The sequence below is a fragment of the Bubalus bubalis genome, chromosome 15 (genome assembly GCF_019923935.1).
Source record: "Bubalus bubalis isolate 160015118507 breed Murrah chromosome 15, NDDB_SH_1, whole genome shotgun sequence".
NCBI lineage: Eukaryota > Metazoa > Chordata > Mammalia > Artiodactyla > Bovidae > Bubalus > Bubalus bubalis.
In genome coordinates, this window is record NC_059171.1 from 8,324,440 (window position 1) to 8,396,528 (window position 72,089).

At 39.6% G+C, this 72,089-nt stretch overlaps 1 protein-coding gene across 2 annotated transcripts; it reads left to right on the plus strand.

Annotated features, from left to right (window-relative positions):
* Positions 1 to 4,508: 4,508 nt before the first annotated feature.
* RIPK2 (receptor interacting serine/threonine kinase 2) lies at positions 4,509 to 44,353 on the plus strand. Of its 2 annotated transcripts, XM_006056582.4 has the most exons (11): positions 4,511 to 4,945; positions 16,926 to 17,079; positions 21,082 to 21,237; positions 26,734 to 26,891; positions 28,202 to 28,251; positions 29,074 to 29,235; positions 34,803 to 34,888; positions 38,485 to 38,574; positions 39,611 to 39,704; positions 41,883 to 42,038; positions 42,594 to 44,353. In XM_006056582.4, exons 1-11 carry the CDS (start codon positions 4,773 to 4,775, stop codon positions 42,935 to 42,937), a joined length of 1,623 nt encoding a protein of 540 aa, XP_006056644.3. In that variant the 5' UTR covers positions 4,511 to 4,772; the 3' UTR covers positions 42,938 to 44,353. The 2 variants fall into 2 exon arrangements, with proteins under 2 accessions (XP_025120788.3, XP_006056644.3); XM_025265003.3 differs by lacking the exon at positions 38,485 to 38,574 and having other exon boundaries at positions 4,509 to 4,945.
* Positions 44,354 to 72,089: the final 27,736 nt, after the last annotated feature.

Sequence of the window (72,089 nt, forward strand, 5' to 3'; positions counted from 1 at the left end):
TATAAGCTGTGATTAATCACTCAAACGTGTCTGACTCTTTGCGACCCCATGAACTATAGCTTGGCAGGCTCCTATGTCCTTGTGGGTTTTCCAAGCAAGAGTACTGAAGTGGATTGCCATGCCCTCCTCCAGGAGATCTACCCAACCCAGGGATCAAACGCAAGTCTCCTGCATTACAGGCGCACAGATTCTTTACTGTCTGAGCCACCAGGGAATATCAGTATACCTAGACAATAGAATGGGAAAGAGTAGAGATCTCAAGAAAATTAGAGATAACAAGGGAACATTTCGTGCAAAGATGGGCTCAAAAAAGGACAGAAGTGGTGTGGAATGAACAGAGCAGAATATATTAAGAAGAGGTGGCAAGAATACATAGAAGAACTATACAAAAAAGATTTTAGTGATCTGGATAACTATGATGTTGTGATCACTCACCTGGAGAAGACATCCTGGAGTGAGAAGTCAAGTGGGCCTTAGGAAGCATCATTATGAACAAAGCTAGCGCAGGTGATAGAATTCCAACTGAGCTATTTCAAATCCTGAAAAATGATGTTGTTAAAGTGCTGCACTCAATATGTTAGCAAATATGGAAAACTCAGCAGTGGCCACAGGCCTGGTAAAGATCAGTTTTCATCGAATGCCAAAGAAGGGCAATGCCAAAGAATTTTAAACTACTGCACGTGCACGCGTGCCAAGTCATTTCGGTTGTGTCCGACTCTTTGCCACCCCGTGAACTGTAGCCCACCAGGCTCCTCTGTCCATGGGATTCTCCTGGCAAGGGTTGCCATTTCCTTCTCAAGCTACTGCACAATTGCAGTCATTTTACATGCTAGTAATCAAAATTCTTCAAACTAGGCTTCAACAGTATGCAAACCAAGAACTTCCAAAGTTCCAAGAACTTCCAAGCTGGATTTAGAAAAGGCAGAAAAACTGAGTCAAATTGCCAATATCTGTTGGATCATAGAAAAATCTAGAGAATTCCAGAAAGACATCTATTTCTGCTTCATTGACTGCACTAAAGCTTTTGACCGAGCAGACCAAAGCAAACTGCGGAAAATTCTTAAAGAAGTGGGAATACCAGATGACCAGACCTGCCTCCTGAGAAACTTGTATTCAGGTCAAGAAGAAATAGAACCAGACATGGAACAAAAGACTAGTTCAAAATTGGGAAAGGAGTACATCAAGGTTGTATATTGTCACCATGCTTATTTAACTTACATGGAGAGTACATCATGCGAAATGCAAGGCTGGATGAAGCACAAGCTGGAATCAAGATTGCAGAGAGAAATATCAATAACCTCAGATATGCAGACAACACCACCCTTATGGCAGAAAGCAAAGAAGAATTAAAGAGACTCTTGATGAGATAAAAGAGGAGAGTGAAAAAGTTGGCTCAAAACTCAACATTCAAAAAACGAAGATCATGGCATCCAGTCCCATCACTTCATAGCAAATAGACGGGGGAAAAGTGGAAACAGTGACAGACTATTTTCTTAGGCTCCAAAATCACTACAGATGGTAATTGCAGCCATAAAATTAAAAGACACTTGTTCCTTGGAAGCAAAGCGATGACAAACCTAGACAGCATATTAAAAAACAGACATTACTTTGCCAACAAAGGTCCATATAGTCTATGGTCAAAGCTATGGTTTTTCTAGTAGTCACATATGGCTGTAAGAGTTGGACAATAACAAAGACAGAGAGTCGAAGAATTGATGCCTTCAAACATGGTGCTAGAGAAGACTCTTGAGAATCCCTTGGACAGCAAGGAGATCAAACAAGTCAATCCTAAAGGAAATCAACCCTGAATATTCAATAGAAGCACTGATGCTGAAGCTGAAACTCCAATACTTTGGCCACCTGATGCGAAGAGCCGACTCATTGGAAAAGTCCCTGATGCTGGGAAAGATTGAAGGCAGGGAAAGAAGGGGATGACAGAGGAAGAGATGGTTGGATGGCATCACTGACTCAACGGACATGAGTTTGAGCAAACTCCAAGGAGATGGTGAAGGACAGGAAGCCTGGCTTGTGGCAGTCCATGGGGTTGCAAAGAGTCGGACACAACTGAGTGACTGAACAACATACCTAGACAAGGAATTACTGAGGATGTGCATATCTGTAATTTTAATAGATTCTGCCACAGGGTTTGAATAGTTGATTATACCAAATGGCACTCCTATCAGCAATGTACAAGAGTTCCAATTGCTACAGAACCTCATCCACACTTGGTATATTCTGTCTTTTTAATTTCAGTTATTCTTGTATTTGTGTAGTGTTATTTCATTGTGGTTTTAACTTGTAGTTCTCTAATAACTAATGATATAGAATACCTTTTCACATTTATTTGCTATTTACTGTTTAGATATCTCCTTTTGTGAAGTATCTATGTCTACTCCTTAATTTCCTATTGGATTATTGGACCTTTTAAATTTTAAAATTTTTGAACCATATGACTATAATACTATTTTTTAAAAGAAATGCAATTAAAATATAAATTTTATAGACTTCTATGCTGCATGTTCTCTCCTTCTTAGAGATTTATAATATACTAGTATTTCAGAAGCTCTAAAAAGTCTTAAACTTTTAAACCACAGAACAGTTTGGAGAAATGCTGCTTCCATTCTTATATAATCTTTAGTTTCATGGAATTAATAATTTCTTTTTTTCACTTGCCTATAGTTTTAAATCTCCCGCTCAAATTTTATCACATATTTTTTAGATCTATCAAACATCTAGCAATATAACTACACACAAATATTCAAAATTAATCATCTAAATAAATAATTTTTATCAGTCTTTCTTCTTGGAATCTGCCATCTTCTTGCTCCAGTGAAAGCAATTGCTCTCTGATCCTGCCACACATCTTTCACCTGGCATTTCCCTTCACATCCTTCTGGTCCTGTTTTCTGGGCCCCATGTCTTTCTTGTTTTGCTGTCATGTTCTATTGCAGTACATCCTCTAGTACTTTTCTTTTTTAAAAAAGTAGATAGATGGAAAATAAATGTTTTTGCATCCTTATATATGTGAAATGTTTTTATTCTGCTCTTATACTTTATGAATAGTTTGACTACAGAATTCTAGATTGGAAGCTATTGTAATACAAAATTTGAAATTTCAATGCAGTGTTTTAGCATAAAAGCATTATCACTGAGAAATCAGATGCCATTCTAATACCCACCCGTTTGTTCTTGTTTCTTCCCTCTGAATTCTTAGAATCTTCCATTTGCTCTTAGGGTCTTGATCTTTTTAATGATGTACTTTAATATAGGTCTTTTCTTATTCACTGTGGGTGCTGTGTATGTGTATGTGCGTGCGCACGCGCTCAGCTGTGTTGGACTCTTTGTGACCCCATGGACTGTAGCCTGCCAGGCTCCTCAGTCCATGGGGTTTCCCAGGCAAGAATACTCCAGTGGGCTGCCATTTCCTCCTCCTCGTCCCACCCCAGGCATCAAACCGGCATCTCTCGAGTCTCCTGCATTGGCAGGTGGATTCCTTACCACTGCGGCCACCTTAGCTGGTAGACCCTCTCAATATGAAGACCTTTGACCTTTGATCCTGGCAAAAATTCTTGAATTATTATTTAGATAATTTCCTCCCTACTTTTTGTTCTCTTTCTCTAGAGCTCTTAGTTTGTAAACTGAATGAATGAATACGAAAAGTTTTCTAAGCACTTTTTGTAGCAAAAAGCTTATTTAGAAATAAACCACAGATTATCAGACCATAGCTTTAAAGCTAAGCAATTTAAGTTACCAGATTTCAAAACAATCTTTATTACAGCTTCCATTAATTGAAAAACGTAGCATTGCTACTCACGTTTCCGGCAATAAAGAAAGAAAGGAAGCGTTGAATTTCCCTAGGCAGAAATCCCTGATTCAACTCAAGCATTTCCTATTAATTACGTTTTAGAACTCATTAAATGCCCAGCACGAACTTGCTATTGTGTACAATATCTGCACCACACGTTGCGAAACAGCCATTTCAGGTGTAGACAGGTGTTTAAGGTAAAAAAAAAAGACGAAAAGATGCTTCCATCGTTTTTCAGTTGGCATTAAATACTGCGTTCTTCCCAGATCTATGAGAAAGAAATGTTTGCAGTCTTATCTGAAATCAGAGAGAAGGAATCTCTCAAGGTTATTTTTCAATCTCTGGCTGTAATTATGGGCGTCAGGAGAAAACATGGGTGAGGGGAAGAAAACTACGTTGCTAGTAGACGGGACCAGAGGAGAGTCTTCCAGGCGGGAGGGCCTGAGGACCAAGTGTGAGGCGGCTGAGGGGAAATTTCCTCACAGGAAACCCTTCCAAACCCTGGCTGGTAGAGGCCGCGGTGAGAAGACGCACTGAGAGCCCTGGGCTCCTTTCCCACTCTCAGGCCGTCGCCCGCGCCGCGCCAGCCCGGGACACGCGATCGGAGCTCTCGGCGGCGGCGGCCTCGGGCGGACGCGCGGGAAAGCCCCTGGCTCGGCGTCCGCCCGCTGACGTCGCTGGAGCGTCTGAGGAGGCGGAGCTCCGAGCGGCGGGTTGCCGCGACTGCCACGCCCTGGAGGGCCGGGTCGGTGAGAGGAAGCCCGTCTCCGGAGCGCCTCGTCGCCTTGGCGTTAACCTGTCTCCAGAGAGAGTTCGCCCGGGCCCTGGATAAGGAGCGTGGCGCGGGCCGCCTGGGGGATGAACGGCCTCGCGACCTAGTGTGCGGCCCCGCGCCGGGCGGAGCTGCGGCCGCGGCGGGCACTTCCGGGAGCGGCCGGCGGCCGGAGGGCCGGCGCGGCCCGCCGCCATGAGCGCGGAGCCCGTCTGCAGCGCCTTGCCCGCCATCCCGTACCACAAGCTCGCCGACCTGCGATACCTGAGCCGCGGAGCTTCCGGCACCGTGTCGTCCGCCCGCCACGCCGACTGGCGCGTTCAGGTGGCCGTGAAGCACCTGCACATCCACAGCCCGCTGCTCGACAGGTAGGGCCGCGGTCCTGCCCCTCTCACTGGCTCTCACCCCGGGCACCTGGGCTCCGGAGCCCCGACGACGGTGACCGCTTCCCCTCGAAGCGGTCCTTCAAGGCTTAGGCTCACCTGGGGGAAAGGCCGGCTTCTCTGGAGATGCCACAATCTCGCTTCTTGTCACTGTTTTGTTATTTTTTTTCGTAGGCTTCCTTTCTCCAGACACCGGAGCCAGCAATCACAGCCCAGCTCTAAACGTCCTCTCTACTGAAATTCAGTTGTGTTGGCTTCGTTTTTTTCTTTTGAAGTCGAACTCTAGGGTCGCATCGCCCAATGGGTAGCGTTTAGCCACACATAGCTGTTGAGCGCTGAAAAGATGGCTGGCTGAACTGAAATGTGTTCTTAGTGGGAAATACACGTTAGATTTCTAGCATCTACTATCAAAACGTAATATCTCATGTATAATTTGATATGATATGCTTAGATGGTATCTTTTGATATGTTGTGATAAATATATTGGTAAAGTTCACTTTGCATATGTCTACCTTTTTTTTTTAAGTGGCTACATGAAAATTTCAAATTGTATGTGTGGGTCACGGCTTTTATTGACCAGCACTGCTGTAGAATCTGGGACGCTTTGCTTTGGGCTTTTTGTTGTGGTTTTTGGTTTACTACATGTAGTCAGAGAAGTTAAGACATCAAACTCAACTCAATTTAGTTTCTCCTCACTCTCACAGGAAAGGAAGTCTGTCTCTGGAGGAAACTTGTGTAATTTTTACTAACAATAAACTGGAATCAGAAGACTGTTAAATGACGAAACTTTTGAATGCCTCTCCCACTGAACAATTTTAGTGCACTATCCAGATTTCATGGGAGGGCTAGCATTAGTTTCTGTTTCCAGAAAAACCTTTCAACTATATGTATTGGTCAATGTGTTTAGTCAGTATGTTTTCCTTCCGGTAGAAATCTAACTAGGCCCTGCATTCAATTCTTAGCAAGTTAACACTCATGATTGCAAACATTCTCCTCTCCCCGCTCCCCCCATGGAAGTGAAAGTTGCTCAGTCCTGTCTGACTCTTTTCGATCCCCATGGGCAGTCCATGGGATTCTCCAGGTTAGAATACTGGAGAGGGTAGCCGTTCCTTTCTCCAGGGGATCTTCCCAACCCAGGAATCGAACTCAGGTCTTCCCCCTATATCATATAAGTGAAAATACATCATGCTGGATGCCTGATTTATGGCAGAAAGTGAAGAGGAACTAAAAAGCCTCTTGATGAAAGTGAAAGTGGAGAGTGAAAAAGTTGGTTTAAAGCTCAACATTCAGAAAACAAAGATCATGGCATCTGGTCCCATCACTTCATGGGAAATAGATGGGGAAACAATGGAAACAGTGTCAGACTTTCTTTTTTTGGGCTCCAAAATCACTGCAGATGGTGACTGCAGCCATGAAATTAAAAGATGCTTACTCCTTGGAAGAAAAGTTATGACCAACCTAGATAGCATATTGAAAAGCAGAGACATTACTTTGCCAACAAAGGTCTGTCTAGTCAAGGCTATAGTTTTTCCTGTGGTCATGTACGGATGTGAGAGTTGGACTGTGAAGAAGGCTGAGTGCCAAAGAATTGATGCTTTTGAACTGTGGTGTTGGAGAAGACTCTTGAGAGACCCTTGGACTGCAAGGAGATCCAACCAGTCCATTGTGAAGGAGATCAGCCCTGGGATTTCTTTGGAAGGAATGATACCAAAGCTGAAACTCCAGTCCTTTGGTTACCTCATGTGAAGAGTTGACTCATTGGAAAAGACTCTGATGCTGGGAGGGATTGGGGGCAGGAGGAGAAGGGGACGACAGAGGATGAGATGGCTGGATGGCATCACTGACTCAATGGACGTGAGTCTGGGTGAACTCTGGGAGTTGGCGATGGACAGGGAGGCCTGGGGTGCTGCGATTCACAGGGTCGCAAAGAGTTGGACACGACTGAGCGACTGAACTGAGATGCCTGATTAGTTGTCAGTATCCAACAGCAGTAAAATTCCTCAGTTTCAGCCCTGCTAATGCTACTGACTTTCATCTGCCTGTGGTTTCTTTCCGTTCTCTTGCTATCAGGCTTGGATGGGCAAGGTCCCACAGTAAGTTTGAGATACCTCTAGGGATTGCTTCCATTTTTTGTGTACCATAATTCAGATTTAGTGATATACAGGGTATGTTTACCCTAGGTTTTGAATTCTGTGTAGCAAGTATGGGGCAATTACATGTATGTGTATGTATATGTAGTCAACCTTGACGGGTGGTAATTGACTAGAGAGGGTGGATGTATTTTAGAATCAACTTAAAATATATGGAAATCGAGCAGTTATGGACTCATTAGGTATTTTAAAGCAGATTGATCCTCCCATTTTGGATGCTGCTTCTCAAGATTTTAATTTATCTAAGTTTTGTGCCATTTGGAGCCAAGAAATGAAGTGGGAGTTCACTTTCCATGTTCATTAACAATTTTCATAATCCAAAATTCCTACCAAATTGGGTAGGAAATGAATTCTGCCTTCAAAGAAGCCTTAAAGACCAACGCAACACTCTGGCATTACTGCATCATGTATTTCCTCCTACTTGTTACCTAGAATGTTAACGTTATCTATGTTTATGACATCTCAGCGTAGGACTGGATATGCAGTTGACTCAAAGGATGTCTGTGTCCTCACTTATGAAGTAGGAATAACAAATACATGTACTTCTTGGGCTCTCGTGTGGATAATGTTTGCATTGTTCTTTGAGAGGAAAGAAAAATAAGTTTATGTGCTATTACATTTTCTTATTTTAGTGATTGATGAGTCATTCTCTATAACCTGACTTCTGCCCAATGAATGGACCTTCCCCAGCAATCTCCCAGCTCCTATGAGTACATGAGTTTGACTGGTTGTTCAAACACCTTGTGTAAACAGTTTAACTGTTTTGTGATTGAAAATTTCTTTTTTGCCAATATGTCTACAGAAGCTGTGTTTTACGTTTCTGGTTTTTGTTTTTTTTTTAATATATTGGGTTGGCCAACAAGTTCATTCATATTTTCTGCAAGATGGCATGGAAAAACCCAAATGAACTTTTTGGCCAACTCAATAAAAACCTATTTTTAAACTGTTGTAGCTTATTCTGTTTTCCCACTCTCTCATTCTTTTCAAAATATAACTTCAGGAATTTTCCTTTTCAGATTAAGCAGTGATAGGAAAAAACAAAGGTGTTAGAACCCACAATTGCAATTCAAATCTGACTCCAAACCTGCCACTCATTATTAACATGACCATTAGAAAATTATTCATTTATCTAAGCCCAGTGTGGCAACCCACTCCAGTACTCTTGTCTGGAGAATCCTAGGGACGGGGGAGCCTGGTGGGGTCGCACAGAGCCGGACACGACTGAAGCGACTTAGCAGCAGCAGCAGTGCTCTCATAGGGATAATAAAACCAACTTTGGTAAAGTGACTGATACATAATAGGATCGCAAGAGAAGGAAGAATGCCTCATACTCCTAATGGGAGGAGGAATTAGTATGTTAAGTATCACCAAGATTTCCCCTAGCATGCCCTCTCTATAATTCTCAGGGTATCTAGGAACCTTCAGGTCAATCCTGTGTTTTCCCTGCAAAGGTGCTACTCTGTAACTGTCTTGTTGATCTACCTTTCTTAAGGCAAATACACACCTGTTTCAATTTAGGGAACAAATTTAATTAAAGCTGGTCTCACATAATTGGTTGCCTCACAGTTGGGGTACTAAGTGTCTGAAGAACAGGAAGGATAGAGGCTCTTGATGTATTTTTGTAGCTCTTGAATTTAGAAACATGTAAATATATTACCTATTCAAAACATGGATGGCTAAGATATTTTTTCTTTATTTTGTTTATTGTTTGTTTTTAAAAGGAAGCCTCATAGTCTGGTCTGGAATGTGTTTTTCAGCAGCCATTCGTCAAGATCTTGGGTGGTTTAAACAAAAGCATCCAGAAAAATTTTACATTATATGCAAGATGACAGTTATATGAATTTCTTTTAAATAAGCTTTTTAATGGAAGCATAACATGTGTATCAGTTCAGTTCAGTCGCTCAGTCGTGTCCGACTCTTTGCATGTGTATAGAAAAACACAAATAAAATTGTTCAGCATGACATCACAAAGTAAAGATAACTACAGTCACCACCCACATAAATAACTATATCACTTCTTAGTCATTACTTGTCATCCTTCCCAAGGGTGAATACCATCCTGAATTCTAAAACCAAAGATTAGGCTTGATAGTGGTTAACCTTTACATAAATTGAATACATAATGTATCTTTACTTTCTGGCTTCTCTTATCTAACATTGTAAGATTTATCCATGTTCTTACCTGGAGCAGGTAACCTTCATTTTCATTGCTATAAAGTATTCAGTATTCTACTTTATAACACATTTATTTATCCATTCTGTTGTTGATAGAGATGTTTCCATTCTTTGGCTATTAGGATGAGAGCTTCTATGAACATTGTTGTGTATGTCTTTTGGTGTACACACGTATGCTTTTGCATTGTATTCTCTTATTATGCCTAGTAAACCACTTGAGGAATTTTTTGGTCCCTGAAGCCTCAGTCTTAGTGGTTTTGGAGGTTTTAGTACTTAAGGGAGGGATGTTTCCTAGGAAACATGGTTTCAGTGAATTAGAAGAGGACATGGCTTGCTAGCAAGATTTTTTCCTGTCATTAACCAATGCGGGCGGGGGGAACATTATTGACAGAGGAGAAAGATTCCTTTTAAGAGGGGGAACTTGGATTGCTGTTGCACAGTGGAGTGAGTCCCTGGAGAAGGAAATGGCAACCCTCTCCAGTATTCTTGCCAAGAAAATCCCATGGATAGAGGAACTGGTTGGATGAGCCACAGTCCATGGGGTCACAAAAGAGTCGGACACAACTGAGTGACTAAATGACAGTCATCAGTTCAGTTCAGTTCAGTCGCTCAGTCGTGTCCGACTCTTTGCGATCCCATGAATCGCAGCACCCCAGGCCTCCCTGCCCATCACCAACTCCCGGAGTTCACTCAGACTCACGTCCATCGAGTCAGTGATGCCATCCAGCCATCTCATCCTCTGTCATCCCCTTCTCCTCCTGCCCCCAATCCCTCCCAGCATCAGCATCTTTTCCAATGAGTCAACTCTTCGCATGAGGTGGCCAAAGTACTAGAGTTTCAGCTTTGGCATCATTCCTTCCAAAGAAATCCCAGGGCTGATCTCCTTCAGAATGGACTGGTTGGATCTCCTTGCAGTCCAAGGGACTCTCAAGAGTCTTCTCCAACACCACAGTTCAAAAGCATCAATTCTTTGGCGCTCAGCTTTCTTCACAGTCCAACTATCACATCCATACATGACCACTGGAAAAAACCATAGCCTTGACTAGACAGACCTTTGTTTGCAAAGTAATGTCTCTGCTTTTCAATATGCTATCTAGGTTGGTCATAACTTTCCTTTCAAGGAGTAAGCGTCTTTAAATTTCATGGCTGCAGTCACCATCTGCAGTGATTTTGGAGCCCCAAAAAAAGAAAGTCTGACACTGTTTCCACTGTTTGCCCATCTATTTCCCATGAAATGATGGGACCAGATGCCTTGATCTTTGTTTGCTGAATGTTGAGTTTTAAGCCAACTTTTTCACTCTCCTCTTTCACCTTCATCAAGAAGCTTTTTAGTTCCTCACTTTCTGCCATAAGGGTGGTGTCATCTGCATATCTGCGGTGATTGATATTTCTCCCGGCAATCTTGATTCCAGCTTGTGCTTCTTCCAGCCCAGTGTTTCTCATGATGTACTCTGCATAGAAGTTAAATAAGCAGGGTGACAATATACAGCCTTGACGTACTCCTTTTCCTATTTGGAACCAGTCTGTTGTTCCATGTCCAGTTCTAACTGTTGCTTCCTGACCTGCATACTAATTTCTCAAGAGGCAGGTCAGGTGGTCTGGTATTCCCATCTCTCTCAAACTTTTCCACAGTTGATTGTGATCCACACAGTCAAAGGCTTTGGCATAGTCAATAAAGCAGAAATAGATGTTGTTCTGGAACTCTCTTGCTTTTTCCATGATCCAGCACATGTTGGCAATTTGATCTGGTTCCTCTGCCTTTTCTAAAACCAGCTTGAACAACTGGAAGTTCACGGTTCACATATTGCTGAAGCCTGGCTTGGAGAATTTTGAGCATTACTTTACTAGCGTGTGAGATGAGTGCAATTGTGTGGTAGTTTGAGCATTCTTTGGTATTGCCTTTCTTTGGGATTAGAATAAAAACTGATCTTTTCCAGTCCTGTGGCCACTGCTGAGTTTTCCAAATTTGCTGGCATATTGAGTGCAGCACTTTCACAGCATCATCTTTCAGGATTTGAAGTAGCTCAACTGGAATTCCATCACCTCCACCAGCCAAATAGCTTCTACTTGAGAGTGAAAGTGAAAGTCGCTCAGTCGTGTCCGATTCTTTGCAACCCCATGGTCTCTACAGTCCATGGAATTCTCCAGGCCAGAATACTAGAGTGGGTAGCCTTTAGTGCAGTATGTTATACTTCCTTAATAAGGTATATTATACTCCCTTAATCAATAAAGTCAGTCAGCCATCACAGCCTGGGCATTCTATTGAGCTAATGTTTTTCTTCCCATTTCCACTGCAACCTTTATAGCTTCAGACCCTCATTGCTTCACATTTTTTGTTGTTTTGCCTTTTTTTTTTTTTTAATTTTATTTTTAAACTTTACAATATTGTATTGATTTTGCCAAATATCGAAATGAATCCGCCACAGGTATACATGTGTTCCCCATCCTGAACCCTCCTCCCTCCCCATCCCATCCCTCTGGGTCGTCCCAGTGCACCAGCCCCAAGCATCCAGTATCGTGCATCGAACCTGGACTGGCGACTGATTTCATACATGATAGTATACATGTTTCAATGCCATTCTCCCAAATCTTCCCACCCTCTCCCTCTCCCACAGAGTCCATAAGACTGTTCTATACATCAGTGTCTCTTTTGCTGTCTCGTACACAGGGTTATTGTTACCATCTTTCTAAATTCCATATATATGCGTTAGTATACTGTATTGGTGTTTTTCTTTCTGGCTTACTTCACTCTGTATAATAGGCTCCAGTTTCATCCATCTCATTAGAACTGATTCAAATGAATTCTTTTCAATGGCTGAGTAATACTCCATTGTGTATATGTACCATAGCTTTCTTATCCATTCATCTGCTGATGGACATCTAGGTTGCTTCCATGTCCTGCCTATTATAAACAGTGCTGCGATGAACATTGGGGTACACGTGTCTCTTTCCCTTCTGGTTTCCTCAGTGTGTATGCCCAGCAGTGGGATTGCTGGATCATAAGGCAATTCTATTTCCAGTTTTTTAAGGAATCTCCACACTGTTCTCCATAGTGGCTGTACTAGTTTGCATTCCCACCAACAGTGTAAGAGGGTTCCCTTTTCTCCACACGCTCTCCAGCATTTATTACTTGTAGACTTTTGGATTGCAGCCATTCTGACTGGCGTGAAATGGTACCTCGTAGTGGTTTTGATTTGCATTTCTCTGATAATGAGTGATGTTGAGCATCTTTTCATGTGTTTGTTAGCCATCTGTATGTCTTCTTTGGAGAAATGTCTATTTAGTTCTTTGACCCATTTTTTGATTGGGTCGTTTATTTTTCTGGAATTGAGCTGTAGGAGTTGCTTGTATATTTTTGAGATTAGTTGTTTGTCAGTTGTTTCATTTGCTATTATTTTCTCCCATTCTGAAGACTGCCTTTTCACCTTGCTAATAGTTTCCTTTGTTGTGCAGAATCTTTTCAGTTTAATTAGGTCCCATTTGTTTATTTTTGCTTTTATTTCCAATATTCTGGGAGGTTTTATTGGAGTAATAGTTGCTTTACAATGTTGTATTTCTTCTGTACTACAGACTGAATCATCTATATATGTATATGTGTGTGTGTCTCTATATATATGTATGTCTCCCCTTTTTTTTGGATTTCCTTCCCATTTAGGTTACCACAGAACACTGAGTATAGTTCCCTAAAGTATACAGTAGGTTCTCGTTAGTTATCTACTTTACCCATAGTATCAATAGTGTATATATGTCAGTCCTTATCTTCCAGTTCATTCCACCACCCCCTTTCCCACCTTGGTGTCCAATGTTTGTTGTCTGTGTCTCAATTTCTGTTTTACAAATAAAATCATCTATACTATTATTCTAGAATCCACATATATGCGTTAAAATATGCTATTTGTTTTTTTCTTTCTGACTTAACTTCACTCTGTATGACAGTCTCTAGGTCCATCCACGTCTCTGCAAATGATCCAATTTAGTTCTTTTTTATGGCTGAGTAACAATGTTCCATTGTACGTATGTACCACATCCTCCTTATCCATTCATCTGTAGATGGATATCTGGGTTGCTTCCATGTTCTGGCTCTTGTAAATAGTGCTGCTATGAACATTGGGGTGCATTTATCTTTTGGAATTATAGCCTTTCTCTGGGTATATGCCCAGTAGTGGGATTCCTGGGTCATACAGTAGTTCTATTTTTAATTTTTGAAGGACTCGCCATACTGTTCTTCATAGGGCTTTATCAATTTACATTCCCATCAACAGTTCAAGAGAGTTCCCTTTCTCCACACCCTCTCCAGCATTTATTGTTCATAGATTTTTTTTTTTTAAATGATGGTCATTCTGATGGGTGTGAATGATATCTCATTATAGTTTTGATTTTCACATCTCTAATAATTAATGATGCTGAGCAGCTTTTCAGGTGTTTGTTGGCCCTATGTATGCCTTCTTTGGAGAAGTGTCTATTTAGGTCTTCCACCCATTTTTTGATTGGGTTGTTTGTGTTTTTTTTTTTTTTTTTTTTACTTGAACTGTTTGTATGTTTTGGAGGTTAATTCCTTAACAGTTACTTCATTTGCCAGTATTTTTTCCCATTCTGAGGGAGAAAATATTGGCAGATATTTCCTTGTTTGTCTTGTTTATGGTGTCCTTTGCTGTGCAAAATCTTTTAAGTTCAATTGTGGCTCAGCAGTAAAGAATTCACCTCCAATACAGGAGATGTGGGTTTGATCCCTGGGTTGAGAAGATCCCCTGGAGGAGAAAATGGCAACCCACTCCATTATTCTAGCCAGGAAAATCCCATGGACAGAGGAGCCTGGCGGGCTGCAGTCCATAGGGTGGCAAAGAAACAGACACGACTGAGCGAATGAGCTCATGTGCACATAATAAGCACAGATCCCATTTGTTAATTTTGGTTTTTATTGACATTACTCTAGGAGGTGGGTCAGCAAAGATCCTACTATGATTTATGTCAAAGAATGTTCTGCCTATATTTTCCTCCAAGAATTTTTCAGTGTCTGGCCTTCATTCAGGTCTTTAATTCATTTTGAGTTTATTTTTGTGTATGGCATTAGAGTTCTAATTTCATTCTTTCACAAGTAGCCGTCCAGTTTTCCCAGCACTACGTATTGAAGAGGATGTCTTCATTGTATATTCTTGCCTCTTTAGTCATAAATTAGTTGACTGTATATGCACTGATTTGTTTTGGGGCTTTCTATCCTATTCCATTGGTCTGTATTTCCATTTTTGTACCAGTACCATACTGTCTCGATGACAGTAGCTTTGTAGTATAATCTGAGGTCAGAGAGCCTGATTTCTCCAGCTCCCATTTTTCTTTCTCAAGGTTGTTTTGGGATATTTGGGATCTTTTGTATTTTCTACGAATTGTAAAATTTTCTGTTCTAGTTCAATGAAAAATGCCATTGATAATTTGATAAGGATTACATTGAATCTGTAGATTGCTCTGGGTAATATAGTCATTTTTACAATATTGATGCTTCCAATCTAAGAATCTCTCCATATGTTTGTATCTTTGATGTCTTTCCTGAATGTCGTTCAGTTTTCTGTGTACAGATCTTTTGCTTCCTTAGGTAGGTTTATACCTAGGTATTTTATACTTTGTGTTGCAATAGTAAATGAGATTGTTTCCTTAATTTCTTTTTCTGATCTTTCTTTGTTAGAGTATCAGAAAGCAAGAAATTTCTGTGTTTTAATTTTGTATCCTGCAACTTTAATAAATTCACTGATGAGCTCTAGTAGTTTTCTGGTGGCATCTTTAGGATTTTCTATGTAAAGTATCATTGTCATCTGCAAACAGTGACAGTTTTACATCTTCTTTTCCAATTTGGATTCCTTTTATTTCTTTTCCTTTTCTGATCACTGTGGCTAGGACTTCTGAAACTATGCTGAATAATAATGTTGAGAGTGGACACCCTTGTCTTGTTCCTGATCTGAGAGGCAATTCTTTCAGGTTTTTCACCGTTGAGAATATTTGCTGTAGGTTGTCATATATGGCCTTTATAATGTTGAGATAGGTTCCCTCTATGCTCACTTTCTGGAGAGTTTATATCGTAAATGGGTGTTGAATTTTGTCAAAAGTTTTTTCTGCATCTATTGAGATGATCATGTGATTTTTATTCAGTTTGTTAATATGGTTTGTCATATTCACTGATTTGCATATATTGAAGAATCCTCGCATCCCAGGGATAGATCCCACTTGATCATGGTGTATGAAGCTTTCAGTGTGTTGTTGTATTTGATTTGCTAATATTTGGTTGAGGATTTTTGCGTCTGTGTTCATCAGTAATATGGGCAAGAATACTGGAGTGTGTTGCCATTTCTTCCTCCAGGGGATCTTCCTGACCCAGGGTTTGAACTGAGTCTCTTATGTCTCCTGCATTGGCAGGCAGGTTGTTTACCACTAGCGCCACCTGGGAAGCCCACTAGTCATTGGAAATGTACAAGTCAAGATCACGATGAGTATGTATGTTTCTTAAAAAGGTTTCTGGACAGCTTGAGATCGCAGACTGTATTTTTTTAATCTAATTTTTTATTTACTTGACATGTACACACTGCTTGATTTATCTTTGGGTGGGCTAGGTCTTTGTTGCTGCACATCGACTTTCTCTATTTGCAGAGAGTGGGGGCTACTCTCGTTGTGGCACATGGGCTTCTCATTGTGGTGGCCTCTCGTGGAGCACAGGCTCTAGGTGCCCTGGCGTAAGAAGTTGTGGCCCAGGGGCTTGTTAGTTGTGTCTGCAGGGCCCTGGAGCATGCAGGCTTCAGTAGTTGGGGTGAGTGGACTCAGTCATTGTGGCCCATGGGCTTAGTTGCTCCATGGCATGTGAAATAGTCCCAGACCAGGGACTGAACGCATGTCCCTGGCCTTGGCAGGCAGATTCTTATCCACTGCACCACCAGGGAACTCACCAAACTATGTTTTGGGGGGTTTTTTTTAACTTAATTGTCTCCATAAGGCTGAGCACTGTGGTTTATTCATAATGAAAGTTCAACACTTATTTCTTTTATGAATGAATAAGGAAATAAATCTGGAATCCAGAGTTAGCCCAGGAATGTTATAAGCATTTATTTCTTCTCAGTGTTCTTTTCCTGAGTTCCAGCCTATAATTTCTGAGTATTATTGACCCTTATGCGACTATTATCATCTAGTCATTAAAACCTACAACATTTAAGTGTTTTAATATTCAGGATATTTAGAAAATTTTTACATGGTATGCAACCGTAAAATTTAATGTAACAGTCTAATAAAATTTTATCATTTTAATACAACAGAAACTTATGTAATTGGTTCAAGCACCTATCGTTTTAATACAAATAGACTTTATAAACAAACATTGTGTTCTTTGCCTTTCCTAGGAAAAGTACAGTTTTGATCTATGTGTAGCACTTCTTTCTGTCAGTGGTTTATCTATGTTATTTTGGTCTCTAAACAGACCTATGGAATATGTAAGGTAGAGATTATCCCTCCTTTAAATATGAAGAAACTAAGAAAAGTTGCCTAATTTACATGAGATCAAAAGCTAATGAATGAATGGAAAAATCCAGAATTAATTAATATTATGGGCATGATAATTGTTTATTTTTCATTATTTTGAAATAATTATGCTTTTTTTTTTTCTTTAGTGAAAGAAATGGTGTCTTAAGAGAAGCTGAAATTTTACACAAAGCTCGGTTTAGTTACATTCTTCCAATTTTGGGAATTTGCAATGAGCCTGAATTTTTAGGAATAGTTACTGAATACATGCCAAATGGATCATTAAATGAGCTCCTACATAGGGTAAGTACTATACATTTTCAGTGGCTAGAATTCTGTTAGTTAACATAGTATACAGTTAGTTAACATAGTGTAACAGTTAGTATACAGTGCTTTGGTTTTACATGTGAGCCAAAATAAGAATAATGACAAACAGTTGCAGTGGTAAAATTTCACCATTTCTGGCTTCTTTTGTGTTGTTAAAAATACTGTGCAGCCAGACCCTGCATTCTAGTCACCTCGATTATGCTGCTTAGGTTCCTGAGGCTTACACTGAATTCCAGTATCCACAGGTATATATGTGTGGGAGAGGAGCAGGAGAGAAAAAAAGACAGACTCTGTACACTGTACAGTTTATTGTTGGCTTAAGCCAGCTTTTATTTTATGTTAAAGACAATTTAGTATTCTAATTAAATGTTAGTAGTATCAGTTCACAAAGTTCTGAATTAACAGGCCAAATTATCTATCTCTGAGTATCAAATACCTGAGTTTTTCCAATAATAGGCAATGGCATGAGCCGTATTACCTTTTTCTCAAGGTACCAATTACTCTGTCTTTAACTATGAAAGCCATTAGTAAACAACTTTGAGGGGGCGAGGTCCTCATTCTCAAAATGTGTGTATTCATCTACTGTTGTTTGCTTGACCTTATTAAGATTATCTCTGGCCCACAGTTTCCCTCAAGAGATATTTTTAAATACCTGGGTCTGTTTTGTTCAGGTTGCTTTAGTTAAAACTGAGTAGTAACATAATCTGTAAAATCCAATCACTGAACACTCCTAAATTCTGGTGCATCACAGTGTTCTATAAGCAAATGAGGGAGCATGGGTGCCCCTATCACCACTCATGGAGTGACTTCCTCTTTATTTTAGGATGCAACACATTCTGTTTGTGACAGCACAATCGAAAACAAGGGCATAGTAAAGTGACTAGTGTCAGTAAGATTTGTGTAACCAACATAGCAATTAAGATACAAAACACAATTTCCTTTTTTTGAATGAATGTAAGCATAGATTCTAATGTTTTCCTCCCATACCCCAGCACCCCAGTAGATACTGTGGTACCCAAATTTGGAGCCCATTAGAAATTCTAGAGCCTCCTAAGGGGCATTGCTAATTTCTGGAAGGAATCATAAAATACAGGTTGAGCACGCATCTACCTTCTTCCCCAATGATTATCTACTTCTTCTGAGTATGTTCCTCTTCCTGGGAAGCTGTATTAATGTTTAAGTTAGGAACACATTTAAGAAAATTCAGATGACTATTACTTGTAAGTACCAGGAAATAAAGGCATTACATTTGTAATGTTTCTATATTATACATGGAATGCAAGAGTAGGAAGTCAAGAGATACCCAGAATAACAGGCAAGGTTGGACTTGGAATACAAAATGAAGCAAGGCAAAGGCTAAGAGAGTTTTGTCAAAAGAACATGCTGGTCATAGCAGACAGCCTTTTCCAACAACCCAAGAGACGACTCTATACATGGACATTACCAGATGGTCGATATCAAAAAAAGATTATGTTCTTTGCAGCCAACGATGGAGAAGCTCTATACAGTTAGCCAAACAAGACCTGGAACTGACTGTGGCACAGATCACAAGCTCCTTATTGCAAGATTCAGACTTAAATTGAAGCAAGTAGGGAAAACCACTAGGCTATTCAGATATAGCCTAAATCAAATCCCTTATGTTTATGCAGTGGAGGTGATGAACAGATTCAAGGGATTAGGTCTGGTAGACAGAGTGCCTAAAGAACTATAAATAGAGGTTCATTACGTTGTACAGGAGGCAATAACAAAACCATCTCAAAAAGGATGCAGGAAGGCAAAGTGGTTGTCCAAGGAGGCTTTACAAAAAGCTGAGCAAAGAAGAGAAATGAAAGGCAAGGAAGAAAGAGAAAGATACCCAACTGAATGTAGAGTTCCAGAGAATAGCAAGGAAAGATAAGAAGGCCTTCTTAAATGAACAATAGAATGGGAAAGACTAGAAATCTCTTCAAGAAAATTGGAAATGTCAAGGGAAACATTTCATGCAAGGATGGGCACAATAAAGGACAGAAATGGCAAGGAGCTAACAGAAGCAGAAGAGATTAAGAAGAGGTGGCCAGAGTATACAGAAGAACTACACAAAAAAGGTCTTAATGACCTGGATAACCATGGTCACTCACCTAGAGCCAGACATCTTGGAGTGTGAAGTCAAGTGGGCCTTAAGAAGCATTACTGTGAACAAACCTAGTGGAGGTGATGGAATACCAGCTGAGCTATTTAGAATCCTAAAAGATGATGCTGTTAAAGTGCTGCACTCAATATGTCAGCAAATTTGGAAAATGCATAGTGTCCACAAGACTGGAAAACATCAGTTTTCATTCCATTGTCAAAGACAGGCAATGCCAAAGAATGTTCAGACTACCATACAGTTGTGCTCATTTCACATGCTAGCAAGGATATGCTAAAAATCCTTCAAGCTAGGTTTTAGCAGTACATGAACCAAGAGCTTATAAATGCACAAGCTGTATTTAGTAAAGAAAGAAGAACCAGAGATCAAATTACCAACATTCATTGGATCATGCAGAAAGCAAGGGAATTCCAGAAAAACATCTTCTGTTTCATTGACTATGCTAAAGCCTTTCAGTGTGTGGATCACAACAAACTGGAAAATTCATAAAGAGATGGGAGTCATCAGACCACCTTACCTGTTTCCTGAGAAACCCGCATGTGGGTCAAGAGGCAACATTTGGAACCAATCATGGGATAACTTACTGGTTCCAAATTGGGAAAGGAGTACAACAAAGCTGTATATTGTCACCCTGCTTATTTAACTTCTATGCAAAGTACATCATGTGAAGTGCTAAGCTGGATAAATCACAAGCTGGAATCAAGATTGCTGGGAGAAAAATCAACAACTTCAGACGTGCAGATGATATCACCCTAATGGCAGAAAGTGAAGAGGAACTAAAGAGCCTCTTGGTGAGGGTTGAAAAGGTGAGTGAAAAAGCTGGCTTGGAACTCACTATTGTAAAAACTAAGATCATGACATCCAGTCCAATCACTTCATAGCAAATACAAGGGGAAAAAGTAGAAGCAGTGATGAATTTTATTTTCTTGGATTCCAAAACTCACTGTGGACTGTAACTGCAACCATGAAATTGAAAGACACTTACTCCTTGGAAGGAAGGCTATGACAAACTTAGCGTATTAAAAAGCAGAGACATCACTTTGCTACAAAGGTCCATGTAATCAAAGCTATAGTTTTTCCAGTAGTCACATAGGGATGTGAGAGTTGAACTATAAGAAGGGTGGGTGCCAAAGAATTGATGCTTTTGAACTGTGGTGCTGGAGAAGACTCTTGAGAGCCCCTTGGACAGCAAGAAGATCAATTCAGTAAATCCTAAAAAGAAATCAACCCTGAATACTCATTGCAAGAACCAATGCTGAAGCTGAAGCTCAAATACTTTGACCATCTTATGGGAAGAGCCGACTCATAGGCAAAGACCCTGATACCGGGAAAGATTGAAGGCAAAAAAAGGGGGTGGCAGAAAATGAGATGATTAGATAGTAGCAACAACTCAATGGCCATGAATTTGAGCACAAACTCCAGTAGACAGTAGAAAACAGAGGCACCTGGCATGCTGCAGTCCATGGGATCACAAGTAGTGGGACATGACTTAGCAACTGAACAACCTAGAATGAAAAGATATGTCAAGTACAAATGTATGTGTCTGGGTATTATACAGATAAAAATAAACTATCTCAACTGAAGAGAGACCCCATACCATGTAGTGCATTGCCAGTAAATACTAAAAGGAAATATTAGTACTGTAAAGTCATTATTTTCTCTATAAGGAAAATAAGATCCAAGGATGTTAAAGAATGTCAGATAGATACTATGTAATAAAATAAGTATATTTTGCCCTATACTTAGTTATACTAGATATTTAGTTTATACTATTCTCATGGAATATTTCATTTTCAAAGTGGAAATAAATTTGGCCACTAATTTTGGTTTTATTTATTTTCATATATATGAAGAAAATCGAATATCCTGATGTTCCTTGGCCATTGAGATTTCGTATTCTGCATGAAATTGCTCTAGGTGTAAATTACCTGCACAATATGAATCCTCCTCTACTTCATCATGACCTGAAGACTCAAAACATCTTATTGGATAATGAATTTCATGTTAAGGTAATTACTGTTTTTCAAAAAAGCTTATCTGCATCCTTGTGTTTAATAGTTTTAAAGACTTTTTAGTTAATTTTTCTACCTTGCCAATTTAATATCTCTGCCTTTTCCATGGCCCCTAATTCAGTGCCACTTCTTCCTGCTGCACTGGGTTAGTTATTCCTAGACTACAGATATTCATAAAAGTACGGTTCAGATACAAAGTCATTATATTCTTAATTTAAATTGTTAAGTATACCTTTATTTACTTTTTATTTTGAAATTATTAGAGATTCTTAGGTGGTTGCAGAGTAAAGAAGTCTCATGTACCCTTCACCCAGTTTCTACCAGTGGTTACATCACATATAATTATAGTACCATTTCAAGGCCAGGAATTTGACATTGGTACAGTACACATATGTAGTTTGTAGTTCTGTTTCACTTTATCTTGTGTAAATTTCTGTGGCTATTATAGCAGTCAAGATATAGCACTATTCTATCACAACAAAGATACCACTTATACTATCCCTTTATAGTCATGTTCACCTTCCTTCCATCGTCCCTAACCGCTGTCAACCAGTAATCTGTTTTTGTTTTCTATAATTTTGTTGTTTTGACAATGGAATCATACAATGTATGATATTTTGAGATTGGCTTTGTTCATTTAGCATAAGGCCTTTGAGATCCATTTGAGTCTTTGTTTGTGTCAAGAATTGTTTTTTTCGTTGGTGAATAATATTCCATGGTGTGGGTGTACTAGAGTTGTTTAACCATGGTTACTTTTAGCCTTTGGCAGTTAAAATAAAACTCCATTGAATAGTCCTGTACAACTTTTTGAACAAACGTAAGTTTTTATTCCTCTGAGATAAATGCCCAGGAGTTTAACTGTGTGGTCATATGGTAAAGTATGTTTAGGTCTTTAAGAAGCTGCCTGTTTTCTACAGTGGCTGCACCATCGTACATTTCACCAGCAGCGTATGAAAGACCCAGCTTTTCTGCACCTTCACCAGCATTTGGTTTTATCACCGTTTTTTATTCTGGTATTCTAATGGATGTATAGTGATATATACCATGATCTTAATTTTCACTTTCCAATGATGTTGAATAGTGTTATTTATTTATTTGCCATCTCTATATCCTTTTCAGTGATGTGTGTCTTCAGATCTTAAGACCATTTTCTACTTGGACTCTTTGCTTTTTTACTATTGAGTTTTAAAAGTTCTGTGTATTTTTAGATATAAGTCCTTCATCAGATACATACTGATAGTTGGGAGACCTTTTCTGCCAGTCCAAGGTTTTTCTTTTCATCCTTTTCAGCAAGGTCTTGCACAGAGCAAAAGTTTTAATTTTTTTCTTTTATGATCATGCTTTTACTGTCATGACCTTTTTCTTCTGTAGTCCAAGGATTTTTAACTTTGTCTTCTAGCTTTGTGTCATCCTTAAATTTAATTAGCTACTTTTTGTGTCTTCAAGTCATGATTACCTATTAACCATTACAGTGCTCAAATCAGAGCTACACAACATGGTGCTAAAAACCTCCCTTCAGGTCAAGTTCAGGCCTTTTATTAATTAGGACTTTTGGAGAATAAGCATTCATTTTGTTTGGCATACTCCTAAAAGAACTGTTAGCCCATTTTTCTCCGTTTTTTCATACAAGTGTTACAAAAGTCCTTCTTTGACTGCTTTCCCAAGTGTCCTTGTTACCATGTCCAACTTTATACTGCTTACCACGCAACAGAGCCAATAAATCAACAAATGAGGTGTTGGGGCAAGGAACAGCAACCTTATTTGGAAAGCCAGTAGACCAAGAAGATGGTGGATTAGTGTCCCAAAGAACCAGCACACCCAAGCTAGAATTCAGGCTTTTGCTTTTATACTAAAAGGCGAGAGGGTGTGGATGGTGGTGGCAAGTTTCTTGGACCTTTTGTGTTTGCAGCTCTCCTTATGGGTCAGGTCATGATGTTCGTACAGACCTTCAACAAAACAAATACTATTTATTCTCTGTTCTGCACTGTGGAGGTATTTGCTAGTATTCTAACTAAACCTGAAGTATATGTAAAATGAACTGAGACTTGTACTATATAAATTTTTCAACCTCCTTGGACCTTATTTCCTTCCTCTCAGTCCAGAAACCATTCTTGATAGAGAAGACCCAAGCAAAGTAATAGGTGATGACAATCCCTACTTTCTCTTTTTCATTGATGAGTAGGGTATTTATTTGACATGAATAGAATTTAAAATAGTTTGGCTTTGTGTTTTTTTTTTTAATTTTTGTTACTTTTAGAACATACAAAACTGTGACCTTTCTAATACACTTCTTATAAATTAGTGACACTCTTTTATATGTGTCCTGTGTGTCTCTACTTTTTATTTCGTAAATGTCCCTTAAAAATAAGAGTTTCAGTGACTCATAAATAATTAAGTTAACCTATCTACCTGTCTTCTTGAAAGGGCCATTTAAATGAAATACAAAAAAAAATCTCTTGAAGTACTTAATGAGATTAAATGGAACCTCACACCTTGTTAGTTTGTTTTTTTTTTAAGTAAATTTTCTCACTGTAATGTTAATCAGAAACATATTAATAGTATCTAAAATAAAAATCTTGACCACTAGTTAAGATCAGTCAACTCTTCTACTTTAAAAAGAATACGTCCAACTTGATGGTCTGCTGGTCAGCATCTATTAGTGCACCTTAAATACACACGAGCCCGTGACAGGCTTGTCTGAAGTAAACATTTATATGCACCGTGTCTGGTTTCTCTCCTGTTGTCAGTCCTGTGTGGAAACCAGAATGCTTGGAAGTTCTTCCTCATTGCTTCTTACTGATGATAACTTCATAGTTTTAGAGAGACAGACATTATTATGTAAATAAAAATAGCTATTCTGGTAGGGTGGTAGGATTAGGGATGATTTTTATGAGCAAAGTGTTTTAATCTCCTCTGATTTTAAAATTTTTCTTCATTGAAGTATAGTTGATTTACAGTATTATGTTAGTTTTAGTTATACAGCAAAGTGATTCAATTTTATGTTTTTCAGATTATTTTCCTTTATAGGTTATTATAAGATACTGAATATAGTTTTCTGTGCTATACAATAAATTCTTGGTGCGTTATCATCTGTTTTTAACTAAACAGATCCTTTACCTTTAAAATGTGTGTTAAGATCTTGCGTAGAAATAAAAAGTTCCTATTCTCTGTCTTCATTGTTGAATGACAAATATTTCCGGGTCCTCAAGAAACCATAGAACTTGCATCCCTCTCATATTCTTCACTTTTTTCTCTTCTCTGGAAGATCCAGATTTAATGAATCATGTCTTTTGTATATGGTGTTTGTGATAGAGAAGGGGAAGAAATGTAGTTCCATGTGAACACCAAACTAAACTGACTGATAAAGGGAATTCTAATTAATTTTTCTAGATAAGGTTTCAAAACACAAATGTGAAGTAAATGGAGCACATAAGCAAACTAAGAATACATTTTCTGCAGCACTGTACTCACACCAGTGCTTAGCCCAGTAGCTTGCAGTTTATGGTTTAGGTATAAGAACCTGTTGCTGTTCAGTCACTAAGTTGTGTTGGACTCTCTGCAACCCCATGGACTGCAGCACGCCAGGCCTCTCTGTCCTCCACTAACTGCCCGAGTTCGCTCAAATTCATGGCCATTGAGTAGGCCATGCTATCTGTTTCCTTCTCCTTTGGCCTTCAGTCTTTCCCAACATCAAAGTCTTTTCCAGTGAGTCAGCTCTTCGCATCTTCAGCTTCAGCATCAGTCCTTCCAGTGAATATTGAGGGTTGAGTTCTTTTAGGATTGATTGATTTGACTTCCTTGCATTCCAAGGGACTCTCAAGTGTCTTCTCCAGCACCACAATTCGAAAACATCAATTCTTTGGCACTCAGCCTTCTTTGCCTTCTCATAGTAATGCTTATTATCCTAGCCAATGTGTAACTGGAGCACTGTTTTTGCTTTTAGAGGATGAGTGAGAGGAATAAGAGTTTGTAGTGGCAAGTAAGAGTAACTGGGATACAGTTGCCCAGAGTCTTAATACCACCTAAAAGTTTAGACTAAAGACCCTCAAACTGCATTCTGTGTTGTTGGTATTGTATGAATAAGAGCAAGCTTTAGAGGTTTATTCTTGTGTAGAAAACATTAATAATACTAACACACATGGTTCACCCATTATGTGTCAAATACGGTTCTGAGTGGGGCTTCACTGGTGGCTCAGTGGTAAAGAATCTGCCTCTAACGCAGAAGACTTGGGTTTACTCCCTGGGTTGGGAAGATCCCCTAGAGAAGAAAATGGTAACCCACTCCAGTATTCTTGCTGGGAAGTCCCCTGGACAGAGGAGCCTGGCGGGCTGCAGTCCATGGGGTTGTAAAAGAGTTGGACGACTTAGTGACTAAATAACATCTTGCTTTGCCTTCAGAAATCAGTCCAGTTTAGCTCTTCATGTCGTGGTACCATTTTTTCTCCTGGTCTTTTCTAATTTTTTTTCTTAAGTTTACCCTTTCATTATGGTAATATATGAAAAATTTGTATAGTCTTCCGTCCCTTTTTGGAGTGGGGCTAAAATTTTTTAATCTCAAATTCATCTAAACACTAAAGAAATTATTTCTTCTGTTAAAGCTTATAAGTATTTTAAGAGTTAAACGATTGAAACACAAATGGTATGGTGGATGGAGCTCATTCCACTCTGTCAACTCCTAAATGGCACAGTGTAAGGTCTAAGTAATTTAAATTAAATGTCTTCAAAGCTTTCCTTATACTTTTTTGTTCATTAAATATTGTTTCTGTTCTTACATTTTTGTCTCCCTTTTTAAAAATATTACAACATTTTAGATAGTTACAAAATATTGTGTAGTATCTGCACAAAATTTTCAAGTGAAGGAAACTACAAAGGACATGTCAAAAGTACAGAATGTCTGTCACTGACAATTCTTTAGGTACCACTTGGCATGGACATAAATATGTTATATTGTTAACTACACTATTGTCAACAGATATTCTTTTAGTGGTAAGCAAAAATCATATAATAATGAGTTATACTTTAATGGAGTTTTACTTATTTCAAAATATAAAAGTACTATTTTAAGCACATATAAAGAAGAACATATACACAGTGACGGTCATATTAGATATGAGTAGTTTAGCAGTTTTGTGAGGTATAGGTAAATTTTGAAAGCATATGATATAAAGCTACTTGTCACAAAAAGTAAAGTGGATATACTCATTCTGTTCTTTTATTCTAAATGCAAAAAATACTCCTGTTTAACTTTTGAAATCTTAGTTTCTTTTAAAACTTGTGATATTATTCTGAACTCTCAGTCAGTTTGTGTTGCTTCTAAGGCTGTTGGGGGCGGTTCAGCACTATGGAATCCAATTTGTTAAGAGACTGGTGGAATATATAGAAATAAAATACTAATATATGTGTGTATATTCTGGTCTCATGTCTAAACACAGTAAATATAAAGAAAGGCAAACAATTCCTGGATTTAAATTAAATTACTCTTTTCCCTTCCAGATTGCAGATTTCGGTTTATCAAAATGGCGCATGATGTCCCTCTCACAATCACGAAGTAGTAAGTCTGCACCTGAAGGAGGGACAATTGTCTATATGCCACCTGAAAACTATGAACCCGGACAGAAAGCAAGGGCTTCTGTCAAGCATGATATATATAGGTACAGTATGTTACTTTTGCTCAGAGTTAACTTTGCCTAAAGTGAAGTGACTCTTGAGAGTCCCTTGGTTTGCAAGGAGATCCAACCAGTCCATTCTGAAGGAGATCAGCCCTGGGTGTTCTTTGGAAGGAATGATGCTAAAGCTGAAACTCCAGTACTTTGGCCACCTCATGCGAAGAGTTGACTCATTGGAAAAGACTCTGATGCTGGGAGGGATTGGGGACAGGAGGAGAAGGGGACGACAGAGGATGAGATGGCTGGATGGCATCACTGATTCAATGGACGTGAGTCTCAGTGAACTCGGGGAGTTGGTGATGAACAGGGAGGCCTGGCATGCTGCGATTCATGGGGTCGCAAAGAGTCGGACACAACTGAGCAACTGAACTGAACTGAAAGTGAAGTGAAGTCTCTCAGTCGTGTCCGACTCTTTGCAACCCTGTGGACCGTAGCCCACCAGGCTCCTCTGTCCTTGGGATTTTCCAGGCAAGAGTACTGGAGTGGGGTGCCATTTCCTTCTCCACAAGATTAATCAATCAGGGTTTTGAAGCTACAGTTTATTTATTTATATTTTTTGAAGCTACAGTTTAAAAGTATGATTCTTATGCTTCTCTCATAGGTGTAGTAAAAATAAATTAGAGACAGTGGTTAATATTTTTCAAATTAAAAATACCTTGCTTTAAGGAATTCCCTGGCACCTTAGTGATTAAGATTCCAGGCTTTCGCTGCCATGACCCAGGTTTAATCCCTGGTCGGGAAACGGATCTCACAAGTTGTGCAGAGCAGCCAAAAAAATAAAAATATAAACATATAAAAATAAAGGTGCCTCGCTTTAAGCTACTTTTACACTCTATTAATTTGTAATATTCAAGGGCCTTTATCATATGTGACCTTGAGAGAGGGAGGGAAAAGTGTGAATAACATTTAACTTTACCAAAAGAGACAGTACTCACACCAGAAAAAAGTCAGTAGAATAGGGCTACCTGAGACAGTCTTTTTTACTACTCTATTTTGTGTGAATGATAGAATCATGTAATTAAAGGACATGGTATTAATGAATCATCCATAAGTTATCCTTGCCTATTATTTTGTTTTTATTGTACTAATTTCCTAATTTTTCAAATTGAATTATTTTCCTTTCAAAGTAAAACTGTATACAAATATTCAGCATCTTGGTTCTATATAGCGATTCTTTAAGCAGCATTTCACTACATTATTATTTTCAAAAATGGTATCTCAACTGTCAGCCTTTTAAATCGGTACTATTTAGTTTATTATGCATAGTTACTATATGTATATTTTATCTTAAACAGCTATGCAATTATTATATGGGAAGTCTTATCCAGAAAACAGCCTTTTGAAGGTAAGTGTACTTTGACTTCCTTATTATGACATCATGTTGGTAAATCACACTCAGAACTATCTAAATAAAGATCACCTATTTTAAATCTGTCTACCATTCATTTTGTGGAAAGCACACTAGAAAAACATAACAGTTTATCAATGTGAATCCCATGTCTATTGGAAAATACTGAATTAAGGATCAGAAAAATACAGATTTGTTCTGATAATAATTAACTCCATTATTAAGCCACTGAATCTCTTAAGTCCTCATTTTTTTCATCTGCAAAATAAGAATTTTGAATTCTTATTTCTAAGGTTCATTCCAACTATAAAATTCTTTATATGAAAATTTAATTAGTGCTCCTTTAAAGACCAGGAGACATTGAAGAATAATTTTCACATTTTCTGATAACGTTGTCTATTTCTTTGAGGTTCATTTAGGTCAGTTTGCTGTGTAACAACCTCAAAATCTCAGTAGCTAACAAACTAAACACTTATTTCTTATTCACACTAGATGATTAGTTGCTGTGACTCTTCTCGGCTCTGCTAGTTCTACTCAGCTCTGCTGAGCTCTGCTTTGCTCTGCTGTCTTCATATTCCATTGGCCAAATCAAATCACGTGGCCAAGCCCAGAATTAAAGAGGTGAAGCTATAAACTCCTCCTGTAAGTCTGGGAATAGCTGGGATATAAATATTCCTTTGACAGAAAGGGAGGTAATGAATTATACCTAAGGTTTTTAAGATTCTCTGATTTTCATCTGGTTGAGTTTAGAATGTAATTAATATGTTAGATCATAATATATTTCTAATGAATGAAATATATTTTCATTTGTTTTGACAGACGTCACCAATCCTTTGCAGATTATGTATAGTGTGTCACAAGGACATCGACCTGACACTAATGAAGAAAGTTTGCCATTTGATATACCTCATCGAGCACTTATGATCTCTCTAATAGAAAGTGGGTGGGCGCAAAATCCAGATGAAAGACCATCTTTCTTAAGTAAGTGTACAGTTTTAATCTGGACCTCTTGAATTGCAAAAATAGCGAATATGCTGTAAATAAAGTATTCCTTGAACAGTCACACAAGTTAGATGATAAAGTCAAAAGCTCGTTATTTTTTTTTTTTTTTTGATTCAGTTGTTATATGAGATGATGAGATTGAAGTGGTAAGGAGAGACTGTTGGCTATCATAAAAAGATTAGAAGATTATTCCAAATACAAGTTTTCAGAGAAAGAACATGATAAATTAAGTTTAGGAGCTATTTGTTGCTGTGTAAAAAAATTGATTGGAGAAGGGCAAGAGTAGAATCTCTAGACCAATCCTGGAAATCAAAAAATCAAATAGAATTAAAATACATTTCAGAGGTAGAATGGATCATCACCTAAATGTAAACATAGAAGAAAATCTTCATGACCTCGGATTGAGCCAAGAGCTCTTATATACAACATCGAAAACAAGATCTATTAAAAAAATTTTGATAACTGATTTTCAAAAAAATTGAAAAATTTGCACTTCAAAAGATGCTACAGAAAATTAAAAGACAAGCTGTAGACTGGGAATCTTCTTTCCAGCTAGAAAAAAAAATGAAATATATTTTGCATTCAAAACATGTCTAGTGCTTATCTGCATTGTACTTAAAAAAAATCAAAATTTGCTGTAATAATGGATTAGCATTTTCTCTCGTATTTCCAAGCACTGTTTAATAGGAGATATATATATATCTCCTTTGTCCCCGGTGCCATTTTCAAACTGTAATTTCTTCTCCCTTCCCTAAAGATTCTAGCTCTTCTGAAAATCATGCCATTAGTCAAAACTTACTTTACTTCTCTCCAGCAAGAACACTGGAGTGGGTAACCATTCCCTTCTCCAGGGGATCTTCCCCACCCAGGGATCAAACCCTGGTCTCCTGCATTGCAGGATGATTCTTTGGGTCAGGAAGATCCCCTGGAGAAGGGAATGGCTACCCACTCCCGTATTCTGGCCTTCAGAATTCCATGGACACAGGAGCCTGGTGGGCTACATGGGGTGGAGTCCATGGGGTCGCAAAGAGTTGGACACAGTTGAGCAACTAATAGTTTTTTCTCTTCTCTAATACTAAGACTAAGACTAATACTCACTTAACTTCTCTACAAACTTCCTAGCTTTTCCCTATTGTTCATCGAAAACACTGGCTTTTGGCTTAGTGACTTCTACGTCCTGCATTAGTCAGTGCTGCTGAATATTTGAGAGGAATGTTCTGCAGATCTCTGGAGTTCTCTCTATGTGTTCTTCTCCTCTTTCCTACAGTGTCCCATAAACTCTGTCTGCCGTGGTCTACCCTAACTCTAAGCCCGGTGTCTTCAGCTTGAGGTTCCACCAGGCCTCACCTTTATTTGCCTATCCCTGTAGTATAGCTGGAAACTCTCAAGGCAGGATGCTTGGGCAGTCAGGCTGTGGTAGGGCTCACCTCAGTTATTTCTCGTCACTCAGAGATCACTGTCCCTTTTTGTTGCCTGATACCTAGTGTCTAAATAACCACTGTTTCATGCATTTTGTCTGACTTTTGGGTATTTAAGACAGGAGAATACATTGGTCGTTGTTGCTTCATCTTGTCCAGAAATGGAATTCATTGGTTTTTCTTTAATAGCTAGAACTGAACTCTAAACACTACTTAGCATTCTGTTATGTTTTCAAATACATTCTCATAGATCACCTATTCTTAAGTTGTGGTACAGAGACCCCTGAAGGTGGGTTGGTCCCTGAGACTTATAAAGGATTCACAAAATCAAAACTTTTTCAAACTAATAAATATTAAGGTATTATTTTCCCTTTTCACTCTCATCCTCTGGAAAAATAGTTTCCAGAGACTAAATGAGGTGTAATGATATCATTAGGATAATGTAATGTATTTTCATATACTCTGATGTTTTAAAATGTTCTCAGTTTTAATTTCTAATATAGTAAATGTCAATAGATAAGATCAACATACACAAAAGCTCTTTGGGATAATTTTGAAGTTCTGAGACCCAAAAGTTTGAACATTACTATCCTAGATGATCATCTTGAACTACTGCAGGAGATGCATAAGTCCCATACTTTATGTTCCCAAAGTGGAGATGAAATCCCATTTCAATCTCCAAGAAGAGAAGCATGGGAGGAACATTTCCAGCTTCTGTCTGCCCCTCAACACTCCTGCTCATCCGTTAATTTTGGAGAAAAACTAACCATACTTAGCTAATCCATTCTCAGTTTTCTCCTACTTTTGGAAGTAAGCTTGTCTAAAAGATGCATACATTTTTCTGCTTCCCAATATGGAAGCAGGTGAGGCCTGTAGCTGAGTGAGTAAAACTCAGTTGAAGGGGCAAAATATTGCTAGTAAGCCTATATGCTACACATCTGAAAAGGGACATAATTCCATTTAGTTTTATCTGTAATAAAGGTGATATTTTGATCAACATCTGTCATAATTTTGTAGCTTTTCTTAATAGATTCTGAACTCAGAGAAGACAGAGGTAATCCATATTGTACCTTATCTTCCCTTCTTAAGCTTCCTACACCCCATGTTCCATGTTTCTTTTGAGCACTGAGGAAATAGAAACCATGAGAGAGAACTCCCTCATAGTTCTACTACCAGATCCATCAACTTAGTTGTACTTGACCTGTCTTACTGCTTCTCTCTTTTACAGTGGAAAGAAAAGTGTTCTTATACAACTCTCAGCAGTGTTTCTTTGTCTCTGGATGCCATTCTCTTCCTCTCTGCAGCATTCTGTTCCTTAACATTCTCTCTCCGCTCTTGCATTGCCAGTCTCTACCTGTGTACCGGATCCTTCCTTTGTCATACAGATCTATTATACTATTAGATCCTATCTTTATATAGGACAAAAATTCTTGACCCCACATCATCCTTCAGATCAAATCAGTCGCTTAGTTGTGTCCAATTCTTTGTGACCCCATTAATCGCAGCACGCCAGGCTTCCCTGTCCATCACCATCTCCTGGAGTTCACTCAAACTCACATCCATTGAGTCAGTGATGCCATCCAGCCATCTCATCTGTCTTCTCCTTTTCCTCCTGCTCCCAATCTCTCCCAGCATCAGAGTCTTTTCCAGTGAGTCAACTCTTCGCATGAGGTGGCCAAAGTACTGGAGTTTCAGCTTTAACATCAATCCTTCCAAAGAACACCCAGGGCTGATCTCCTTTAGAATGGACTGGTTGGATCTCCTTGCAGTCCAAGGGACTCTCAAGAGTCTTCTCCAACACCACAGTTCAAAAGCATCAATTCTTTGGCGCTCAGCTTTCTTCACAGTCCAATTCTCACATCCATACATGACCACTGGAAAAACCATAACCTTGACTAGACAGAACTTTGTTGGCAAAGTAATGTCTCTGCTTTTCAATATGCTATCTAGGTTGGTCATAACTTTTCTTCCAAGGAGTAAGCGTCTTTTAAATGGCTGCAGTCACCATCTGCAGTGATTTTGGAGCCCCAAAAATAAAGTCTGATACTATTTCCCCATCTATTTCCCATGAAGTGATGGGACCAGATGCCATGAGCTTCGTTTTCTGAATGTTGAGCTTTAAGCCAACTTTTCCACTCTCCTCTTTCACTCTCATCAAGAGGCTTTTTAGTTCCTCTTCACCTTCTGCCGTAAGGGTGGTGTCATCTGCATATCTGAGGTTATTGATATTTCTCCTGGCAATCTTGATTCCAGCTGGGCTTCTTCCAGCCCAGCGTTTCTCATGATGTACTCTGCATAGAAGATAAATAAGCAGGGTGACAATATACAGCCTTGACGTACTCCTTTTTGGAACCAGTCTGTTGTTCCATGTCCAGTTCTAACTGTTGCTTCCTGACCTGCATATAGGTTTCTCAAGAGGCAGGTCAGGTGGTCTGGTATCATTTTTCCACTTGCATTTGGATCTAAACACTTGGTAAGAATTGCCCATACTTCTTGTCTCTACTTCTTCCCTTCTAATTTATTTATTAACAGATGTACAGCAGTCTTCTGTTTCATATTGCCACTAAAGCTGTGTTTGTTCAAGTTACCAAGGAAAGCAGTGTTGAAATACTGATTATCTCACTTAGCCTCTCAGTAGAAGAGTTTTGGCTGACTCTTTCCCTCCTTGAAACTTTCCCCCTGATAGCTTCCAAGGCACAAGAGACCATGCTTCCCTCCCTATTATCATCTCTTCCTCTCTTTTTTTCTTCCTCTGCTCAGTTTCTAACTGTTGAAAATGGCTTAGAGCTAAATATGGCTTCTTTACTGTTTTCCACCTGCACTTTCTCTCTAGACGATCCAGTCCAAACCATGGCTTTTATACCATCTCTACCTTCTTGATGCTCAGTTTTATTTCTGGAGCCCTGACCTCTCCCTTGAGCAGCTTGTCTATATATTACTGTAGTAATAGCAGAATTATGACTGTTTCTCCTTGTTGGCTATTATTAATCATACTTCTATGACTGTTCATATGCACGTGTGTATGTGAACATATGTTTTCATTTCTCTGACCTATGAGTGCAATTGCTTGGTTGTGTGGTAAATTTATCCTTCATTTTAAAGAAATTGCCAAGCTGTTTTCCAAAGCGGCTGCATTGTGATACGTTCCTACCAGCAATGTGTGAGGTTTTCCTTTTCTCTACATCATTGTCAGTACTTGTTATTTTGTCTTTTTAATTACAGCTGTTTTAGTGAGTATGGAATGATACCTCACTGTAGTTTTAATTTGCATCTCCTAATGTCTAATGGTATTTAAGCATATTTTCATGTGCTTTTTAGCTATTTGTGTGTCTCCTTTGCTGAAATTCAATCCTTTTCTCATTTTTAAATTGGGTTATTGTCTTAAGTTGTTAAAGTTCTTTTTATATTCTAGATATAAGTTCTTTACCAGATCCATGATAGGTAAAAATGTTCTCCTAGTCTGGGGCTTGTCTTTTCATTTTTCTTAATTGCATTGTTTTTCTTAATGCATCATTTTTCTTAACGTAAGTGTTTCAACTTTTTTGAAGTCCAGTTATCAAAGATATTTTATGGATCCTGTTTCTGATACCATATCCTGGGAATTATTTGCCTAACTCAAGGCAATGAAGATTTCTTATATTTACATTTAGGTGCATAGTCTGTGTATGCATGCTAAGTCACTTCAGTTATGTCCCACTCTTTGCAACCCCATGGTATGTAGCCCACCAGGCTCCTCTGTCCATGGTGCATAGTCCATTTCAAGTTACTTCTATGTATGTTGTGAGGTAAGAGTCTAAAATCTGTTTTCGTGTGGGTATCCAACATTTGTTGAAAAGACTGTCCTTTCCTTGCTGAATTATCTTAGCAACTTTGTCAAAAAATAATTGACCATACTTGCAAAGGCTTATTTTTAGACTCTCAATTATATTCTGTTGATCTGTCTTTATTTAGATATATCTATTTTTATGCCTATAATAAGCATTCTTATTTTGGCAGTAAACATTCTAATGATTTTGAATGTCATCAGTTTGGGAAAAAATTGACTTGAGGCCTTATCACTTAATATTAGCATTTATGTTTTTCATTTTAATGGTTATAAGCAACCTGAACTCTTTTTTTCTTATTTAGAATGTTTAATAGAACTTGAACCAGTTTTGAGAACATTTGAAGAGATAACTTTTCTTGAAGCTGTTATTCAGCTAAAGAAAACAAAGGTAAATTGTCATATGAAATGTTAGAAATTTAAAACTTTAAATCGTGGAGATTTGTAATTTAGTTCTTTTTTCTTTTTTCCTTTAGTTTTATACCTTCCACAGATATACGCTACAGTACTGAGGCAGTAGAATTTATTAGAGAGTATGAATGCAGTCTTAAATCTGTCACCAAAGAACTTCTCCATTTTATTCAAACAGCCACCTCCAGATTTCCAAGACATTTTCAGACCTCCCATATATCAAATGTAAATTTGAAATGTGCAATGAGTGCCTGAATTGTGTATAATTTTACCCTAAATTACCACAGTTGTTTAATCTATGTTTATTTCCCAAAAGTTTTGATACATACAGAGTAAAAGATGCCTGGATGATTGTGCTTATCTTTATTCAGGTTTCTTGGGTTTTTCAGAGGTTTATTGCCAAATTAAGCTATAGAATTTTTATTAATAATTGAGACCAAAATGTGAATGTTTTATTGCTTATTTGTGTATTTATTTTGTTTTCCCACTCAGACACTCCATGTTGCATGGACCAAAGTAGCAGTTGATATGAATTACCTAGAATGGTTGTCTCATTTACTCATTCTGGTTCTTGTAAATCAGAAGAACAACTGAAGAGACCTATTACTGCAGGGTTTTCTTGCTGTTATTAAAAATTGTTTAAAAAGCAACTACAGTCATTTAGGGACAAAGTCAGCTTAGTTTAACACTTGCTGGGTTTCACGAAATAGCATTTGGGATATGATAATAAAAACTGTCATTTATTAGCTGAATTCTTGGGCTGTGACAGGCATAATCTACCATTGATTTATCACTAAATGACATTGCTTGCCTCTTGCAGTTTGTGGATCTGTTAACATAATTTTGGTTTAAAAGGGAAGTGCATAAAGGAAACAACTGCCCCCACTCAAACTTAAAAAAATGTTGGCAATATTACTGCCTGAATGTTTTGAGGAACTGTGTTTTAATATTTTGATAAATTTTCATTGACTTCCCTGCTTCTAAGTAGTCTTTTCCAGAACATTCCAGTCTCTCCACTTCTCAGTAGAAACAAACTTCTGATAATATTTCTTTTTGCTTTGTCTTTTCAGTTTCCTTTTCTCTCCTTACAACTTGCTGCTATTCTGCCAAGCAAAGATGGATAGAAGGATCTGTTTTCTTGTACCTTTCCTACAACCTTGATTATAAGAAACTGAACTGGAAGAGAAGCAGTTCGGTTCCTTTTTTTATCCCCAGCCAACTTAAATACTAGGATCTATATTTAAAACTGTTAATTTGGGGGAGAAATTTTTGCTTCTTAAAGTAATTTAAAGTGTGTATTTTCAAATACTTGAATATCATATAATAATAACATTACTGTCTTTAGTCAGTGTTTTTAAGTTGCAGTATTATTTTCACTCAGAGTTGTTTTAGTTACATTTTTATTTTTTTGGAATCTTTGTATCAATTCTGTAAAACTCTTAGGGAAAGAATATCATCTCCATTTCATAGACGAAATAACTGAGGTATAAGGAAGTAAGTCACATAACACTACACAGCTAGCTAATGGCAGGGCCAAGAATGGAATACAAATTTAATAAGATAATAAGATTTTTCACAAAGAAATTCCTGAAAATAAAGATCACCATTTGGGGTAGTTGTTTTGTTTGAATTCTGTACATTTTTTTCATTTTTTCTTTGAAACTGGCTCCTATAATACATGTTTTCATGGATAGCGTCTGTTATATCTTCAATAGTAAAAACTGAATCAGTTTTTCCTTCATATTTCATTGTATTTCTTTCTAGGGTCTGACTCATAAATAATCTGAATTTAACTGATCAGTATGAAAAATGATGTTTGTAATTAATGATTTGCATAATCAGAAATATTTTAATAAATTTAAAAGCACAGAAAAGATTTATATAACAGAAACGGATCTAAAGATGAATTTAAAAGGTTCATATAAAAATCTGTTTAACAAATTTTCATTGGACTGCTGTGTGCAAAATACTGTCAGATAGATTATGTACACAGATGAATAGTAATTTTTTTCTCTTAAAAGTTCTTAGACATGTTACAGAGCAGACAGTTGTTAAGTGTAAATAATGAAGGGCTGGGTATGGATCCCACCAATTTCTGAAGTTCTGTAGAGCAGCTGATATTATGTTGGTTTGAGGAAGAAAACCAGACTGTTGAGTTTGTTTTTAAATCACTCAATAGTGATGGCAGTTAATCCAAACCTGGCTTAAAGAGACAGGAGTGAATCACTAAATGATTTTAGTACAAAGGCATAGCATTTAAACAAATCATCTGCTTAGTAATGGATATCATATATCGAATGCTTAGGAAGTAATCTTAGGGCCTCTGCATATATTACGTCTAATCCTTGTTGCAGTAATCCACAAAAGTAGATATTCTTATCTCCAGTTTACAGATAAGTAAACTAAGATTAAGTCTCATGCCCCAAATCAGACAGGGTTCCTGGCATTCTGATCAGATCTGCTTGGCCCCCATCATTCTGTTAGGTCACTCTGCCTCCTGTACTTAGTCCAGCCCTCAACTTCTTATAATTAAAATATAAATAATAATATTACTTAGAATCATGGTGCCTAAAATATAGTAAATGCTTAATAATTATGGATAGATAGAGGTACACACAAATTGAAATATATAAAGTACTTCGTTTGAACTAGGTACTTTATTATCTCAATCTTTGGAATGACCCTGCATGTAAATATCATTCCATTTTAAAAGATGAATTTGTTCAAGGTAACCAGTTAATATGAGACAGAATTCAAAGCATATATCTCTAAAGTTATTTCCCCTATTCTACACTATCTCTACCTTTAAGTTAGATATTATATTCTCAACTGATTGAGCTTTTCTTTCCATTGATTTTGCATAACTATATAAAATTATGTTAAGTAGATTGTATTTTACTCATATAACTTTCTGCTGCTGCTGCTGCTAAGTTGCTTCAGTCATGTCCGACTCTGTGCGACCCCATAGACGGCAGCCCACCAGGCTCCCCCGTCCCTCGGATTCTCCAGGCGAGAACACTGGAGTGGGTTGCCATTTCCTTCCCCAGTGCATGAAAGTGAAAAGTGAAAGTGAAGTTGCTCAGTCATGTCCGACTCCTAGCGACCCCATGGACTGCAGCCCACCAGGCTCCTCCGTCCATAGGACTTTCCAGACAAGAGTACTGGGGTGGGGTGCCATTGCCTTCTCCGCATATAACTTTGTAATCACCTCTAATTCTTTTTTTTAATATAAATTTATCTATTTTAATTGAGGCTAATTACTTTACAGTATTGTATTGGTTATGCCATACATCAACACGAATCCACCATGGGTGTACATGTGTTCCCCATCCTGAACCCCCCTCCCACCTCTCTCCCCATACCATCCCTCTGGGTCATCCCAGTGCACCAGCCCCAAGCATCCTGTATCATGCTTCGAACCTGGACTGGCGATTCGTTTCACATAGGATATTATACATGTTTCAATGCCAGTCTCCCAAATCATCCCACTCTCGCCCTCCCCCACAGAGTCCAAAAGACTGTTCTATACATCACCTCTAATTCAAACACATGTATGTATGTATGTATGTATTTCAGTTACAGAATGCATCAAGAACTGTTCACTTAAGTGACAAGAAGAAAAGGGAGTTATCTCCGAACATACCTGTAAATTCTGGTCCACAGGAGGTAAAAAAAAAAAAAATTATGCTAATTAAACTCAAAATATGAGAAGAATATGAAAAATCATTTAGTCTGTCTTGCTCTTTTATAGATGAGAAGCTCAAGTCCAGGGAGGTTTTAAGATTTTAAGATGGCAATCTCCAGTTTGGTTCATCTCATCAAATCACAGTCCTCGCTTCTTTCTGGGGCATTGAATTCTGTCCCTGTCATCATTTTATGTGAAGACTGGTGTCCCAGGGTAGTACATAGGCAAATCACTGATACACTTTGGCCACTATAAGCTGTACTACCTGCCTTGTTCTTAACTTCTTACAATGACTGGGTAAAGGAAAATGCTATTTATGTGGCTATTCAAATAGATTTCTTTGGTAGCATTTATTCAGAATTATTTCATATTAATCATTTCTTTTAGGAACATATAAAATATGTTCTCTTTACAGATTCAGAAATGTAATAATACCTTCAAAATGAACCACAAAACACAGTGTGTAGTCTTTATATATGCTGTCTCTTGGATCTTTGAGCCCATACATGCACGTTTTTAGATAGGTATGCAGAAAGAACCTGAGAACCAGAGTATTTAAATGCCTTGTCAAAGGTTAGACAGTAATTCCATGACACAGCTGGGATTGGAGCCAAGTTCAGTATTACTTCTTCCATGAATTTCTGCTCCTCCATGTTGAAGAAACCTGAGGCTTGAGAATAGGCGTTTGATCTGAATCAATATTAGGTAGTCAGAGCTACAGATCTCAAGTTTTTCATCAGCTGGACAGTCTGTGAGATTATATACAAAATATTGAAAAAATAATGATTTCTAGTATATTTAACTATTGCCCCACCCACCCAATTGACCTGATAAATCAAGTTCACCTTGCTTTTTGTTATTTCATATATGTGTTTAATTTTGTAAAGTATAATTTGTGTTAGTCTTGATTCTTTGTTTATAATAAGCCAAAAGCAAGACCTGTTTAGAAATTAAAGCTGTATAACTTTTTAAATAATTTTGCATTAACATAAACAATTTATCTTCTATTTATTTTAGGAATCATCTGGATCCTCTCAGCTCCATAAAACTAGTGGTTCTCCTGGAACCTCACGGTCCCTGTCAGCTCCTCAAGGCAATGACTTTTTATCTGGTGTGTATATTTTTCAGTCAGTTATTACAAGTTTTCAATTTTCTTTCAAGATTATATTCTTGCAGGTAGTCATGGTTCGTATGGAACGTGTCTTTCGTTTGCATTCATAACTTGTTTTTTAAAAGTGACAGTCTAAAGATGTGAAAATAGTAATGGGATGTTAAACAAATACATTTAAGTATAAAAAGCATTCTGTTAGACACTACAGAAAGATATTTTTTAAAATATCTTGTAAGAAAGAAGAAAAATATTTCTAAGTCACCATGCTGCTGCTAAGTCGCTTCAGTCGTGTCCGACTCTATGCGACCCCATAGACGGCAGCCCACCAGGCTCCTCCGTCCCTGGGATTCTCCAGGCAAGAACACTGGAGTGGGTTGCCATTTCCTTCTCCAGTGCATGAAAGTGAAAGTGAAGTCGCTCAGTCGTGTCCAACTCCTAGGGACCCCATGGGCTACAGCCCACCAGGCTCCTCCATCCATGGGATTTTCCAGGCAAGAGTACTGGAGTGGGTTGCCATTGCCTTCTCCACTAAGTCACCATAGTATTAGATAAAAAGTAATATACTGTATGAGATATAGGGATGTAGAGCTATGTTAGTATAGTGGAAAAGTAAGAGTTTTTACAAAGTACTTTCACAACAACCTTGTGAGGGAGATATTCCTCATTTTACAGATTCTTAAGATCAAGACTGCTGGATCACATAGTTAGTAACTGGCAAATCCAAGATTTGAACCCAGGTCTTTTTGATAAATATTTTCATGTCACTCTACTACACCATGTTGTCATCATGAAGAAATTATTTCTGGCTGAAAGTTGGACCTATAGTTATAAAGGATGGGCATTCCAGGCAAAAGGAACTACATAGAGGCAAAGAAGCAAGAAAACCCAGAGAACAGTGAGTAGTTGGGTCTAGCTGGCAAAGACGGTGAATGAAAGGTCATCAAAGATGAGGAGGGTGGAGTCATCAGGATGAATTCTAATACTAGGCTAAGCCATTTGGACTCATTTGCTTGGGTAGGAAGCAGCTATTGCAAATTTTTGAGCAAGGGTGTGTGTGACATGATAAACTTTTTTGCTTTAGAAAGATTCATCCTGGCTGGAATATATAGGATATTTTGGAAGGGAAAGGAGATTCAAGGTGGGGAGCCCAGTTAGGAGACTACTGCTGCTGCTAAGTCACTTCAGTCGCGTCCAACTCTGTGCAACCCCATAGGCTCTGTGCAGCCCACTAGGCTCCCCCGTCCTTGGGATTCTCCAGGCAAGAACACTGGACTGGGTTGCCATTTCCTTCTTCAATGCATGAAAGTGAAAAGTGAAAGTGAAGTCGCTCAGTCGTGTCTGACTCTTAGTGCCCCAGTGGACTGCAGCCTACCAGGCTCCTCCGTCCATGGGATTTTCCAGGCAAGAGTACTGGAGTGGGGTGCCATTGCCTTCTCTGGGTTAGGAGACTATTGGTCTATTAATGTACTCCATGAGAAATTATGAAACCTGCTCCAGAGGATAAGAAGCGGAGAATGGTGTGAGAAATGTTACAGAGGACACACTGATAGGACTACAACTTTTCACTTGTAGGAGGGAATAGAGAAAAAAAGATGAAGATAAAGCTTTGAACAAGTTTAGTTGGAAGAACATTGGTGATATTAACAGAAATAGGAGTTGAAATGGGTGTTAGAACTAAGATGAATAATTTTTTTTAACTTTTTACAATTTGAGGTGCTTAGCATATATGAGGGTTATATCCTGTTGAAAATGTAAGACTTAAGGTTCAGTGAAGACAGAAAATTCAATTTCATGGATTTGGGAAGGGAGGTGACCATTGAGACGTTGATGTTTAATAAGATTGCCAAAGGAAACTGTGGAAAGACATATAAATTCACAGGACACATTAGAAGTGCAGAAGGGGGAAGATGACACAGAAGAAAACATATGATATAAAGAAGTAAAATTCTATGATTTATAATTTATATAGGACAGACAAGCACAGACAGAAATATGGTTTAAAAAAATTCATCATAAATCTTTTTGATCTAAACACTATTTTCTTGTGAGTTAGGTTTATGAATGAGCTTATACAATGAAAATTAAAAGACATTAAATACCACCCTCTGTGTGATCCAGACGTTCATATTTTAGCTAATAGGAATATTCTACCCCTAACGGAGATGTTGTGTTTTATAGCAAAAACTCAGGATTTCTCTGCGCTCCATCAATGTTCAGTGAATCACAGTCGGAACAGTGACTTCTGTGTGGATTGTCGGGTAGCGTTCTGTGACCACAGGACTGCCCCATGCTCTTTAGCAATAGTGAATCCTCTCTCAGCTGAGGGAAACTCAGGTAAATATGTGCTGTGAAACGCTTTGTAAATGATGCCATTTACCTCACAACTGTATATTCAATAGATATGCTATTTAATGTTTTATATTCTTCAGTATGGTATATACGTACTGTAAGTAGGAAAGCATTCCCAATCCCTGAAGAGTGTTAACATGTAAACATAAGCCTAAATGGTATTCCATGAACATCTATCTAGGGAAGGAGTGCTCAGAGAAGGTGTGACTTAATATGTCACTAAAGTAAATATATTTTTATTTATCAAATATTCAAGTATCCTTTATGTTTAAAAAAAAAAAATGAAAAAAAGTGACATTTGCCTCCATGATTTACAAAGAGTAAAAATGCAGTGCATTTTCTTGGAGGGGAAGGGAAGAGATAACCCAAATAGCTGAATTTTTCCTGAAAATTAATAGCATCCTTCAAAATAGTGCTGTTCCATATTAGCTTAATTACAGAAAAATTAGATGTTATGTCTTATTATTTTGTTTTTCATCTGATTTTACTCATAACTGTGTATCTGTCCCCACTTCTTTACCTGTCATTGCTTTTCTACAGGGCGATTTCAGCCTGGTATAGCCCAACAGTGGATCCAGAGCAAAAGGGAAGACATTGTGAGCCAGATGACTGAAGCCTGCCTTAACCAGTCTCTAGACGCCCTCCTGTCCAGAGATTTGATAATGAAGGAGGACTATGAACTCATTAGTACCAAACCTACAAGGACCTCAAAAGTCAGACAGTTATTGGATACCACTGACATTCAAGGAGAAGAATTTGCCAGAGTTATAGTACAAAAGTTGAAAGATAATAAGCAAATGGGTCTTCAGCCTTACCCAGAAATACTTGTGCTTTCTCAATCACCATCTTTAAATTTCTTTCACAATAAAAGCCATAAAAAATAACTCTTTCCAAGAACAGAAGTCAGTGTATAAGAGTATTTTATATTTCTTTTGCCTTGATAATGTTGTTTTTATGAGATTCATATGAGTATTTAAAACTTCAGTGCAGTTTCTTCTTCAGATAAATTTTAGTCTCCTTCCATGATATTATAGTATTTTTTAAATTAATACCGTAGAAAGTTTGTGTTTTGCTGCATAGTTCAATTTTTGTCTTCTTTGGTTAATTAAAACTTTTTTCAATTAATAATTATATGTTTATTATACAAAGCAATGTTTTCAGGTTCCACATGTTTCTCGTGGAAACCATTTTCACATACGCTTTCTTTGTGGATTATTTATTACTTGTTTGAGATGCTTGGCTTTTTGAAGTGTACCCCTTAGACTTAAATCAGGGGTAGTATAGCATTCCTAGCCTACAGTCTCAGGTTCCAGTCCTCTTCAGAGTTGTTCATTAAGCTCTATTATCCACATTACACATTTAAATGTTATTTATTGACCTCCTTAAAAGATTGTTTCAAAGATAAAGGAGTACAGCATATAAAGAAAAAAAATCCTTCAACATGTGTTTGTACTCCTGTTTCTAGCCTGAACTATCAACCAAGGTAACAACCAAAATTAACAGATTAATATGTATCATTCTATCGCTTTCTTCCTACTCATATTTAAAATATATGCTCTTTTGGGGAAGGATTGTTTCTTAATATTATCATTGTTACAACACATCATACTTCAACCTGATTTTTGCACTTAGTACATCATGTGAAGCCTTCCAGATCACATTCAAGCTTAATTCATGTTTTGATTGCTGTATAATATTATTAGAGCTATTTTTTTTTTCATTTTCTTGTTCAAACCAATGATATATATAGTGTGAGTTTTTTGGGGTTTTTTTTTTTTTTTTTTTTTGGTTAATGGGTTATGTCACTAAGGTGAAAACTAATAAGAAATAGCCCTTTTCTGAAAAGGTTTATTTAGCAATGTCAGCAAAAAGTGTGATGTAAGATAAATTTGAAAGGACAAACTTTGAAGTTAGGCTATACGGTATGACCCACAGTTTGAAAAAAAGAGTAAAATCAATAGATGTCACTGAGGCAATTAAATGTTTTATTAAAATAGATATTTTAGTCTCCATTTTGGAGCTGGGCCTCTGGTGCCTCTTTACTGTCTCTGAGAAATATGGCCGTTACTAGGGAAAGGTAGAAACCTAGTATATGAGTTATCTTTTATTATATTTTATTTTTAAAGTGTTTGGATAAAGATTTAATTTGGGAAATGAGGGAGAAAATTATTTGAAGGTTTTCCCCTTTACACAGTTGTTGTTGTTTTTTTAATTATTGTGAATCTTGACGGTTTCAGATTAACTTTTATATCAGTTTAATGATGTGGTATCTGGATTGATAAAGTGAACTTTGCCCTGGTTTTTTGTTTTTTTGTTTTTCATTTTCTGCCCAGATCTAAAAACTCAAGGTTTCCAATCTGTATGCATATGACTGCGTGCACATCAGCCACTTTCTTCCCTAACTTATATATGAGCAGCACAGATGCAGTCGTCCATTTCAGCTCTGCAGCCTTTTTCTGCATGAATAATAACAACGTATTGACGAGGATGGTGATGACAAGGATCAAGATGAATCTACAGTGAGCTCTTAGCCCCTAACAGAATCGTTGCCGTCGCAGCAGCCAGTTTCCATTACACTAATACCTGATAATGCAGCAATGTTTAGGGGAAGGTGCCACAGAGTATTCTGAGTCTGACCTGTCAGTATAGCACAGGGCCTGGCAGAGACACTGTCATGAATATCTCCTTAATGAATGTCACTGGAATGAAAGCTGAGAAGAGAGAAGAAAGAGGTTTCCTTGAAATCACACTTCCCAAGATGTAATGCGAATACAGCTGGTAGTGGATGAGATTGTTTTAGGTAGTATGCGGACAGGCAGCACTAAATTAACATTTTGTCACATAGGAAGTTCTTTTTAATCAAGTCTTCTAATTAAGTAAAGGAGAACGTTAAAATTGTGCTATCATCCTTTATCCTCTTTATCATCCTTTATTAAAAAGAGACAGACTTCAGGAACAGTGTTTAGCGGGAATTTTGTAACTTTTTGAATTGTATTTCATTTGAAGATGACCTACATATGTGTCACCATTTTTCTATTTATAATGTATACTATGTAAAGTGTTTTAGAATATTCAAATAACAATTTGAAGTACTAAATTATAGGTAGTATATGTGAATGTGAACAATAGAATAAAATGACATTGATTCAATCACTCTAAGGAGGGACCTAAAATTTTATAATAATATATTTTTTAACTAGGTAGTAATAGGTAATGCTCATGCACTCTTTGCACTATATGTTAAGGCAGTGCTACCCAGAAGATTGGTCCACAGAGCAGCTGCATGAAAATCAGCCAGAACTAGTGAGATGTACAAACTCATGGTCCCTAACTCACTCAGATCTTTCCGATCACTCAGACTCAATCTCTGATGTTTGAGACCTTTTGTTTTAAGAAACATAGAGAAGGGGATCAAGATGGCAGAGTAGAGAGGTATGCAACTCACCTCCTACCACAAATATTAATACATAAAAAATACATCTACATGTGAAGCAATCCTTGCAGAAGACCTACGGAAAGTCTGCAGGAAATCTCATACAACCTAGGCTACAACTGAGACCCCCAGATAACCAGGTAAGATAAAGGGGAGAGGAATCTGGACAGGATCTACTGCCCTGGGAGAGAACTGGGGAAAATGTTTCCTCATCCTGGGAACTTCCTTCACTGGCGGGGAGGTCTGCCAGGACAGAGGAGCTTCAGAGCAAGTGCAGAAGTTGCCCTATACACCGAAGGATGAAAAGGGCCCAGCACTGTCGGTCTTTGATGCGTCTCCACACTTCCCCGCCCCAGAGGCACACCTGTTGGCGTGCCCAGCTACTCAGCACTGAGACCTGGGCTTCGGCAGACAGACCAGGGGAGGGGACTCAGTCTGGCTGCACAGCCAGCCTGAGGGCCTGGGGTGTGCACGGGGCCGTGTGGGTCTGCTACAGGAGCCACGCTGTCGACAGAAGGCAGGGCCGGGGTGTGGGTCCACCGGAACAGCGCCATTATCAGCTTGCTCACGGTGGGGTAGGGTGCCAGGTGCAGCAAGTTTTGCAGACTTTATGGGTGTGAACACCTGGAGGCGGGGCTGGTCCAAATTACTAGCATTCCCAAGCTGGGCACAGGAACCAGCTTCTGCAGGTTTTCATGCCAGTGGCTTTGTGAGGACACACACAGGCCTAAGGGACCTCCAAGCCAATGATGGCACCCCACCCCCCGCCATGGAAGCGGGCACAGACGACAGGCCAGCAATGGTGGTCTTTGTTGGCATGCACACCCAGTGGCAGGTGGCATCACAGAACTGCATTTACTAGCAAAACAGCTCTTGGGGAGAAAATGCAGTCACTTCTTTCCCAGAGAGAGCCCTCCTGTCCCGTCCATCTCACAGCTCAGCTTAAAACTGTGCTTGAAACTTCTACAACAACTGGGCAAAAGATCCTGCCCCCAGCAGGTGGTGACAACCACAAAGAAGAGCTCCTGCCCAACATTCATTGCAAGCACCGGTCACCATGACCCTGGCCATACCCCCGAGCAAGGGAACAAGGGCCAGTGCACCCTGAGGAATATGTGGCAAGCATCCACACTGAAAACGGCGCTTGCACCAAAAGTCTGGGCGCATACAGTCTACACGGGGTCAACAACAACAACAACAAAAGCCTTTCCTCACAGGGGATTGAAACACAAAGTTAGGAAGTCAAGAGATGCCCAGAGTAACAGGCAAGTTTGGCCTCAGAGAACAAAATGAAGCAGGGCAAAGGCTAAAGGAATTTGTCAAGAGAATACGCTGGTCATAGCAAACACTCTTTCCCAACAACACGAGATAACTGTACAAGTGGACGTCACCAGATGGTCAATACCGAAATCAGACTGATTATGTTCTTTGTAGCCAAAGAAGGAGAAGCTCTATACAGCCAGTGAAAACAAGACCGGGAGCTGACTGTGGCTCATACCACTCAAGAAGGCAAAGTAGTTGTCTGAGGAGGCCTTACAAATACTGGAGAAAAGAAGAGAAGCGAAAGGCAAGGGACAAAGGGAAAGATATGATCAACTGAATACAGAGTTCCAGAGAGTAACCAGGAAAGATAAAGTCTTCGTAAGTGAACAGTCCAAAGAAATAGAGGAAAACTATAGAATGAGAAAGAACAGTGATCTCGTCAAGAAAATTGGAGATACCAAGGGAATATTTCATGGAAATATGGGCACGATAAAGGACAGAAATGGCAAGGATCTAAGAGAAGCAGAAGAAATTAAGAAGTGGAAAGAATACACAGAAGAACTGTACAAAAAAGCTCTTAATGACCAGATAACCACGATGGTGTGATCACTCACTTAGAGCCAGACATCCTGGAGTGTGAAGTCAAGTGGACCTTATGAACAAAGCTAGTGGAGGTGATGGAATTCCAGCAGAAAAGGAAATTTTCTGATTTCCTTTAGGATTGACTGGTTTGATTTCCTTGCAGTCCAAGGGACTCTCAAGAGTCTTCTCCAACACCACAGTTCAAAAGCATCAGTTCTTCAGTGCTCAGCCTTCTTTATGGTCCAACTCTCACATCCATACATGACTCCTGGAAAAACCATAGCTTTGACTAGACAGACTTTTGTCAGTAAAGTAATGTCTCTGCTTTTTAATACACTGTCTAGATTTGTTAAAGCTTTTCTTCCAAGGAGCAAGCATCTATTTGCCATGACGTGATGGGACTGGATACCATGCCTGTGACTTTTACATCTAAACAAACTCAAGCTTAATGACCACAACAGGGAAAAATAATAAATAACTTCTGTATGTCTATTCATAGGGCTTAGTTGTTGTTCAATCACTAAATTATGTCCATCTCTTTGTGACCCCATGGACTGCAGCACTCCAGGCTCCTCTGTCCTTCATTGTCTCCTGGAATTTGCTCCAATTCATGGCCATTGAGTCAGTGATGCTATTTAACTATCTCATCCTCTGTCCCCCCAGCTTCTTCTTTTAGCTTCAGCCTTTCCCAGCATCAGGATCTTTTCCAATGAGTAGGATCTTTGCATCAGGTGGCCAAAGAATTGCAGCTTCACCTTCAGCATAAGTCCTTTCAACAAATATTCAGGACTGATCTCCTTTAGGATGGACTGATTAGATCTCCTTGCAGTCCAAGGGACTCTTAAGAGTCTTCTCCAACACCACAGTTCGAAGGCATCAGTTCTTTGGCTCTCAGCCTTCTTTATGGTTCGATCCATACATGAGTACTGAAAAAACCATGTGCATGCTTGCTAAGTCACTTCAGTTGTATCCAACTCCTTGCAACCTCATGGACTGTGGCCCCCTAGGCTCTTCTGTCCATGGGATTCTCCAGGCAAAGATCCTGGAGCGGGTTGCCATTTCCTCCTCCAGCAGATCTTCCTGATCCAGGGATCAAACCTGTGTCTCTTATGTCTCTGCCATAGCTTTGACTATATGGAACTTTGTTGACAAAATGATGTCTCTGCTTTTTAATACATTGTCTAGGTTTGTCATAGCTTTCCTTCCAAGGAGCAAGTGTCTTTTAATTTCATGGCTGCAGTCATCATCCCCAGTGATTCTGGAGCTTAAGAAAATAAAATCTGTCACTGCTTCCAATTTTTCCCCTTCTATTTGCCATGAAGTGACAGAAATGGATGCCATGATTCTAGTTTTCATAGGATTAATCATTTATTATTTTGCTATCTACTGTTAGTCTTATCTTGAATGTCAATATTAATTAAATATAGGGAAGTAAGAGATAAATCTTACATTCAGAGTGAAAATGTGACACATGTATTTCAAATGATAAACCATAGTTTATTACTTAAAATAAGAAAATAGTTTAATGTTTTTTAAGGGCAGGTAGTTGTCTTGAACTATGCCTCAGGAATGTGTTCTCTTCATTGTTCTTCCTTTAAAGATAATCTTAAGTATTTATAAAAGGTGATAACCTGATTCTTTCTGCTTCCAAACAGAAGGGAGAAAATTATGCCATATAAGATGGGAGATGGAAGAACTTTTGTACAATAAGGCTTCTATGATAATTGCTTTTTTTCCCCAAAGGTAAATAATGAAATTTTTTCCTTGGAATTTTTAATAAGAGGTCTGCCATATCTTAAAGTATGCTGGGGAAAACGTCTATTGAAATGCCTCTGGGAGTCATACTTAGCAATATTTAGAGTAAATATTTCCCCAAATTGTGTTTCATTATTCTGATTTCCAATGTTTTGTTTCCCTGTGTATGCTGTAGCTCCAATAACAAAATAACGTTGTTACTGTGCTAGTGTTACCTGAAGAATTTGGATGGTGAACAAGAGAAAAAGAGAGGAAAAATCTAAGTACAACTCATTGGATGTTTACAATCAGGTCATTTTCTAAAATGACTTGAACTTGTCTGTAACCTAGTTTCTTTATCAGTTTCTTTATATGTGTGTGTATATATATTTATATACTGTGAATACCCTTTCTCTGCTGGAGAGGGCTTATTTTACTGGTGGAATTTTAAAAATACTTGACCACATAGTTATACTTCTTTTTCTTTATTTTTCCACAAAAATTCACCCAATATCTATAATTTGGGCAGGAGGGTATCCTATATCAAGTGCATATATATCAAGGGCATATATTTATGATCTTAGTTCATTAACAAAAAGTTAAGTTGCATTACAATCATAAAAGTGAATAGTGAATGAAACTACAGCCCTAAACTCTTAAGTAGTTATTGCTCTTATTAGCTCACAGTAAACCAACATCAGTTTCTTCTGCTAATGTTTTCTTAATACTAACAATAATGATGTTGTGCCATTGGTCTTTCACTTCACTGATCTAGTCATGATTTATAGTAACTGTGACCCTTTTCCACTTAGGTTACCTATTTCAATAGAGCCTGTTTCTGTACAGACAGTAGGAAGTGAAGAATTTGCATGTACATATGTAGGCAGAAAGAGAAAGATGAGGAAATAAAAGCCTTTCAGGAAAGTGGAAATTTTTATGAAAATCCCTAGGGCATTTAAAAAATTATATTGTAAATGACCATTGTGAATCATCCAACTTCAATGTTAGCTGTTTTTCAAGAAATATTTTAAGATAAGGGTCCTGAACATTTAGAGAGAATCAAATGACACATGCTTTATCATTTTTCCTCACTCCTCTGAGTAAACCAAGAGTATTTCAAGGCTATTGCTCTTCAATTAGGCTTCACACCCACGGCATTATGAGTCAGAGGAATGAGCACTATAATTGGAGTTTGGATTCTAGCCCTGACTTGGTCCAGCAGTGGGACCTTGGAAATTTCCTTAATTCATATACTTTATTTAACTCTCTGAAGTTGCCTAAAATTTCTATCACTAGGGATTACAGAATATTGTATTTAACATGAATTCATAAGTCCAAACTTATCATCTAGAAGGAAAAGGAAAAAAACTTGCCTGCTCTGGGCTCTCATCTATCAGTTTGGGTTGCCTTATTGGGTGAGAAATTGAAATATCAGTAACATCAGATATGCAGATGACACCATCCTAATGGCAGAAAGCAAAGAGGAACTAAAGAGCCTCTTGATGAAGGTGAAAGAGGACAGTGAAAAAGCTGGCTTAAAACTCAACATTCAAAAAACAAAAATCACGGCCTCTGGTCCCATCACTTCATGGCAAATAGATGGGGAAAGAGAGGAAACAGAGACTTTATTTTCTTGGGCTCCAAAATCACTGTAGATGATGACTGCAGCCATGAAATTAAAAGACACTTGCTCCTTAGAAGAAAAACCATGATTAACCTAGACAGTGTATTAAAAAGCAGAGACATTATTTTGTTAACAAAGGTTTGTCTCGTCAAAGCAATGGTTTTTCCAGTAGTCAGGTATGGATGTGAGAGTTGGACTACAAAGAAAGCTGAGCATGGAAGAATTGATGCTTTTGAACTGTGGTGTTGGAGAAGACTCTTGAGAGTCCCTTGGACAGCACGGAGATCAAGCCAGTCAATCCTAAACGAAATCAGTCTCGAATGTTCACTGGAAGGACTGATACTGAAGCTGAAACTCCAATATTTTGGCCACCTGATGTGAAGAGCTGACTCATTGGAAAAAGATCCTGAATGGGAAAGATTGAAGGCAAGAGGAGAAGGGGACGACAGAGGATGAGGTGGTTGGATGGCATCACTGACTCGATGGACGTGAGTTTGAGTAAGCGCCAGGAGTTGATGATGGACAAGGAGGCCTGGCGTGCTGCGATTCATGGGGTCACAAAGAGTTAGACACGACTGAGCAACTGAAGAACAACAAATTGGGTGAGAAAGCATACAAAGCTCCACTGTGAGGTGTGAAAACAAAGACACAGTTGATTGAGGTTGAGTGTGTCAATGAAAGGAGAAATGACACGGTTTATCCTGGTGTTCCGTGCTTGCCTCTTTACCCCAAGGCCAGAGTTGACAGAAAACTGGGAGCAACATGACTTGAGGACAGGTGACTGAGGGATGGAAAAGAACAATTGTTCAAAAGTGTCACCAAGAAACTAGGAGAAAGACGCTGCCCTGATACTACCAATAATGTTCTGGAGTGAGTATTACATCTGAGGTTGCATAGGAAAAAAAAGGAAGGTTAAATATGAAAGTATGGAAAACATAAGAATTATACCTTTATTTTTTTGTAACACATTTTTTAACACATTGACATTGTGGAAAAAGTGCAGATGTCTGCAAAATAAGCTCACTGTAGGTAAGCATATCATTTGAGGTTAAATGATTTTAAACTTTTAAAATCTGGCTTAGGCAAAAGTGCCATTAACATTTAAGTTTTGTAGAAATGGCATTATGTTTTTGAAAGTTTCATTTGTCTCTCAAGATGTATACCAATGGTGTTTAAATTTGGGAATTTCTGTGTCATTCAAATGTGTACTTCTGCAGTTGTGAAAAGTATCGAGTTTTACAATCTGCAGGTTGTACTTGCTAGATAAATCTTAAACTGCATGTTTTTAAAATCAGTGTTGCATTGCAGACAGATTCTTTCCCATCTGAGCCACCAGGGAAGCCCCAAGAATACTGGAGTGGGCAGCTATTCCTTTCTGCATGGAATCTTCCCAACCCAGGGATCAAGCCTGGGTCTCCCACATTGCAGGATTCTTTCCCATCTGAGCCACCAGGGAAGCTCCAAAATACTGGAGTGGGTAGCCTATCCCTTCTCCAGGGGAACTTCCCAACCAAGGAATCAACCCGGGGTTTCCGGCATTGCAGGCAGATGCTTTACCAGCTGAGCTACCAGGAAAGCCCCTGCTGATGGCTGTTCAACAGCTAATTGTGATTTTCGTGCTCTCACAGGAGGAGACGAGCACACGACCTTCTACTCCACTATCTTGAACCAGAAGTCTATTTAATTCCGTTTTTAATGGCTGAGTAAGATTCCATTTTATATATATACACCACTTCTTTATCCATTAATCTGTCAGTGGGCATTTATGTTGTCCCATGTCTTGGCTACCGTAAACAGTGCTGCAATGAACATTGGGGTGCATGTATATTTCCCGGCCATGTTTTTTTCTGGCTATATGCCCAGGACTGCGATCGCAGGGTCATGTGGTAGCTCTATTTTTAGTTGAAGGAACCTCTGTACTGTTTTCCAGAGTGGCTGTACCAGTTTACATGCCCATCAACAGTGCAGGAGGGTTCCCTTCTCTCCACACCCTCTCCAGCATTTGTTGTTTGTGGATGTTTTGATGATAGCCATTCTGACCGGTGTGAGGTGATATCTCATCGTAGTTATAATTTGCATTTCTCTAATAACTAGCGGTTTTGAACATTTTTTCATGTGCCTATTGGCCATCTGTTTGTCCTCTTTAGAGAAATATCTATTCAGGTCTTCTGCTCAATTTTTGAGTGGGTTGTTTGTTTTGATGCTATTATGTGTCACAAGCTGTTTGTAAATTTTGGAGTCTAATCCCTTATCAGTCACATCATTTGCAAATGTTTTCTCCCAATCTGTAGGTTGTCTTTTTGTTTTGTTTATTGTTTCCTTTGCTGTGCAAAAGCTTTTGACTTTAAGGGAGTCTCATTTGTTTTTGTGTGTGTTTTTGTTTGTTTGTTTGTTTTATTTCCATTATTCTGGGAGATGGATTATAAAAGATGTTGCTGTGATTGGTTTTTCCAGGTGTGTTTTCTTCCCTTCCTATTTTCTTCTCTTCTCTTTTGATAACTATCTTTAGAGCTGTGTTTGGTTTGCTGTGTGTGTGTGTGAGGGTATCTATTGTGGATTTTTGGTTTGCAGCTACCATGAGGTTTTGATATAGTAGTATATAAGCAAGATTGCATTATAATTTGTTGGTCTCAATTTCAAATAATTTCTAATAACCTGCAATTTCTAATACTCTCCTTTTCCATTGATTTCTGGTTTTGATGTCATATTTGTGTGTGGGTGATTTTCTACATTTACTGTATCTTTGCCTTTCCCAGTGAGCTTTCCCATTCATGATTTCTTCACCCAGTTGTGGCCTTTTCTTTTCTACTTAGATAAATTCCCTTAGCATTTTTTGTAAAGCTTTAGTTTTTGTAAATGTCTGGTTTAGTGGTGCTGAATTCTCTTAGCTTTTGCTTATCTGTAAAACCTTTGATTTTTCCATTGAATCTGAATGAGAGCCTTGATGGGCAATGTTTGTTATAGATTTTCCCTTTAATCACTTTAAATACATTGTGTCACTCCCTTCAGGCCTGCAGAGTTTTGCTGAAAAAGCAACTGATAATCTTATGGGGATTCCCTCATTTGCTATTTGTTGCTTTTCCCTTGTTGGTTTTAATATTTTTATTTTTGACTCTAATTTTTGTCAATGTGATTAATATGTGTCTGGGCACATTCCTCTGTGGATTTACCCTGCAGGGAACTCTGTGCACTTTCTGAACTTGAGTGAGCATTTCCATGCTCATTTTGGCAAGAAATGGCGATTACCTCTTCAAATATTAACGGTTTTCCGGGTCCTTTCTCTTTTCCTTCTGAGACACCTATAATGTGGATGTTGGTACATTTAATGTTGTCCCAGAGGTCTCATAACTGTCCTTATTTCTTTTCATTCTTTCTCTTTACCCTGTTCTGCAATAGTGATTTCCACCATTCTGTTTTCCTGCTCACCTTCGTTCTTCTGCCTCAGTTATTCTGCTATTGATTCCTTCTAGTGCGTTTCTTATGTATTGTATTGTTCATCTCTGTTGTTCTTTCAATCTTTTAGTTCTTGTTAAACAGTTTTTGTGTCTTCTTGGTCTATGTTTCCATTTGTTTCCTGAGACCTTATATCACCTTTATTATCATTACTCTGAGTTCATTTCCAGGGAGACTGCCTATCTCCACTTCACTTAGGTTTTCTTCAGGGTTTTATCTTTTTCCTTCATCTGGAATGTATTTCTCTATTATCTCTCTTTGTCTAACTTTCTGGGTTTGCGGTCTCCATTTCTTTTTTTTTTTTTTTTAATTTTATTTTATTTTTAAACTTTACATAATTGTATTAGTTTTGCCAAATATCAAAATGAATCTGCCACAGGTATACATGTGTTCCCCTTCCTGAACCCTTCTCCCTCCTCCCTCCCCATACCATCCCTCTGGGTCGTCCCAGTGCACCAGCCCCAAGCATCCAGTACCGTGCATCGAACCTGGACTGGCAACTCGTTTCATACATGATATTTTACATGTTTCAATGCCATGCTCCCAAATCTTCCCACCCTCTCCCTCTCCCACAGAGTCCATAAGACTGTTCTATACATCAGTGTCTCTTTTGCTGTCTCGTACACAGGGTTATTGTTACCATCTTTCTAAATTCCATATATATGCGTTAGTATACTGTATTGGTGTTTTTCTTTCTGGCTTACTTCACTCTGTATAATAGGTTCCAGTTTCATCCACCTCATTAGAACTGATTCAAATGTATTCTTTTCAATGGCTGAGTAATACTCCATTGTGTATATGTACCATAGCTTTCTTATCCATTCATCTGCTGATGGACATCTAGGTTGCTTCCATGTCCTGCCTATTATAAACAGTGCTGCGATGAACATTGGGGTACACATGTCTCTTTCCCTTCTGGTTTCCTCAGTGTGTATGCCCAGCAGTGGGATTGCTGGATCATAAGGCAGGTCTATTTCCAGTTTTTTAAGGAATCTCCACACTGTTCTCCATAATGGCTGTACTAGTTTGCATTCCCACCAACAGTGTAAGAGGGTTCCCTTTTCTCCACACCCTCTCCAGCATTTATTACTTGTAGACTTTTGGATCGCAGCCCTTCTGACTGGTGTGAAATGGTACCTCATAGTGGTTTTGATTTGCATTTCTCTGATAATGAGTGATGTTGAGCATCTTTTCATGTGTTTGTTAGCCATCTGTATGTCTTCTTTGGAGAAATGTCTATTTAGTTCTTTGGCCCATTTTTTGATTGGGTCATTTATTTTTCTGGAGTTGAGCTGTAGGAGTTGCTTGTCTCCATTTCTAAGGCTGCAGGCTTACGGCTCTTGCTCTGGTGTGTGTCTCCTGGTGGGTTAGGCTGCTCTAGGGGCTTTTGCAGGCTTCCTGGTGGGAGAGACTGATGCCTGCCCGCTGGTGGGCGGAGCTAGGTGTATCCCTCTGTGGGCATGGCCATGTCAGTGGGTGTGCGGAGAGGGAGCTATGCACTCAGGGTGACTTTGGACAGCCTGTTGCTGAGAGGTGGGTCTATGTTCCCACTCTGTTGGTTGTCTGCCTGAGGCAGCCCAGCACTGGAGGCTGGAGGCTCCTGGGTAGGGTCAGACCTCAGTGCCAAAATGGTGGCCTTTGAGAGAGCTCACGCTGATGGATATTCCCCAGAGCCTCTGCCACTTCTGTCCTCGCCGCCACACTGAGCAGCAGCTGACCCTGCCTCCCCAGGAGACCCTCCACAACCCACAAATATGTCTGGCCCAGATTCCTGTGGAGTTACTGCTTTGCCTGGGTCCCAGTGCACATGAAACCTCCCGGGCACTCTCCAAGAGTGGAGTCTCTCTTCCCCTAGTCCTTGCAGCTCCTGCACTCGAGCCCCGCTGGCCTTCGAAGCCGAAAGCTCCGGGGCCTCCTCCTCTCAACGTCAGACCCCCAGGCTGGAGAGCCTGCCATGGGACTCAGCACTCAGTCTTAGAGAGAAACTCTATGATATAGTATTTTCCAGTTTGTGGGTTGCCCACCCAGCAGGTATAGGATTTGAGTATATCACAGAACTTCCCCTCCTACCATCTCATTGCAGTTTCTTCGTCATCTGTGGATGTAGAATATTTCTTTGGTAGGTTCCAGTGTTTTATGTCACTGATTGTTTAGCAGGCACTTGTCATATCAGTGTTTTGGTTGGAGGAGGTAAGCCCCAGTCATTCTCCTCTACCATCTGGTCTCCTGTCGGCACATTTTAAATGAATGAGTCAAAGTGACAGAGTATTTCTGCCATTTGTTAAGAAATCACCTTTATTTTCAAGCTAAGGACAGTCTCAGAACATTTTTTAACCCTTCCAGACTTTTGGTTGCTTTTGTTTCCTTTCCAGTTGAGTTCCTTTTGAATAATCTGCAAGTAATTCTCACACGGCAAAAATAATGTTCTGAGTTAAGTTTCATTTAAAACATGACATTTTGGCTATATCAAAAGCATTTTGCCTTTTCAAAAGGATTTCCATTTGTGATGGATTAAAAAAAAAAGGGGGGGGAGTCAGCAAAGGGGACTGTGATGGGCCTGAAAGGCAAAAGGAAAATCAAGAGAGTATACTACTGATGAAGACAAGGACAGAGTTTCAAGGAGCAGAGAGAGTAGTTATAGACAGTAAAGAACCGAGAAGGAGGTCACTTGCAGCCCATTCTCACCAGACTACTTCACCTCCCCTCTCTCATCTCTTCTTCTGGGCCTGAAAATACAGTCCGTTCTCCCCTAGCTACCAGTCCCCTCTTTCCTTTCAAAGGAGTGTTATCAAATAGAAAGGAACTGAACTGCAGTAGCATGCACGACAGACACGGGGTACACGGTGAAGTCTCTTGGTCTAGATGACTCATTCTTGTCAGTAGAACAGAGTTATTACGACACAGGTTGGAGGTGACGGGTGGGACCCAGCGCCTCAGCAGGGGAGTTATTGCATACGTGATATTTTATCAGCAAATTCTTCAGAATTTATTATTCACACTGCCTGTATTTCGTCACCAGTGATTTACTCCTACTTCTTACTTCCTGGCCTTTAGTTTCTCCTTCTACCTTTACTGCCCTTGAGCTGCTAAGATGGTACAAGGAGTCATTTCAAGCCCTCAGACTTTAAAAGAACAGGTACACAAGACGGCGGGCGAGGTAAAAATCAAGAACGAGTTTAGAGTCATGGCCGGGCCTCTATGACCAATGCCAGGAGTGCCAAAGCTTGAAATGAGTTTACCACTGAGAAAAAATTAAAGGTCAGAGATAATAAGGACAAAAGGGATTCCTTATTATCAGTGGTGATGGTGTAATATTTAATAGGCAGGGGGGAAATGTAGAACTATACAACTTCAGTCTGGACGCCTTCTTTCTAATCAATAAAAAGATCTTCAGTGAAAAGTTCCAACACCTGAAAAGATGAAACAAGCACATATAAGAGAGAACTGAAGTTCATTTGAATAGGTGAGGAGTATTAAGACCATTTAGCTATTTTCAGTGTCCCCATGAAATACTTTCCAGGGCACTAAAAGGAATTGTCAGTGTCAGCAAAGGTCCGCTGGCAATCTTTGAAAACCTACAGAGAATGGGAGAGATGCAAGATACGTGGATACACGTGCGCCCTAATTTAAGAATGAAGAAAACGATGTCTTCTAGAAACACGTTGGGAGAGGTTGCTGTGATTCCCAGTAGCACTCTCTGCTGGTCACCAGAGAAGGAAATCAGTGGCTTCCCACCAGAGCTGGTTGAATACATGCATTTACCTCTGTTCCCAAAACCCATAGAAATATTTTTAAAAGGGTAAATATTTAGAAAAATTTTTTAAAAATTCAGAAGGGAGTTATTGACAGTCAACCCAAATAATGAGAAATTTCTGGTATATACTGATGCTAAAATACAATGGAATAAGCAATCTGCAAGTCCTGACTCAGGAAAAAGAACTTCAAAAACACAAGCTGTCCCAGCAGAATTCTGCAAAAGCCTTGTAATCAAAATAAGCAGAAGCTGGCAAGAAGAAGAGAGTCCTGGCCACGGGCCAGGTAGCTAGCAAAGGCAGAGCTCTGTTGCCCTAGGCTGTGAATTGTGAGATTTTTTTTTTACGCAAGAGGCTTTCAAAATGGACAACATATCCAGAGAATCAGGACTTTGTCACAGGCAAAAGAGAGCTTCATATCCTTGAGACAAGCCATATCCACATCTTAAATGAAAGCCCACCTTTCCGCCACACATGCCCACTTAAGTCAAAGCTGATTTAATCCAAACTTGAGCTTCCAGTCAAGCCAATATGAATTCTTACTCCCCAGCCACAAAGTTAGGATTTTGTCTACAAATACGATAAAACAACCAAGAAAATGGAAATAAAAGGACCAAACTCAGTGAATACATCTAACCCCAGAGGATACACAATATAGGAACATAGAATAAAATGCTAAAATAAGCATGTTAGTATCTCCAGAGAGATTCTAAGGGGTTCTGAACCTTTTAAAAAATGAAATATGGATGACTACTAAACACGTGAGAAAGTTATTTAAGATTATCCAAATTAGAATGAGATCTGTGAAAAGGGGAAAGGGGAAGCAGTGATCACTCCAAACCAGCATGAACTCACAAAGCATAAGTCACTCTTCGGTTAGCTCACTTCCTTTTCTGAGAGGTCATCAGACTGCTGGGACTGGAGAACGCTGGCAGCGCACCTGTCTGGAGTCTAGCAAGCTACTAAACACACTTTTTCTGGACTCAATACCCTGAAAACAAATTATATCCTACCTCTCCTTGTTGATGAGGAGGGCATGGCAACCCACTCTGATATTCCTGCCTGGAGAATCCCATGGACAGAGGAGCCTGGCGGGCACAGTCCATGGGGTCACAGAGTCGGACACGACTGAAGCGACTTAGCACGCATGCATGCACCCTTGTTGATAGCTGCTGCTGCTAAGTCACTTCATTCGTGTCCGACTCTGCGCGACCCCATAGACGGCAGCCCACCAGGCTCCCCCGTCCATGGGATTTTCCAGGCAAGAGTACTGGAGTGGGGTGCCATTGCCTTCTCCGCTTGTTGATAGAGGAGCAAGCTAATAGAAGTTTGTGTTCATCTACTATGAAAGTGAAAGTGAAAGTGAAGTCGCTCAGTCGTATTCGACTCTTTGCAACCCCATAGACTGTAGCCTACCAGGCTCCTCTGTCCATGGGATTTTCCAGGCAATAGTACTGGAGTGGATTGCCATTTCCTTCTCCAGGGGATCTTCCCAACCCAGGGCTTGAACCCGGATCTCACAAATTGTAGATAGACGCTTTACCGTCTGAGCCACCAAGGAAGTCCACACCTACTATGGACATCTCTAATTATTTTTTTCCCCTAGATTGTAAACTTCTTGAGAGAAGGAACCATTTTTCTGTATTGTATTCAATCTATCCCAATTGCCTAGAGTGAAAAATGGCAGATTCTCAATATATGTGTATTGAATGATAATTAAGTTTAATGGTAACTAACACAAAACTTAAGTGTAAAATTATGCATCAGATGAAAGGGGAATACTAGCTTCTCAGTTAGTTGGGGAACTGAAGGAAAGTTACACGGCTCAAAATAGCCTGGAGTTAAAACTCCCTTCCTGTCCTCCCCACCACTCTATGCAAAACAGAGAACCCTCTCACCGGGGGGGAAAAAAATGGACTTCAAGGTTGATTACACCCAGTTCCCAGCTGGTCCAGCCTCTGGCCGGTCTCCAGAATTCCTTGCCCCAGCCGTTTAAGAGATAACTACTCGGAACAACCTCAGAGAAGAACAGGCCCCCTAAGACAGCAGATTTCCACATATATGCCTATATATACTCACTCTTTTCTTGGGTTAGTGCGGCAGCTCACTAATCTGATTGCTGCCCCTTCTCGCCTCATTAAAGGTGATCTCTTCCTATAAAGTGCTAGTCTGGTTCTTTTTCCAAACCTCACCTTCTCTGACTCCCTTACCTTACAGGAACAATACGGGGGTCTTAGCTAACTACCTACTTAGTGTTGTTGACACTGTGACGTGACCGACCGGAAAGCTGAGAAAGGGCTATTGTAATGAACAAATAGTGAGGCGCACGGGGGAGCTGTGGCAGATTGCATTTTCCAAACATGCCTGTAACAACAGCTCTGACCCCACAAGCTCTTTTCACAGTGTGACTTTGACTGTGGACGCTCCTCCCACTGAGGAATAGGCTCTGCGTTCCCTCCCCTTGAAACTGACTTAGTTTGTACTATGGCAGCAATGCCATCTTGTGACTTCATAGACTAGGTCATAAAAGGCAACACAGTTTCTGCCTGGCTCTCTCCGGACACTCGCTCTTGAAACCCAAGATGCTACATGGACAGTTCCGATGAGGCCTCAGTTAACAGCCAGAATAAACTGCCAAATGAGTTAACAAGCTTACAGATTAGTTCAGCCTTAAAAATCTTCCCAGCTAAGGTCCCAAACTTTGTGGAGAATACACAAACCTCCTTTTTCAAATCCTTGACCCACAGAATCTGTGTGCATAACAAAGTAGTTTCCTATGCCACTAGATTTGGGGTGGGTTTTTATACAGCTATCAGCAACTGGAAAAATAAGAAAACGGATATGCAAGTTGTAATATATTTACTCAGTGGAACATTATGCTGCCACAATAAGAAGCTTCCCTATTGAAATAGAAAAAAACGTTTATTATTATTTAATTACTCATTCAAGAAACGCTTAGCCCCTGCTACATGCTAGGGGCAGTTCTGAGAATATAACACTGAACAAAACAAGGTCCCCACTCAACGTTTCCTGCTTGGCCTGTGTCACCAGTCCTCACCTCTCTTAGCTTTAACCACTGATGATATGCCCAGAATTCTATCTTCATTTTGAATTCTACCTTGAGCTGCAGTCCCGTATATTTAAATGCTTACCTGCTCTCTTCACCTGAGCATCCCACAGGCATTCCAAACTGCTGGTTAATACCTACACATTCCCAGTCAGCAACCTGGGAAGCTGGCGATTTCTCTTCCTCTGTATCTCTTCCTCAGCACCTCCCTCCACTTGACAACTCCACCTCCACAATCGCAGAGCGCGCCACGCTTCCTCCTGTACTATCTCGACGCCTCCCTTTTTCCAGCCCATCACCATTGCCCGATTCATATCACCATCATTTCTTCCCTGGGCTCTTTGGTATTCCCACCACCACTGCCTCAAGTTGACCCTGGACAATACCGTTGTGTGTTTTTTCATAATTTACAAATATTATTATGATATCTCCTCATTGAAAATCACTAATGCTCTTTAGAATAAAGTCCAAGATTCTCATCATTGACAAAAAAAAGGGGCGGAAGTTGCATAACAATGTGCATAGTATATTTCTACTTGCATGAGATTACATATATAGAGAGAAAGAGTATAGAAAGATGCTCAGTAAAGGATCAACAGTTGTAATCTCAGATTGAGAAGACTTTCAAGTGATTTTTGCTTGTTTTACTTTTATATATTATTATCATACACTATTTAAATCCTTTTCAAAAATAAATTGTTCACTTTTGAAGAAACAATAAAACATTAAAAACACTAAATAAAGAGACTTCACTATCTCCTCTCGGCCTAGTCAGCTTTGCCATTTCTCCTCTTTATTCTCCTAGTCCTTACTGTAGCCCCTGCCTCGTATTATACTGATTACTTGCATTCTTTCAGCAAACTATGCTCTATCAAGCGTTCAAACATCCAGCATCCTCTGCCTGGAGGGGGCTTCCCTCTGTTCTTTTTTTGGCCCCTACTCACCCATCAAGGCTAGGCATCAACTCTTACAGAGGCTTCTCATAACCAATTCTTTCTCCAAGCTCCTTTCTCAAAACGTACTTCCACATGTGACAACCGCTTCATGCCTATCCTTTGGTCTACATCTTCACAGTGAATCCTACACACCAGGAATCCCCAGAACCCACTACGACGCTGGTACACTAAACGCATTCAATATCATGTCTTCTTCCTTTCCATCAGGGAAGCACTGTTGGGGAGGAAAACAGAGGGCCAGGTCAACACTGTGATATCCCACTCCCTGGATTCAAATTTCCAGTTCTGTCGCTTGCCAGCTGTGGAACTCTAGAAAGGCTACTTCTCCTTTCTGTTCCTTAGCTGCCGTATCTCCAAAGTGAAAATATTACTAACTACATCATAGAGTTGCTGTGAAGATTACGTCAAGTGGAAACAAGCTCCACATAGTGTAAGCATTTAATAAATGGCTGTTATTACTACTTTTGTCCTTCATTGACTGATAAGCTCCTTGAGAGCAGGGTTGTCTCTATTATAACTGTATCCCCAGAGTCCAGCATATAATCAGTGTTCAATTAGTGTTTGGTGAGTATCTATATTATCTTGTGTATTCTTGAATTTTCTGAAGAATATTTTCCTTTTATTTAATGTATCATTCAGGATTACTTCCTCCCTGAAATCAGTCCTCTATTAAAAGCAGCAGGAGAGAGAGTGTGCAGTGTTGGAGGAAGGCGGTCAGACAGCACCCAGACAATCACCCCCCGGCCTCCAGCGCTGAGGACAGCTGACCACGCCCTTTCCTGTCTGTCCTTCAAAAAGTACTCCGTTTCCACATTTTCTGGTGTGCATATCATATTTTTCAGACTTTAGACATGTCTTTCTCCATTCCTATGTCTTTCCTCCTCTGCCCATACTCCACATCCTTGAAAATCCATTATATAAAAAAAAAAAATCATACAAGAAGGTGCAGAGAAATCTAATCCAGCCCAGATTTTGAACCAAGACCTTACTTAGACAATTCAAAGTAAATAATCACTCATACAGAGACCCAGTGAAAGACCTCTAGTAAGTGGCTCACTAATTGGAAAAGAGGAAGCTAAGTACGCTCCTCAAGTTCTCAGTCATGATCACTTAAAGCACATTTGAAGAACAATTCCTGTGAATTTGCTGGAAGTATGAAATGAAAAGACAAATGTGGAAAGGCTTTTAAAAAGTTCAGTTCAGTTCAGTTCAGTTGCTCAGTCGTGTCCGACTCTTTGCGACCCCATGAACCACAGCACGCCAGGCCTCCCTGCCCATCACCAACTCCCTGAGTTCACTTAGTCTCACGTCCATCAAGTCAGTGATGCCATCCAGCCATCTCATCCTCTGACGTCCCCTTCTCCTCCTGCCCCCAATCCCTCCCAGCATCAGGGTCTTTTCCAATGAGTCAACTCTTTGCATGAGGTGGCCAAAGTATTGGAGTTTCAGCTTTAGCATCATTCCTTCCATTGAACACCCAGGACTGATCTCCTTTAGGATGGACTGGATGGATCTCCTTGCAGTCCCAGGGACTCTCAAGAGTCTTCTGCAACACCACAGTTCAAAAACATCAATTCTTCAGCACTCAGCTTTCTTCACAGTCCAACTCTCACATCCATACATGACCACTGGAAAAACCATAGCCTTGACTAGACAGACCTTTGTTGGCAAAGTAATGTCTCTGCTTTTGAATATGCTATCTAGGTTGGTCATAACTTTCCTTCCAAGGAGTAAGTGTCTTTTAATTTCACTGCAATCACCATCTGCAGTGATTTTGAAGCCCCCCAAAATAAAGTCTGACACTGTTTCCACTGTTTCCCCATCTATTTCCCATGAAGTGATGGGACCAGGTGCCAAGTAGACATACAGATGACCAAAAGGCACATATAAAAAAGCTCAACAGTGCTTGTTATTAGAGAAATGCAAATCAAAACTACCATGAGATACCATTTTATGCCAGTCAGAATGGCCAACATCAAAAAATCTACAAATAACAAATCCTGGAGAGGGTGTGGAGAAAAGGGAATCCTCCTACACTATTTGTGAGAATGCAAATTGATACAGCCACTGTGGAGAACAGTACAGATGTTCCTTCAAAACCTAAACACAGAACCACCATATGACCCCGCAATCCCACTACTTGGCATGTACCCCAAGAAAACCATAACTGAAAAAGACACATGTATGCCAGTGTTCATTACAGCGCTATTCACAATAGCCAGGAAACGGAAGCAACCTAGATGTCCACTGACAGATGAATGAATATAGAAGATGTGGTCCATCTATACAAGGGCATATTACTCACCACTAAAGAGAATTAAACAGGGTCACTTAGAGAGTCATGGATGGACCTAGAGTCTGTCATACAGAGTGAAGTGAAATCAGAAAGAGAAAAACAAACATTATATATTAACATGTGTATATGGAATCTAGAAAAATCGTACACATGGACCTATTTCCAAGGCAGAAACAGAGATGCAGACATAGAGAGCAGACATGTTGACATGGAGAGGAAGGGAAGGGTGTGACAGGCCGGAAGATTGGGGTGGACACATATACACTGCCGTGTGTAGAAGAAGATGGCCCGTGGGAAGCTGATAAAAGGCACAGGAAGCTCAGGTTGGTGCTCTGTGATGACCTAGATGGGCAGGATGCAGTGGGGTAGGAGGCAGGTCCAAGCGGAAGGGGATATCTGTGTGCACACGACTGATTCACTTCCTTGTGCAGCAGAAACTAACACAGCATAGAAAAGCAATTATATTCCAGTAAAAATAATACATATATAAATAAAACTGAATCATTTTGCTGTATAGCTGAAACTAACACAATGTTGTGAATCAACTACATTTCAATAAAATTTGTAAAATAAAAAAATAAGTAAGTTAACAGGCATAAGTCATGATGTTAAATTTTGAAGATAAATTCTCTTTTTAGTGTCTTCAGTCATGTTAATAAAAATTGGTGATTTTGTAATCTTAATTTTAAATGCTCAATTTCCCTAAATTAAACACTAGGAAAATATTTAAAATAAGTTTCTTATGTCGTAGAAGTGTCAGGGCCTATAACTTGGCAAAATCAGAGACTTGGGAAATATTCTGACACTAACCAGGCAACCTCTGGTGAGCAGTAAGCCCAGCATTCTTTTCCCACCACAAGAGAAACCAGGACGATGAGAAAGCTAACATACTTTTGCTCCCATTCAAGGGCAAGACCTTAAGTGTGTTCTTCCTAAGATGCCCCAAACCTTGCATAAGCCAGTGTATTCTTAAGTTATTTACTGAAGAATTCATATGGTGTACTTTATACTCGACAATAATTTCCCTGATCAAAATGTCCACTACGGAAGTGGAGTTTGAGCTAATCCTTAAGGATAGTAAAAGGAGTGGCTGCTGTGCATGCCAGCCAAGGAAGGAAGGAAGGAAGAATTGAAGGAAGGGAGAAAGGAGGGCTGGAGGTAGAAAAGGGAGGAGAAAAGGAGATAGAAAAGGTTGTGCTAAACATAGTGAATAAACCAGGTTAGAAACAGTGAAGAATTTATATTTGAAGTAGTAGAGTGTTAAGTTCAATTCAATTCAGTTGCTCAGTCATGTCCGACTCTTTGAGACCCCATGAACCACAGCACACCAGGCCTCCCGGTCCATCACCAACTCCCGGAGTCCACCCAAACTCATGTCCATTGAGTCGGTGATGCCATCAAACCATCTCATCCTCTGTCATCCCCTTCTCCTCCTGCCCTCAATCTTTCCCAGCATCAGGGTCTTTTCCAATGAGTCAGTTCTTCGCATCAGGTGGCCAAAGTATTGGAGTTTCGGCTTCAACATCAGTCCTTCCAATGAACACCCAGGAATGATCTCCTTTAGGATGGACTGGTTGGATCTGCTTGCAGTCCAAGGGACTCTCAAGAGTCTTCTCAAACACCACAGATCAAAAGCATCAATTCTTCGGTGCTCAGCCTTCTTCACAGTCCAACTCTCACATCTATACGTGACCACTGGAAAAACCATAGCCTTGACTAGATGGACCTTTGTTGGCAAAGTAATGTCTCTGCTTTTGAATATGCTATCTAGGTTGGTCATAACTTTCCTTCCAAGGAGTAAGCGTCTTTTAATTTCATGGCTGCAGTCACCATCTGTAGTGATTTTGGAGCCCAGAAAAATAAAGTCTGACACTGTTTCCACTGTTTCCCCTTCTATTTCCCATGAAGTGATGGACTGGATGCCATGATCTTAGTTTTCTGAATGTTGAGCTTTAAGCCAACTTTTTCACTCTCCACTTTCACTTTCATCAAGAGGCTTTTTAGTTCCTCTTCACTTTCTGCCAGAAAGAATGAAGGGATGGAGCCAAAGCAAAAACAATATCCAGTTGTGGATGTGACTGGTGATAGAAGCAAGGTCCAATGCTGTAAAGAGCAATATTGCATAGGAACCTGGAATGTTTAAATCAAGGCAAATTGGAAGTGGTCAAACAGGAGATGGCAAGAGTGAACGTCAACATTCTAGGAATCAGCGAACTAAAATGAACTGGAATGGGTGAATTCAACTCAGATGACCATTATATCTACTACTGTGGGCAGGAATCCCTTGGAAGAAATGGAGTAGCCATCATGGTCAACAAAAGAGTCCGAAATGCAGTACTTGGATGCAATCTCAAAAATGACAGAATGATCTCTGTTCATTTCCAAGGCAAACCATTCAGTATCACAGTAATCCAAGTCTATGCCGCAACCAGTAACACTGAAGAAGCTGAAGTTGAATGGTTCTATGAAGACCTACAAGACCTTTTAGAACTAACACCCAAAACAGATGTCCTTTTCATTATAGGGGACTGGAATGCAAAAGTAGGAAGTCAAGAAACACCTGGAGTAACAAGAAAATTTGGCCTTGGAATACGGAATGAAGCAGGACAGAGGCTAATAGAGTTTTGCCAAAAGAACGCACTGGTCATAGCAAACACCCTCTTCCAACAACACAAGAGAAGACTCTACACATGGACATCACCAGATGGTCAACACCGAAATCAGGTTGATTATATTCTTTGCAGCCAAAGATGGAGAAGCTCTATACAGTCAGCAAAAACAAGACCAGGAGCTGACTGTGGCTCAGACCATGAACTCCTTATTGCCAAATTCAGACTTAAATTGAAGAAAGTAGGGGAAACCACTAGACCGTTCAGGTATGACCTAAATCAAATCCCTTATGATTATGCAGTGGAAGTGAGCAATAGATTTAGGGGACTAATCTGATAGACAGAGTAGTGTGTTAAGTTTGTAAAAATATGTCTCAGGTAGATTGCTGAGAAATTTCAGCACATAACAAAGAATACGGACTCCACTGAGCTCTGAAAGATAAAGTAGGGAAAAAACTTGGCTTCTGTTATTGAGGAGACCCTACCAAATCTCATTCCTCAAATAGAAAAGTACTATTTTCTATTTGGAGAAGCCTAGTGATGAGAGACATACGTAAATAACCAGCCCAGGACCCAGTCCTGCCATTCTCATAAGAGAGCAGATCATATGGCTTTGCCATATGCCAAAGGATCCTTTAGTCATTTGAAGCAGACACTGTTATTGTTTACCATCATTCTGCAGATGAAGTTCACTAGCTTGCTCAAGGTCACCCAGCTATCAAGAGTCAGAGGCAGGTCCTGAACTTCAGCAGTGTGGTTCCAGGTCCCAAGCTCCAATTACTGGACTGTGCCTCCTCTTTCAGGCCTGAAGAACTTTAAGAAGAGAAGTAACAGGATGAGATTGGGGCTGTTGAAAATGTCATTCTGGTGGTAGGGTAGGGGAGGGATTGCAGATACCTGTGTCCAATAGATGCTTCTGTTCTAATAACTATTTTGGTTTCAGTTTTTCTTACACTTAATTGTTAACACAAAGTATGATGGTAGTTGATTTGTGAGATGAGTTGTTTTGGTCTGGAAAAGCAAAACTCACAACCAGTAGCAAAGACTCTTTGGACTTCTAAAAACAAAAAGGCATAATCTTAGTGGTTCATCAGTAGGACACACTCTTGTGAGGTTTCGCTTTTCCAGTAGTGGTAGCAGTCATCCCCCTGTATCCTCAGCCCCATGTATCTTCATCCCCCTATCCTCACCCCCCTGTATCCTCACGCCCCTGTATCCTCACCCCCCGTATCCTCATCCCCCTGTATCCTCACCCCTCTGTATCCTCATCCCCCTGTATCCTCACGCCCCTGTATCCTCACGCCCCTGTATCCTCATCCCCCTGTATCCTCACCCCCCTGTATCCTCACGCCCCTGTATCCTCATCCCCCTGTATCCTCATTCCCCTGTAACCTCACCCCCTGTATCCTCACCCCCCTGTATCCTCACCCCCCTGTATCCTCACCCCCCTGTATCCTCATCCCCCTGTATCCTCACCCCCCTGTATCCTCACCCCCCTGTATCCTCATCCCCCTGTATCCTCATTCCCCTGTAACCTCACCCCCCTGTATCCTCATTCCCCTGTATCCTCACCCCCCCATATCCTCATCCCCCTGTATCCTCACCCCCCTGTATCCTCATCCCCCTGTATCCTCACCCCCCTGTATCCTCACCTCCCTGTATCCTCACCTCCCTGTATCCTCATCCCCCTGATTCCTCACCTCCCTGTATCCTCACCCCCCTATATCCTCACCCCCCTGTATCCTCATCCCCCTGTATCCTCACCCCCCTGTATCCTCATCCCCCTGTATCCTCACCCCCCTGTATCCTCACCCCCCTGTATCCTCATCCCCCTGTATCCTCACCCCCCTGTATCATCACCTCCCTGTATCCTCACCTCCCTGTATCCTCATCCCCCTGATTCCTCACCTCCCTGTATCCTCACCCCCCTATATCCTCACCCCCCTGTATCCTCATCCCCCTGTATCCTCACCCCCCTGTATCCTCATCCCCCTGTATCCTCACCCCCCTGTATCCTCACCTCCCTGTATCCTCACCCCCCTGTATCCTCATCCCCCTGTATCCTCATGCCCCTGTATCCTCACCTCCCTGTATCCTCACCCCCCTGTATCCTCATCCACTTGTATCCTCACCTCCCTCCCCCTGTATTCTCATGCCCCTGTATCCGTGGAGCAACCCTCATCTTACCTTCTGCATGCAGGCTGAAGAAGGAAGGAAGGTATGGGCTTCATGATGAGTGCTGTACTGGAACAGAGCTGGGGATGTGTGTGTGTGTGTGTGTGTGTGTGTGTGTGTGTGTTGTGTGGAGGGGGCCCTTACAGAAACAAACTCAGCTGGAATATTTTCTTTTTCACACTATGCTATACTCACATGAAACATTCTCAGTTTTTACAATTATAATTTATTGTTTTTTAATGATCTTTTAAAATTATAGTTTTACTAAATGTTTTCTTAGTAAGCTTTCTGATTCAAAATATTGGTTGTGTAAATTAAGTGGAATGGAAAGCAACTGATTTAATGAAATTAAAAGTTATTGAATCGAATTGCAAAATAAGTACAAATGTCACAGTTCTCAAATGTGTCTATTTTATTGTCACTAGAGGGAGCTCAGCACTTGTATTCTAAGAGTCCAACGTCTGGGCAATCACATCACATGGGCATCCCATTGCAGTGTTTGTTTCCAAACGAACCAACACCATTAATTTTCCAAGAAAATGCAATCGACTGAAAGCATTAATTCTCAGGCTTTTCACTGTACATGGGGCAGGTATAAATACCTTCATCTCCGTAAGGCCGCTGTCAAAATAACACATGCGCTTTTTTGAAAGCACCTCTGAAATGGCTCATGCTCTTTGCAGTGGTACAAAATGGAATGCATGAGTGGAGACTCGAATGTGATGCTTGAAATATGCTTCATTCAGTCTCAGGAGGGGAGTCTATACAGGGTGATCAGCACAATTATCTCAGGAACAGAATCTGGACCTCAAATGATACTCCACCCTTGTTGTTCCGTCGCTCAGTCATGTCTGACTCTGCGATCCCATGGATTGCAGCATGCCAGCTTCCCTGTCCTTCACCATCTTCTGGAGTTTGCTCAAACTCGTGTCCATTGAATTGATGAGGCCATCCAACCATCTCATGCTCTGCACCTCCCTCTCCTCCTGCCCTCAACCTTTCCCAGCATCAGTCTTTTCCAATGAGTCAGTGCTTTGCATCAGGTGGCCAAAGTATTGGAGCTTCAGCTTCAGCTTCAGCCTTTCCAATCAATACTCAGGGTTGGTTTCCTTTAGAATTGACTGGTTGGATCTCCTTGCAGTCCAAGGGACTCTCAAGAGTCTTCTTTAGCACCACAGTTTGAAAGCATCAATTCTTTAGTGCTCAGCCTTCTTTATAGTCCAATTCTCACATCCATAAATATGACTACTAGAAAAACAATAGCTTTGATTATACAGACATTTGTCAGCAAAGTGCTGTCTCTGCTTTTTAATACACTGTCTAGGTTTGTCATAGCTTTTCTTCCAAGGAGCAAACATTTTTAAATTTCATGGCTGCAGTCACCATTGGCAGTGATTTTGGAGCCCAAGAAAATAAAAGTCTGTATTATTATTATATGGAACTGCTCGTGTGATGGATACATTTTTTTAAAAACAAATGATACCTTTATTTTATCACCACTATTTATGGCTCAAACTGGCAGCTACATTCCATGCGGGTGCAAAGAGTTGAACGACTTAGCAACTAAACAACGACAACAAAAGACAATTCTAGGCCTCATAAACATAACTTACTCAAATGAGCTTTGTAAATAAGAATGAAGAGGATATTTTTGCCAAAACCTTGGCTCCAATGCCAAATAGAAATACGAGAGGGAGTTTGGAGGAAATAGAAAAAATTAGCTTTATTAATTTTGTCAGGCAAAAGGGAAACACAGCAGGCTAGGGCCTCAAGAACTGCTCCCCTGCTTCTCGGGAATAGGGAGAGGTTTTATATCCTCTTGAAGGTCTCGCACTTTTTTCTTTTGCAAAGTTTCAAAACAAACACAGCAGGCATCATGCAACTCAGCGATTGGGTCTGGTGTCCCTGAAGTTATCTGCCCATGACCTTCTTTCTGAAATGCACAGTGTTACAAGACAGCATAGGAGAAGAATGCCAGATACGGAGTATAATCTACATGGACTCAGACAGCATTAGCTTTATGAAGGACAAGTCCAGTGACAAGAGTTTGTTAGTAGAAACAGCTAAAGAATAACCAAGATTGTTTACCTCTTGTAGGCTATCTCTACCTATCTCCCACTTTAATATTAATATCACACATTTTTTTTCATAAGCCAGAAACAGTCTTTTGCTGTTATTGTTCTCATGGAAGGCATTAATCTGAACATGGATACTACATGCTCCAGAGCTACTTCCTCTTCCCCTGCCCGGGCCCCTCCCACCAAGACTATTTATACACAGCCAGAACATTACAAGCTTGTTCATAGTTTTGTTAAAAGGCACTCTTTATCATTCTTCTCTTGGTACAAAAATTAGGAAAAAAATGTTTCTAGAAAAATTAGAAAAGTCAGTCATGCCAAATGAAGAAAATTACTGCTCAGAAATAATCTATTTTTCTATGTCAACATATATTCATTATTAAATCTTTTGCCAAAAAAAAAATAAGGTATCATTCTTTTTGTTTACTAAACCTTTTTATTCATGGAACCAACTAATAATTCATCTACATCAACACTGTAAAAGTTGAATAGCATTCCATTGGGTGTTTGTACTGTATTTAAATAATTCACTATTGTTGGACATTTTAGGTAGTTCTTGTATTTTGGCTATTAGATGAATTCCTAAAAAATTCTTGCAGATTCATTTTTTGGAAGACATTTGCATTTTTTCTTTCTTATTTCTTTTTGATTGCTTTTTTTTTTTTTTTAGAAATTAAGACCTTTTAATCTTTTCAAAAATTATTTCAAAAATAAAATATATTCTTTTATGCCCTCAATAACTTTTATAGAACTTTTATACTTGTCCAAGTACATCATCACCCCCATCGATCTCAAATTCAAGAAATTCACTTCTCTCTGAACATGTTTCCTGAAAAGCTCCCCCTTCCTCCCAGAGTCATTTTTCTCTAGGCAGTTTCCTGAGCCCTTGATCTAGATTAGGCCTCTTTTATAATGTCTCCATTACACCTTTCATTGTCCTTCAGGGTATTTTTCATTATTTTAATCATATAGTTCATTTTATGATGATTTGTTTAACTCTGCTGACCCGTTCAA

Bases quoted from the DNA above. Each gene is read 5' to 3' on its own strand.
- RIPK2 (XM_006056582.4), top strand. From the start codon at position 4,773: ATGAGCGCGGAGCCCGTCTGCAGCGCCTTGCCCGCCATCCCGTACCAC. The intron at 34,889-38,484 runs GTAAATTGTCAT...TATGTATTTCAG, and splicing joins TTCAGCTAAAGAAAACAAAG to TTACAGAATGCATCAAGAAC. The intron at 42,039-42,593 runs GTAAATATGTGC...GCTTTTCTACAG, and splicing joins CTCAGCTGAGGGAAACTCAG to GGCGATTTCAGCCTGGTATA.